Source organism: Choristoneura fumiferana, chromosome 16 (assembly GCF_025370935.1).
Source record: "Choristoneura fumiferana chromosome 16, NRCan_CFum_1, whole genome shotgun sequence".
NCBI classification, from domain to species: domain Eukaryota; kingdom Metazoa; phylum Arthropoda; class Insecta; order Lepidoptera; family Tortricidae; genus Choristoneura; species Choristoneura fumiferana.
In genome coordinates, this window is record NC_133487.1 from 11,744,274 (window position 1) to 11,816,362 (window position 72,089).

Genomic DNA, 72,089 nt, shown 5'->3' on the forward strand with positions numbered 1-72,089 from the left:
CACGCAAGTACTTAAAAATAAAATAAAATTTAAGAAACTTATAGTTTCGTACTCTCTTAGAGTGGATTATTGTAAGTCTAAGTGCTATAATGCCGGCGATTTTTTATTTTGGATACCAGATTACATATCTTTAAAGCTGGGCCTAGCTTCAAACCCATATACTTCATCATCATATCAGAATTGAGAAGCAGCAACGCCTTTCCGTCAATTTCCTGGAACAATTAAAAAGGAGTTATTATTATTAGGTAGTAAAATATAGTGTTTATAAAATTTCATCAGTTACTTAATATTTATTTCACTTCTCATGCTCGTAAAGTTCGTGTTTATGCTGGATCTAGGCGACATAAAATGACTTTTTATGCACTAGTGCATAATATAAAATCTTCCCCTTAAACACACCCATAAGCAAAGAAGTTTATATTTTTTAAAATAATTTTTAATTTATATAAAACTAAAAATCAATCAAAATAGATCAATAAAACTATAAATTTATAATTATAATAGTAATGCGTGAACAATAAAAGGTACATAGTAAGTGAACCATTGTTTCCACTGTTGCTATTTTATTTCCTCGTCATCGAAGGGTTACATATTTGAATATCGAAAGTTAAAATACCTACGGTTAAAATGTCGATGTTTAAAATATCGAAAATTAAATTATCGATTGTATCACAATATCGAAAGTTGTTATACCTATGGTCAAAATGTCTAAGATTGAAATGTCGATTGATTAAAATATCGAATGAGTAAAAATATCGATAGCCAATATATCTAAGTTGTAAATGTCAACATATTTGAATGTCGAAAATTAAAATATCGTACATACAAATCTGCTTTATTTATTGGTCCTTTCTCTTAATAGCATTTATTTTACACAATCTACGTCATTTTTAGGTCACAGTTCTAACCTAACCGAACCAAATATTTTTGGTAATTCATGTTCAATAGGTTAGTTCAGGTTAGTATTACGTCAAGGCGCGAAGCGCCTTAACTGAGCGGAATAGGAGCTCCGTCAACCCTGTCACGTGATAGTTCATACATAGGATATTCTATACTCTGTACTTCGATATTTATATCTTTCGATGTCACTTTTATAGATAAATATACTTTCGATATATCGGACGTAGATCATCTAACAATTCGACAATATAAACTTTCGTTATTTTAGTTTTCGACATTTTGATACAGTCGATATTTTAATTTTCGATATTTTGAACATCTACATTTTACCCGTAGATATTTTAACTTTCGATATTCAAATATGTAACCCATCGAAGTGAACTATATGAACGTCTTGGGTAAAATGACTCGTTTTATGCTCTTGTTGTAAAATCTACTATTTTTAAGAATAAAACTGAAACAAGAAAGTTTTCAAAAATCAATATAATCTTTAGAACGCGACATCTTGCGTTGTGAAAAAAAATGTTTTTTTTATTTATTATCGACAACGGCATCGAGACCGACCGACGATTTGTCTTGTGAGGTGGCCTCGCGAGGCTGCTCGCTCAGTCTAGACCCGGCTATTGTGGTCTGGACACGAAACATAGAAATGATGCGTAGTTCTGATGTGATAATTACAATACAATATGATGGTACCATCAACTGATCTGAGGATGAATCAAACTCCAATGCATTAGGACGTAACCTTGCCGTGTTTGCACTGAGTAGAATAGTCTAATGTAGTAGTTTGAGTAAATATGGTATCCAGGGTCTGATAATGGAGCAGTCAGGCAGGTATACCATTTAGAGTATGGGATGAAGTTAAATAAAAGCTTTTTAAAAAATGCTAAAGTACTCACATGTTTCCTAAACAAATCAGCGTGTGCGGCGAGCGCGTTATCCGCAGCAGCTATGAACCCGATGACATCCTCGACGGACCAGTCGGCGGGCGGGGCGCCGGGCGCCGGTGGCGGAGGCGCCCCCGTCGTGGACGACGCCGGCTCGGGCCGCTCCGGCGACACGCGCGCCATCTTAGCGCCGCTGCTGTCGCCGTTTAAGCTACTGCCCGCGCTATCATCCTATAAGGTATAAATTGAAGCTTTAAGTTCCTAAGGCCTAGTAATACAAAATCGCAGCCAAGTCAGACAGCTCCATGGTTAAAACTAGGTTATGAAGCTTGAGCTGAGTAACTTACCTACTGTTCTTGTTGTACCCTATTTTTTTATTCCGTGAAATTCTGACAGATGTCAAATTTTGACGTATCAGAGATAAGATTATTTTTTTTGTTTTAAATCTCTTTATTACTAGGCTTTACAGCTTCACACGCGTAAGTCGTTAGATACAGCAGTTGAATTGAAATTCCAGGATTTCACAAAATTCCCGTGAGAATTACATCGTGGTCTTTACTGACACAGCATTATAAACAACAGTACCAAATTTCATGACTCCATAACCAACTGATGAGATTTCGAGATTTTATCTCGATCCCGTGAGAATATCGAGTAAAAAAAGTAGCATATATCACTATTTGCGAAACAAAACAAAAACGTAACAAAAAACAATAACTTAATAAGAAAATAACAATAATATCAACGAAAACGACAAAAATAACACTGAAATAGGAGAGCGAGCACATTCATTCAAAATTAAAGTCAGTAGCCGAATGACTAATATTTTTTGACAGAAGAATGACATTTGACGTTTTTTTAGGGTTTCGTACCCAAAGGGTGCCAACGGAACCCTATTACTGAGACTCCGCTGTCTGTCTGTCTGTCTGTCTGTCTGTCTGTCTGTCTGTCTGTCTGTCTGTCCGTCTGTCACAGGGCTCTATCTCTTGAGCCGTAATAGCTAGGCACTTGAAATTTTCACAGATTATGTATTACAGTGGCCGCTACAACAAATACTAAAAAAAATAAAGTTACAAATTAAAGGGGGTCGTCATACAAGAAACGTTATATTCAGCGGTTTTTGGTTGCTACGCTGCCAAGATGACGGCCGTCAGTTGCTAGGGGCAACGCCCGTGACCCTATGTTGTTAAATGTTTAACTACTTATTAATTTGCGATTTTATTAGTGCTATTTTAAAACCTTCGATAATTATAATAATTGTCTCTAAGACCGTGGTTTATTTTTTTGTGCAGCATTAAGACTAAATAACAATTTATGATCCACAAACCTCCGACACACACTAGGTACACACACAGCCGCTGTATGTAATGTTTTTATCATTAAAAATGACCGTTATAATTCATACTAAGTAACGCTATTTACAAGGTCAAAATTTAAAATCAGGTTAAGATTAATTCACTAATTCATAATAAGTACGCGCCATTCGGCCGAATTAGCGCGTTCAGCCACTTTTAATTTTCTCTGCCGCGGGCGCCTCGGCGTATGGCAAGAGTCCAAAGCGCTATTCAGCCTCCGACAGGGCGACAGCCAGAGGATGAGAATTTAAAATTGTTCTTTATTCAAAATACTTGCACCTAGTTGCTTACATTTTGGTGATATGTTTTTATTAACTTGTACCTAATATAATGTAACTACTCGTAGTTATGTTAGTTCGGGTGGAATTAATATTTCAACTTAAATTTGAAGTGGATATCTTCAACCTATTGAGCTGAAATTTTGCATGCATCTATAAATCCGATGACAATGCAATATTATTGACGTAGAGCTGATCTGATGATGAAGTTAGATGTTGGCCATAGGAACTCTGCAATAAAAACGACACGACCGCATCGGTTTTAGTCTCATTTGATTCGTCTTGACGACTACCTGTGGTCTGTCCCAGAATTCGAGATACTAAAATGACGTTTCATGTGTTACCTGTTTTTTGCGTCTCATAAATAGTGATGTGCCGCAACCGGTTATTACCGAAAGATTTTGTAGGTACCTATGTATGTATGTCGTAAAATATTAAGATATGAACGGATCCGTGATGTACTAAAATGTAGGGCACTTAGGACATTCTAGAAAAGGTAAAATAGGTCTAATAAAAATGCGACCGTTTTCGAGATATTTCGACTTTTTATAGATGTTGATGTTTAAGTTTCAATTTCATTCTAAGTAAGTTTTACATTAACTAAATAATATGAGAATAATGAATATTTGATTAATTATTCTATGATATGAATATCTAAATAAAAACACGAGAAAACGCACTGATCACATCCGATGACAATACGAGTAAAGTCGGGGAAAATCGGTTGAATACCACTAGAATACGAAAAACATGAACAATGACGTTGTGTGATATCTGAGGGCCTACTCCGGAATTCGAAAATCAAAGTTCGTACCGTAACGTCCCTCTCACTTACGTATTAAATAAAATAGTAGTGTCAGAAGGACGGAACGACACGAACTTCGATTTTCGAATTTCGTAGTAGCCCTGCTGGCCCTGACTACGAAATGCAAAACTCAAACAAACAAACTCACAAACTCACAACGTTTATTGACAAGAAAAACACACTACATCACAACAAAAACACTTTAAAAACATAAATAGGAGAAGAGAGGAAAATAAGAGATATTGTGCTGTAGTGTGATGCCAAAAGGACTCAGCTCAGCATATGCCGTAGCCCTGTAACCAGAACTGCAGCGCTGGAACTTGAACTTCGTATGTTGCCGTCCCGCTGACGCTTATCTCATTCAATACGCGAGTGAAAGGGACGGTGCCATACGAACTTCGTTTTTCTAGTTTTGTAGTAGCCCCTCTGTATTATTTTTTACGTTGGCACTAAGTGATGAACACTGTATTTTTACCTGTGCTTAGATTTCATCACTTTATCGTATGATAAAGTAAAATGGAAAGTAGAATATTGAATGCATTTTTGTTATTTTTGCTATCGTAAAATAAACATTTTATCGGTTATTTACGAAACCGAAATCACGGAGCAGCACTGTTCCTTTTATGCTGGCCACATTATTTTTACGTTTGACATTTCAGACTGTCATTTTAGTATCTCGAATTCTGGGACAGACCATACTTTGGTAACCAGGGGCAAAAAGTACCGCCAACAAAAAGAGCTTGTATTAGATTTATTTTTTTAGTTACAAAAAAATATTACTGAACTATTTGTTTTTAAGACATTGTACGGAGGTGCGGAACCCTTCATGCGCGAGTCGCTCGCACTCGCCCTTGACCGATTTTTTTAATTTAAGTACTTACCTATCTACCTTGTGTATGAAATTGTAAATTACAAACCTATTGAGACGAATATTGAAACTTAATAACTATTAAATATAATTTAAGTCCGAAGGTTTGCGATATATGTCAACCATAGCAATGATACCAGAGACAATTTATTTTTGACTCATAAAAGGGTTAAATAATTTATTACCTACATCTAAACAGTTTAATCCAAAATTATTCTAACTACGTATTAATTAATGATTTAATACATTATGTCAAATTTTAATATGTATAGTAAGGAATTTGTGCTTTCTATTTCCTAATTTTTAAGTTTGGTTTGTTTGTTTGTTTATACTCTTTATTGTACAAAAAGGACAAAACAAAAAGGTTACATAAATAAAAGTTGTGTTAAGTATAAAGGCGAACTTATCCCTGCAGGGATCTCTGCCAGTCAACCTTTGAGTGGTAGAGGAGCAATCCAAAAAACAAGGATCGACAAATAGAGCAAAACATGGAGTCTGGGTCATGGGTGGGTGGTTTTTGGTCTTTTTTGTATTTTTTATTTCAACTCCAAATTTTATTACTTTTATGGTCATCCCATAAAACACATATCGAAAATACAAACTGAAACATAGATGCACAGAAAAAACCAGAAAAATAGACCAGCGCTGGGAATCGAACTCTATTCCTAATTTTTGTTTTATCTCGTTTAAATTTTCGGGAATTATTTTTTGCCTAGTAACACCAAAGGCAACCAAGGAATTCCTCTAACACCATAAGGTTTAATTCATATTTACAGCTTAACCCTAAACTTGGCAAGGTGGGTCAAGTGTACTGAATTCAAGCCTTGGATTTAAGCCAAGTTTAGGGTTAAAACGTCAAACACTATTTTCGCTTAGAAATCCATAAAACAAATTAGCCTTATTTTTTTATGTCGGGACCTAGTTGGCTATCTATATTAATATTATAAAGGGGAAAGATTTGGATTTTTCTATTTTTAGATATTTGTTACGAATTAACTCAAAAACTGCTAGACCGATTTTAAAAATTCTTTCACTATTAGAATGCTAAATTATTCCAAAGTGCCAAAGGCTATATTTATTGCCAGAAAAAATTATGGTTCCGTACTAAAACTTCAATAATGTAACTCAAAGTGTAAAAAAGTTGCCATAAAACATTTCATCGCATGCACTTGTAACCGGCTAGCCGGTCGTAGAAATGAAAGGCGTGTGGTTACAAAATAAAATATAATACAAAAGAAAAATATATACAATTATTTCAGTCAGCACTGCTCTTGTAAATAAATTTTTCATCACTCTTTCTCGTAAACAGTGTTGAAACATGCAGACTACCTTGGTTGCAACCCCCCAAATAAAACCCTCGACCTTAATGTGCTTGTCATGAAACCCGTGGTCGGTAAATGAGTCGTTGCCCGTACTAATTTTCATGTCATGAAGCCCAAGGACGGTAAATGAGTTTGTTACTGCATGGCGTGCAGGAGCGCGGCGCGCGCACGTCGGGCACATGCACATGCTGTGGGGGAATGGGGGCGCGGAGCCATGAAGTCACCCCAAGGCTTGGGGCTTGCCTTCCATTCGCGCCAAGAGCGCAGTCAGCGGTATCGGCAATTATTGAAAAAATATCAGTTTTTCTTTTACAAATATACAATTTTACTCGCAAATGTGATGAAAAACATTGTATGTCGCACGGGCGGTACTAGAATTACGGCGGTATTAGTCTTCGACTTCGGGCTTCTATTAGACTCTCGTTCGTAATTCCTTGTTTACCGCCCTTAAGACACAATGTAATATAAAAAAACACTGGCCTGAGACTTGTAGGACTGGTAGGGAAACAAACAGGGTAGGGTGTTAAGGTAGCCTCGGGGCGTCCAGTCGCGCCGGCGATCTGCTCCGAGCCAGCGGAGCGGAGGGAAGTGGAGATGAAAGTAGATCAGCAGGAAAAAGGAAGGGCTGCGTTAGAGGCAGCCCTTATTTCACAATTAGATCAGTGAGATATTTAGCTATCACCGAGTAAAATTATTATTTTATTTCCATCAAAGAAATCAAATTTCGGCTTACGCCTTGCCAAATAGTAGAGCCAATCACGGGGAAAAAACAAAAGAGTATCAATAATTTAGAATTTAGAATTTTGTTCTTCTGTAAGCGGCCAGTTGCGCACCGCGGAGGTTTGCCATGTTACACACTGTGGAAGCTATTGATTATATCTACAAAAAACTTCGCGATATCATATGTCCAACTATTGTAGTTATGGCATTATAACTACTTTTTTACATTTTAAAAGTTGACAGAAATGGCGACTAAAATCAGACCCATGTTATCCATACCTTTGTATTAATCCTTATCCAAATAAATAATGTCATACCGTATCTCTGTCAACCTCGACACTGGCAGAATCATCAAAAAATTCATGGAGCCACTTTTCCTAAATTTGAATTGAATTGAAGACGATTTCAATACCTGTTGAATTATTCAAATCGGACATTCCAATCAAAAGCTATTACGAATTTAAAAATATCAATCTAACCAAAAAAGACATTTTACTCTACGTTGACGCGCCTCAACTTCACACGGTGTAGTTTTTGGGAAATTGAGCTGAAAAATGTGTGTGAAGTGCCCCTGATTAGAGACCTTTTTAGAATTCTGTGCCCAAGGGGTAAAAATGACGGGACCCTATTACTAAGACTCCACTGTCTGTCTGTCTGTTTGTCACTAGGCTGTATATCATGAACCGTGATAGCTAGACAATTGAAATGTTCACAGATAATGTATTTCTACAGAATAAAATAAATATTTAAAGGGGGCTCCCATATAACAAACGTGTTTTTTTTGCCGTTTTTTGCTCGATATTAATAACGGCAATAAGTTGCTCGAAAAATTCACAGAATATTTATTTGTATATTCTTTCACTTTAAAAATAAATAAATAAATTAAAATAAAATAAATATTTAAGGGGGGGCTCCCATACAGCAAACGTGGTTTTTTTTGCCGTTTTTTGCTAATGTCTAATGTTGTATAGGTACGGAACCCTTCGTGCGTGAGTCCGACTCGCACTTGGCCGATTTTTTTATTTTGCCCGTGCGAAGCAGGGGCGGGTCGCTAGTACAGAATAAAGTAAAAAAAACTTAGAATAAACATAACTTACAGCAGTAGTAGGCCTTTTGACAGCAGCAGAGACATCAGAAGTAGACTCTCCACACAGAACACATGGCCGACCCGCAGTCTCTCCTATATCTATCTCTATCATTCCCACGCAGCAATTTAGACCCTCACAAACAGCCTTGAGCCAATTTTTTAACTCCTCGTTTGTTAGTTCAGAAGGTACTTTAACAGTATAACTCTTGTTTCCTGATGAAACCTGTAAAGGATATTATTACAAATATTACAATATTGTTAATAACATTCAAAGTTTCTAACTGGAGGGTGTAGTTAATGTACAGCTTGCTAACTCACACTCAAATAATGCACGGCCTGATAATCCGTGCTTATGTTATGGACATTGTTTTTTGGGTACACCGAATATTAATAAATTTAGTACAAAATAACTTAATTTGGTCCTGGCGCTTCGCCGGCCGCTGCCGCGACACGCTGGCTACGCTCGCTCGGCTCGCGCATTGTGGTCACAATGGAACCTAACACAACCTAACACAAATCTATGGTCATTTGACGACCAGATGGCCTAGTGGTTAGAGAACCTGAGTACGAAGCTTGAGGTCCCGGGTTTGATTCCCGTGTTCGGGCAGATATTTGTATGAAAAATATGAATGATTGTTATCAGGTCTTCGCTGTTTAATATGTTTTTAAGCATGTATCTATCTAAATAATTATATTTATCCTTTGCTTAGTACCCATAACACAAGCTTTGCTAAGCTTACTTTGGGATTGGTGTGAATTGTCCCGTAATATTTATTTATTCATATTATTTATTTATTTGAATCTATTGGATTCAGACTATCACGTCGTACATTATCACTATATACATTACAGCGCGCGCAATATTTTGTACGCCTTGATAATGCGCGAACATGATATTGTATGGCATGATAATCGGAAGCAATAATGCTTCGAATTATCACGTCGTACTTTATTGCGCGTACATTCCGAGTTGTACATTATTGTTTCCCTAACTGGATAGAAATTCTAGGATGAAATAAAATATGTATCAAAATAGTTATTACATCAATATAAATTACCTGTACATTGCTTATATTTGAATAACTACTAGATGCAGTCAATATAGCTCGGGTCAACCTCTGTGGGTCTGGATGAACTTTAAGTAAGTCCTTAGCAAGCGCTTCGGCTGCTCCTGAAGGGCCAGAGCCTGAGATCAAGGTGGGCAAGGAGCTGCTGCCTCCAGAGCAGCCAGGGCGAATAAGCAGCCTCACAGTTACTGCCGGAGTTGGTGTTGCACTGGTTGAGTTACCAGCACCTGTGGATCCACCTTCAGGTAAGGCTGGATTGGGTATACCACTGGGACGCAACTTGAATCTGAAAAAAAACCATGGTAATAATTAGAATTTAAAAAAACCGGCCAAGAGCGTGTCGGACACGCCCAAAGTAGGGTTCTGTAGCCATTACGAAAAAATTAAGTAATATTTTTCTGAGGATTTACATATATATCCATGCAAAATTACAGCTTTCTAGCATTGATAGTCCCTGAGCAAAACCACGGACAGACGGACGGACGGACGGACGAACAGACAGACAGAGAGACATACATACAGACAGACAGACAGACAGACAGACATGGCGAAACTATAAGGGTTCCGTTTTTGCCATTTTGGCTCCGGAACCCTAAAAATCAAGCAAGAAAGCATAGTACCTAAATGAAAGACAAAATGAAGTTGTAAAGAAATTATTCAGTTTTGTTTTAGTTTATTGAGTATGGTATTATTTAGTACCTGGAAGGAGCAGAAGCACTCTTCTGCCCTGGAGGCTGCAAAGGGTGACCAGCCCTAGCACACCAGCCCACCGGGAAAATGTCTCTTGAATCAAATCTGCACCAATAATCAAAAGCGCCTCTCCACCCATCAAATGTTACATGAATCTGGTCATTCCTCACCACACCAACAGTTGCACAGCAAATAAGTTGTGGATTCTTTTTGTCCACAGCTTCTAATTTCTGGCCAACAACAAACAGATTAGTCTTGGGAGTTGGTGGCTCTGGTTGGAACACTTTGGGTGGAGCCATTTCAGCCCCATTAAGTGTTTTGAGCAAAAACATTGGCCAACTACTTGCATTCATGCGAAAACCTAGAGGAGGTTGTAACATTCCATCGTTTTTTTCACAGTGTCCTATAGGGTGGATGTCACCAGCGTCAACTAGCCGCCAGAAATCATTTTTATTGTCACTGCCATCCAGACGCAGCCTCAAGCGCGGCCCGAGCACACCCACCACGCTTGCGATACACGTCGATGTTAAGTTGCGAGGATCTAGAGCCTCTAATTTCATATTTATTTTAAAATCATTCACAGGTGGCACAGGTGCTTGCTTGAAGCACTCCTGTGGAGCTGCCGTGCTACTAGTCTCTTTCATATACTCTGTCCAGTCAAAAGTCTGATAAATATCGTAGAACGCTCCCGTCGTATTGTTATTGGAATGATTCTCTGAACCATTAGCTCCATTGCCTGAATGAGGAGAAGTGGTTCTTTTTTCGTTTTTCTTTTGATATTTATTTAGGCAATAAGTAGAACAAAAGTTCTTGCTGTTTGGAGGCGCATTACCACGAATAACATTATCGCAATGTAGACAGGCACCTTTGCTATACGCTTGCCTGAATTCTGAAAGACACGTTTCTGAACAGAACTCCTTTTTGCCGTTTTCAGTCGGCAGCACATACTTGAGAGGCGTCTTGCTTTCGGCGCACCAGGTACAAGTGCGTTTAGGTGGTCTCCCGGGTCCACGTATTTTGCCGGGAGCTGGCCCTGACGAGCCAACAGTATTGTTTGACATCGTTACGTGTTTTGATTCTCAATACATTATCGCAGAATCGCACCTTTGTACTAAATATTACTATTCACATGATAGCAACGTTTGCAGTATATCAACACAGTAGTAATTAGAAAACCCACTTATTTTTGCACAAATAAACAGACAGCTACTATTTATGACGCCGTTCTACAACGGCCATGTTAATTTTTTTATTGAATGTTGCCAGGTAAAGTTATCAGAAATATGCAACAAAACAGAAAGTTTCTGTAGGAAATAAAAATAAGCAAATAAGACAGCAGTTAACCAAGACTCCGTCCGCGTAGAATTAGTTTATCGCTATCCCACGGAGCTATGCAATTTTAAAGAAAGAAAAGAAAGAAAATACATTTATTTAACGTCATAAAAATAGACATAGAACAAGACATACATGACGCTAAACAATTTCCCGGAATTAAAAACTATCCTATGTCCTCGGAAATCAAACTATCTGTTTTAGACGTGAGAAGGTAACAAACAACAAACAAAGTTTCTTATTTACTTATAATATTAACTAGCTTTTGCCCGCGGCTTCGCCCGCATGGAATTCGGTTTTGGCGCGCTGTTCCCTCGGGAACTGTGCATTTTCCCGGGTTAAAAAGTAGCCTATGTCACTCTGGCCTATAAACTATCGCTATGCCAAAAATCACGTAACATACACACAAACACACAAACATACACACTTTCGCATTTATAGTATTAGTATGGATAGGATTTGTTGAAACTTTTGTTTTAAATTACATGATATTTTAAATAGCGTTACCTTAATGTCGACTTGTGTTATTGGTTGGCCTAAAACGAAACAAAAAAAAAACTGGCCGAATTATGTCAGAAAATCCAAAAAATAAACCGTATGAAGACCACTTTAATTTTATTAATCAACCTATCTTCTAAACACTTCAATTGTAACTAGGTATGTGAACAAAGCTTGCAAGTTGATATCTTACCTACACTTTCAATGGTAGTAAATTTTGGTTCGAAATTTGGTAAATATGTGCATGTAAATCTGATGACAATGCAATGCAACCAGTTAAATGTATCTATTTTTTTTTAATTTTACGAGTGAGCTAAAGTCTGCAATATTTCACCGCTTCGGCCACTTCAATTTTGTAAACTTCTTACCAGAGGCCGTATTGCCTAACGTTTCTGGCGCTCGCGGTCGCAATCAAATGATAGTTTTTGTATGCGAAATCTGTCATATGATCGCGATCGCGAGCGTCAAAATCGTTCGGTAATACGGCCTCAGGACTATTATTAAATTGAGGATAGAAAAAAATACATTATAATATTCACCAATACGGTATTTGACAACTCCTGATTTTGCCATATCTTAATATTATTATGAAAATATAGATAAACAGAAAGTGTTGAGCGAAGAGAAAATTTAAATCGGTTGAAAATTGGATTTATAGTGATTTTTTGAAAAATCTATATACCTCTCTTTCTCAAACGCTTTTCTCTATGCAGCAAGTATGGCGGTACCAGCGTGTGACGTCACATGCCAGTATGTCTTTCTCTGTCTAATCTTGAATTTCAAACCTTTATAACTTTGTTATTTGTAAAGGTAGCTTAAAAATTGTTTTTCTATTCGATAACAGGAATTGTGTAGTTTTAATTTATAAAACATATACAAAGTAGTCAAATACCGTATTCTTAGACGTTTATAAAAGTGAAAAACAGACAAATAGAGTAGTTATAAACATTTTGTTTTGTGACAGGCTCAGATTGATTTACCTTAATCCTACTGGATGGAATAACGGCAAGTATAAATAATTCTGAACAAAAATTATTGTTGCAGGAAAACAAGCTTTTGACTTCATTGATGTTTTCGCATTGTACAAGCATGAAGCTGATATGAGTCATAACTTTACCTATAAAATGTGATTGTTTCAAGGGTTGCTCTTATTGACAAAAAAACAACTATGCAGAATGGAACTAAGAAGATATTCATACCCAGATATCTCTCAAACAAAATAGACTGGGTTCTTTACTTGGTTTCGATAAGCATTTAACTAAATGTAAACAAAACAACGTCAATTGGTGTCTTAAATATTGAAATTCCCCCAGTAAACTATCTAAACATTTACGTTTCTGTATTGAAATACATTATTCTTAGTTCTTATTACACTGATAGATAAGTAAATTGTATAAAAACCTTGAATAGACCAAATCTGGCAGCTGAAGTTTTTTAGTTTAATACCTAACCAAACCTAACAAAAAAATGAGCACGCCACTTCCACGTAACTGACCTAATTTTCAACGGAAAATGTATATACTTATATATCTTTATTTTACATAAAAGCGTGAAAAAAAAACAACAAATAGAGACACAATACAACTGTGTTGTACTATTATGTTCTCCCAGAAGTCTCCGTCGACGGCGATACCCTGTCAAGATGAGTTAGTCTGGTCTGACCTCTTGCATGGGCGCGAGCGTGACTAACAAATCCAAACTAAATTCAGAGTCCGGTTGGAAAATCTGCACTGAAGTATGCCATTTGCATTGTAAGTGTAATCGTATCAAAAAAGTCAAAATATCTTTATTTCATATTTATAAGTAAGTAGATTTACAGTACCTGGGGCGTCCCATTAGTCTAAAAAGCCTGTGTTGGGTTGGGACGCTCCGCTCCTCCAACAATTTTAAACGCGTGATACTTATGTCTAGATATTATAAACAAAGGTATTTTATAATAATAGTACTTAACTAATTGCCTGCTAGCTGCTAGCAAATTTGGTTTTCGTTTTAGTGACTTTTAGTTATTTTTCCTCCTACTTTCTATATAAGTGTCGTATGGCAAGGTCTTATGTACTTTTAAAATTGTGTTATTAACATAAAGCTGCCTAACGGTAAGGAGTTTTGATAAGCTGTATAAACTTTCTGTGGGGAATCGTACATGACTTTAATTAGGCCTCGTTGTGCACGTTCTACCTGTAGATATTTGGTTTTTGCCGCCCCACCCCAGATAGGTGTGCAGTATATCAATACGGATTGGACCAATGATACATAAATATCCTTTTCAACACTTAAGCTCTGAAAGTAGGTTGCATTTAACTTGAAATCCGTGTTGTAAATTCGATTTACATCTTTAGGGATGCGAGTAAATTAAATTCAAATTCATTTAAGTATTTATTTCGTCAGCATAGGTATAGTTAGGTGACAAACAAACAAGAGCGCAAGCTATGATGTGTATGATGTAACTAATCCAGCTTTGTTCTATAATGTATGTAGATTGAATATTCCTTTGCGGCAAATTTTGAGAACCACATTGCGTTTGTGGGGTTATTTCGGAATACAGAGATTGAAAAAATCTGTAATTATGGATATTACTAACGAAATAAAAAATTCAAATGAATGGGGTAATTTCAGCCTAAAAAGAAATATAAACCTTGAGCCAAATTATAATAAAGTCCACTTTTCAATAACATGCAGAATAACCCCGCTATATTCTGAAATAGCCCCTGTGCAAAAAAAATAAGTAACTAGTTTTTGAATACCAATATTTCCATAAATCGATCATATTTTAGAAACTTTTTTATATAGTATTTAAGATCGATTAGTGGAAACGACAGAAATATCCTAACAGCCTTATTCATAAAAAGTTAGAGCCTCCTTGAAGGCTCCTTGAAGGCCCGATGCTAAAAAACATGATTCATAAACGTCTGTTAGCGCTAATCAGTCGATCAAGGCTCTGCTAAAGTTAGAGGACCGTAGACCCTCCTTTATCTCCCGGCTAAGTCACAAAATGGCCGCCACAAGTTTGAACAGCTGACTTTGACAAGAGCAAAAAACCATACCGAAGATATTTATAGTGAAGGCAGGGCTACGCAGATTAAAAAAAAAACTGGAAAAATTATTTTCAGGAATTTGTATTTAAAAATCCTCTAAATTAGCAACAATAAATTAACAATAAATATGAAAAAAATTAGGATGATTAACATAATTATGGCTTTTTGCACAACATAAACATGCGAATCGGAAATGGCGGGAAAACAAACTTCTCGCTTTTTATTTTTTTTCCTGCTAATTTGCTGTCACTGCTGTCAATTTTTTTTTTTTATTATCGATTAAGCCATTTTTTGTCTTTGATTTGTCAAGGTGGCCAACATAACGCGTCTAATCCGTCTATCAGCAGCTCAACAACTAGCAGACTGCTAGCAAGTGTTTATGAATCATACTTCTTGACAACCGTCTATTAAGCTTAATCAGTCTGCTAAGTAACAGACCGATCAAACCTCAATTAAGGTTTTTTTATGAATAAGGCTGTAAGACTTTAAATATAATGTACCAACTCGGAGTAATTAACGAAATTACAAACGTCATGTCAACTCATCAAAAATCCACGTGGAATTACCCCAAAGCACCTTAAATATAAATTAAGAAAAAGGAATAATTGTAATATAAATATATTGTATTATTGTGTTGTTGTTGTTATTTGTTGTATTATTGTATTTTGTGTATTATTGTTTTTTGTTTGTTACTGTATTATGATATATTCTTTATTCAATGAACAATTTGTGCTTTATATCAAGAAGTTATGCTTAGTGTAAATTTGTTTTTGATAAAGGATGCGAGGACTGACGAGAGAGATACTAGAAATTACTTGACTTTTTCACCAGGCTTCTACTCTTTGCTGTAGAATTTTATCTAAATTTAAAAAAGTACAACTGCGTCAAAGCTTTCATAGATTGAAATAAAACCCTAAATATTGGGATACACTCACATATAGCAACCCCATATTAATTTACATGTGTTGCAATCATTGATTATCTGATATTTTGTTGCCATTTGAAATACGCAAGAAATAAAAAAGTTTGTCTATAAATACCAAAGAGTATATAATCACTACTACTACCCTTAATTTTCAAACTAAATCAATTTAAATGTATTTTTCAATTTTGTAGTTTGGACCTAAGCTGTTTAAGTTGCAATATAAACAGACCGATTTTTTGACTAAAATACGATTATTTCCAATTCCAATTTCTCAAACTGGCTTTGCCAACTGTCATATATTCGAGGTTAGGTTAGGTTCACGCAGTGATTATATACTCTTTGGCTGGCATAAACACACATTAATGCTAATCTTATTTATTAGAAGAAAAATGTCGCAAAACATTATTTCAAAAATTATAAGCAATGCTGAAACGGCGGAAAAACGGCTTACCGAACTGAAATCCAAGGTACTTAACCATTTTCCTAGTACCCCAAGTAGGTATCAGGTACTTAGTTTTAACTAAGTATGTTCTAGCAGCTGTTGCCCGTAATCCCGTCTGCGTTCCGCAGGAACTTTTTGCTTTCCCGAAAAAAAAAGTTGCCTATGTTTGATCTGAAATAGTATAGCTGTATGACTGCGCATTTATATGTGTATTGGTTCAGTAATTTCAGAGATTACCCTTTACATACAAACAAACCAACAAAGTTTAGTTTTTATTATATTGGTACAGATTGAATTTATAAAAAAAAGGTCGCTATTGGTTGGGGTATAGCAAAAGGGGCCCGGTTTTAGGACTTAGATTTTTTTTGCATTTTTGCTAGTTTTTATTTAACTTTAAAGAAAACACGAAAATAAGCATCTTTTATTGATAGATTTTATTTTATAAACTTGACCGTTTAGGAACTAGAGCGATCTGAAGTTGCGAGTTCGGCCATAGGATTACTAAGGAGCCAGACACTTAGAAAACACGGTTTAGGTTAGGTTAGTGTTTCATCCTGCCCGAAGGGCATAACTACCCAGAATAGAAGCCCCCGCGTTCGTGGGGGCTTCGTCGAGCCTGACACGGAAATTACTATCAACAAAAAACGTAGGTAAGGTCTGAACTCGCAACTCGAAATTTTGTCCTAAAATCGGGCCCCTTTTGCTATACTGTGACCCACTTATTTTAATTTCATAGATTTATTTAAATCCAGTATTAATTCAGTGATATTCAAGTTTGCAATAAAATAGTAATGAAATGTGTTTGTGTTATAGCTTGAGGATGTAAGAAAAATCAAAGTTGAGGAGAAAATTAAGCAGCTTACTGATGAAAATGCGATACTGGTGGCAAAAGTAGACAAAGCTAAAGCAGAACTAATAAGACTTGAAACATTAAATGGTAAGAAACAATACCCCATACCTAACAGGACAGCTGCAGCTCTTGAGGCCGAGAAGACTCCACTTAAAAATGAAAATGAGGCACCTGCTGCTAAAAAAGAGAAAAAAGAAAAAGATAATTCTGCCAAGACTAAACCTAAACCTCAGACAAATGATGGTGTGGTAACTGTTGGCAAATTGGACTTTAGAATTGGCAAAATTGTTGAAATCAATAAGCACCCTGATGCTGATTCTCTTTATGTAGAAAAAATTGACTGTGGAGAAGACAGCCCTCGCACTGTAGTTTCTGGTCTAGTTAACCATATACCGATCAATGAAATGCAAGATAGAATTGTCATGGTTCTGTGTAATTTAAAACCGGTTAAGGTAGGTAAATTGGATTCACTATTATTTCACCAACATGCATGTTTCATCAAATTTGTAGTTTAACAAACACCACTTAACATGCTTGACAACACTTTATTTAGTATATTATTTTTTTTACAAAGTTTGTTGGTAAAACCTATTTTACTAATATTTATTTTATAAATAGCTATGCTGCTCCTCTCTTACGATATTATTACCATGACACTATACCAACCACATTTAGCTACATGTGTATCACTGTTTCAGATGCGAGGTGTTACATCAGAAGCAATGGTAATGTGTGCCTCGTCACCTGACAAGGTGGAAGTCCTTATCCCTCCCAGTGGAGCCCAGCCGGGAGACATGGTCTCATGTGAAGGCTACCCAAGAGAGCCTGAAGCAGTATTGAACCCAAAGAAGAAGATATTTGAAACTTGTGCTCCCGACTTGAAAACAAATTCTGATAAAATAGCTTGTTACAAAGGTACCCCACTAACTGTCCCAGGAAAAGGACCCATAGTTGCTCCAACTTTAAAAGATGTCAATGTGAAATAAGGTTTGAATAAATTATCAACAGACATTGTTAGTTTTATTTTTCTGTATATTTCTTTATCTTTACATAATTATTTTTTGGATATTAATGTAATGTCAGTAAGAAAAAAAAACCGCCCAAGAGCGTGTCGGACTCGCCCAAAATAGGGTTCCATAGCCATTACGAAAAAATTAAGTAATATTTTTCTAAGGATTTCGTATTTTATACGGAATCTTCCATAGTTTAGGTATATTGTATACCTTAGGCTGCTATTTACTCTTGGGGGCTGTTTCACCATCCATTGATTAGTGTTAACTGACGGTTAAATGTGATGCCGTCTCTATTTGTTTTGTTCGAACCACCTTTAGTGAACAACCTAGCCTAGATGTTCTGCAATCTTTCTATACGTCCATTTTCGATCCATATTCAAAGTAACTATATTTTTTCTTGTCGAAGCATCACAACTTTTGTTCTTATCCATTTTCAACTATTAAATCACGCAACAATCCATACTAATCCATACTATCCACACTTAATATTATAAATGCGAAAGTAACTCCGTCTGTCTGTCTGTCTGTCCGTCTGTCTGTTACGCTTTCACGCCAAAACCGCTGAACCGATTTGGATGAATTTTGGTACAGAGATAGAATAGACCTTGGGAAAGAACATAGGCTATCTTTTATCGCGAAAAAGAGGTTTTAAGGGGATGAAAGTTTATATGGTGGAAGTTCGTCGCTGTCGAAGATAAAACCATGAAACTTGGCATTTGGGCGCGTGATAACAGATAAATAGATATCTGTTCACGCGTTTTTTAAAATTCTTCCTGTGTGGGGGTGAAATAGGGGATGAATGTTTACATGAAGGTCGTCATTATCACAGATAAATCAAAGAATCTTTGTGTTTAAGTTTTCGATAAGAACTAAAAAAAATCGGTTCAATTCGACTTGGACTCGCGCATCAAGGGTTCCGTACGTAGGTATTTATGAATATCCAATGTTAGCAGAGCCTATTTTAAGCTTATAAACAAAATGTACGCAACGTGGGGTAATTTAAGATGGCTTATTGACATAGACAGTCAGAAATGAAAAATTATGATTTTCAGATTTTTTCTTATTTATTTTGCTATAAGGGAAAAAAAAGCTAATAGAGCTACTTTTATACAAAATTCCAAGTTTCTAGGACAGCCGGGAGTACCCTATAACTTTTTCTGTTAAGGCGATTTGTATGGAAACACCTTTTTAATGACTGTAGCTTTTGATGACGTTAACTTAGAAGTTCAATTTTTTCACAGCTTCCGGGACTACTGACCTGAGTTTAGGGTTTTGATTTCAACTCGATACATACTCCGCGCGTTTACGGGATAAAGGGTCTTGACAGAGAGACGGATGGACGGACAGCAAAGTTCCTTTTGAGGTACGGAACCCTAAAAAACATTTGTTCCGGCTCTTTTCACATTTCGACATTTTTCATACTTGAAAATATGGGGATGAAAGTTCGTCCAAACAAATTTACTATAAGTATATTTATCGGAAATATGTGTAGCTATGCTTAGTAAGAATGCCGTCTTAATTATTATCCTACCCTACCCTCCTAACTTACAATACAGGACGTAAGATGTCAAGAGTTCACTATGAAGAAGTAGTCCTTTTGTGTTGGCAGGGTAGAATACACGTCGTATTGCTAAAATGTGGCTACCCGCAAAAAAATATGTTTTACCAAAAAATGGAAGAACAAAAAAAATTGTTGAGATATAAAGCAATGTATTAAAATATGTTATTTTTTCATAAACCGTAGAAGTTCCTATATTTCTATTATTGGCAGAATACGTACCCTAAATAAATTAAAAACCTTCCAAAGTTACTATTCCACGCGGACGAAGTCGCGGGCAAGAGCTAGTTTATGATAAACAGTTTGAAAAAGTTGGCATAACGCGTAATGCTGCTTTAGTAGTGTTGTTTTTTCTAAATATTCAAATTTCGAACGTTAGCCATTCTTAAATTGCTCTGTTTCTAATTAGTTGTCCAAGCCGCCAGTGTTAAGGAAATTGATAATTGTTATGATACCGGGTTTTCTTTTTTAAATTCCATTGAGTGTTAAATAATGTTATTTAATTTTGAAGCTGGAGCTGTTTAAGTACCTACTAAGTATTAAATATTCTTTGATGTCACACAAAAAATGCTCTTAAAGTATTGCTTGAATTAAGAATTTATAAATTGTACTAAGTGTTTCTAATTATATTATCACCACTGTATCCGTGCAAAATTGCAGCTTTCTAGCATTGGTAGTCCCCGAGCAAAGCCGCGGACGGACGGACAGACAGATAGACAGACATGGCGAAACTATAAGGGTTCCGTTTTTGTCATTTTGGCTCCGGAACCAGCCGGAACCCTAAAAAGTATCCTCAGACAAAAAAGTGTTGAAGGTTTTAAAAAAGGGGAATAAAATAAAATGTAAGCAATATCAACAATAATATATTACATCTCTAATTGAATATGAGTTTGTCTTATAACAATTTACTGTTAATCTTTCGATAAAAAAATAGATGATTGTGGTATTGTAACCAACAAGATCCAGCAATGACTTGGTGTTAACTTTTTACAGCATCAACGAAATATAACACAGTTAAGATGAATTTTATTTTTGTCTATATTTAATTGGCCTTTGATTGCTCTGCGCAATAAAACATCTTTTTAGTGCACAGTGCACAATAGAACTAATTTATGTCATGATTATAATTATGTATGTTATGTAACAGCAGTTTGTATTTTAACAGCTTCTTTTTGCGATTTTTGCGAAATAAAAATATTGATTTCAATTTGGAGATACATAATTGTCCTGAATCGTGCACTCTAGTCTCTACTGCAATTAGCAAAGTTAATGTACATTTTAATGTTTACAAGTAGAAAGTAGTAAGATAACAAAAACAATTACATTTTCTCTAGGAACAGTGAACAGTTTCCAGTAAGAAAATATTTATTTAGAATTACTCAACAAGACTGTGCGGTTATTTAAGGTAGATGAACAATTTTATTGAATCTTAATATTGTACAATACAATATTATTAGTTTTCTAATATATTATTATTATCACTTTACTACTTATTCGGTTTTATTCAATCTTATTCTTAATAATTTACACTGTTAAAATGATTCTGAGAACATAATCAAAAATTTCTCAAATGGAATGTAAGAGTTCGAACCGGAGAGGAGAGCCTTGTATGCATAAGAAAAATATATTTTTAGTAATATTTTTATCTCTGGACCTTATTATTACTGAAAGAGAAAATGTGCTCCGAGATATGTTAGACTTCTACATGACTTATAATTAAGAATTACGTGATGCCAATTACGTAGTAAGCGACTATTGTGCTTTGCTTCTTATATTTAAGATACTGACTATATTTAATTTCATATCTGAATCAATTCCTTTAGTTGATAAAATTATACTCAGCACATGTAGGAATTTAAAATAGTCTGCTTTTCAGAATGTCAACACGTCTTTTGCATAATGTCAGCTATTTAAAATTGCCTGTCTCCAAGAATGACAGTTTTTGTATAATGTTCGCTTTTCAGAAAGTGTTTATTCTCAAAGTGTCTGCAACGTCAAAATATCCGCCTTCTTATAACGTTGGCATTCCAGAAAAGTCTTATTCCCAAAATGTATCCAATCATGGTCTTCAAATTATTTCATCTAAATAGGTTCAGCGGTTTAGCCGTGAAAAAGTAACAGACAGACAGACTGAGTTACTTTCGCATTTATTAGCATTGATTTTAGTAAAAAACTAAACTACGAAAATCCCTTCGTTCAGGTACGAAACCGGTTGAGAACGAAAAATATTTTGTTCTAAAGCAGTAATTTTATATAAGGTATAGATATTTATTTATAGGAATGTAAACATTATGAATAGACGACTTGCTGTGATTGTACACATTTTAAATAGCAGACATTTTGAGAAAGCTGACAAAATAGAAGTGCTAACATTGTGAAAACGCAGACGTTTTGAGAATTGTACATTTTAGGAAAACAGACATTTCAGGCCTGAGTCTTTTCAATTTTAAAATATATACTCGTAATCGTAATGTTACTCAAATCAATTCACAATGCATTTTTTTTTAAATTGTAAAATACAATGAAATCATAATTCTACAATTGTATTTAAAAATGACTAAAAAGTTATTAAAATGTATATGTAATACATATTTATACACCTAGCTTTTTTCTTTCACGTTGGGCCTTATTACAACCCTTCATACTTTAAAAATTAAGAAAAAAGAGAAAATAAAGACCGGCTTGACTATTATATTTCTTTGGTAAAAGATCCAATATATTTACGCGAATCGAATTGACCATAGAACATGAATAGAACTTTACTTAGCACAAAATATTGCAAGTTTAATATAATGACAATTAAAACTTAGCCATCACCAATATTACTAAATATTTCTTACAGTTATTTTATTATGCAGAAAATAAAATCTTAAAATAATGACTGTTTTAATTTTTTATAATTCTATTGCGTAAGAATGTATGACAAGACTTAACAAAGAAATGGAACCAGGTATTCATTCATGCCAGAAAAGAAACTATGATATTCAAATCACTTATGACCAGATATACTTACATAAAAATACATCCGTACAGTTTAAAGTGCAGCTTAATAATTGCAGCTCATTTAAACTTCTATTACACATAAGATTAGGGACAAATACAAAATTTGACAAAAAGATAAATAACTGCAGTTATTATGCATTTGTGAGCAAGTTAGGCCTTGTGATATGAAGTAAATTGATTAATTAGGCATCGGAGTTTTCATCGCACGGTAAGACGTTAGCGAGCCATGGAGTCGACAAGGGCAATAAAATTGAACTCTTATTCATACTCATACTCATTAATTTATTTAAGTAGTGTTTTTAATTTTATATCAAGGACAATAATGTTGACGAGTATATACCCACGAGCAAAAATACTGCATCACTTATCCCATACAAAGTTGTATGGAAAGTGATGCGGTCAGTCAGACATAACTTATTACGCAATGTATTTACCACTTACAGAAATAAATAACTGATATGTCTGGAATTGTCAGTAAATGACAAATGACACATACTACGTAATCGTAATTGGCCAGTAAAGTACATAACATTATGTCTGTCTCAGTGATGTTATTTGTGTATCAGTTTGTATGTTATTGTTTGTTTATGTTGTTTGTATGTTAAAATAGTTTTTTTTATTCGACTGGTTGGCAAACGGGCAAGTGGGTCTCCTGATGGTAAGAGATCACCACCGCCCATAAACAACTGCAACACCAGGGGTATATCAGATGCGTTGCCAACCTAGAGGCCTAAGATGGAATACCTCAAGTGCCAGTAATTTCACCGGCTGTGTGTTGAAGTTGAGTTTGTAATTTATAAATAGAAATATAATTTTATTTATAATTTGAATCACATATTGCTCACGATTTTAAACATGATCGCTTTAAAGGCATTTTAGAATTAAATAAGTGAATGAGTATGAGTATAAATACAAGTTGAATATTATTGCTAATGTCCACTCCATGGCTCGCTAACGTCTTACCGTGCGATGAAAACTCCGATGCCTATTGATTAATCATGCAGAGAAGATATGATGAATGAATTAGATTGACACATAAATCGTGTTGTTCACATGAATTCTAATCTAATTTTATCATATGCTAATAAAAGCCTTTTTAAGTATTTCGATATACTTATTCTTACCATATAAACATCTTAAAGCTACTGAATACTTAAAATCTTACAAAAATATAAACAACATCTCATTAGAGTAAAGGTAAACCAAACTAAGGGACAGACTAAAACTAATACAGACATATCAAGAAGAGTAATACTTTACAAAAATAATTCTATTTCAGTAATAAATATTGTACTTTGGGTACATTGTTCGTGACATAATTTAATAGGAAAATATTTCGCAGATTAAATGTCATAAAGATACATTGATAGTGATAATATAATTTTTCCTTTAGTTTAAGATTTAATGGCACAGAGCGACTAAGATTGTTATTCAAACAGGTGGGCAAGATAACTTCAAGCATAATTATGAAACAATGTTATTATCTCAAAAAAAATTGTAGGAAGACAACTTTTACATACACGAAGAAAACTATTGACACAGCAAACAGTAAACGCGAACAGGAATGTTGTAATGCTTTAAATCAAATCTACTTCTTACATGTCATAATTACAATATTACGTTAGCGAATTTTATTTGATCCATTCATAAATTTGTGTTGATTTAGACTTGTGAGTTGAGATGAACAGTGCAATATTTATTCAATATGACGTGCATGGCCATTATCACAAAACAGATAGGTACAGAAGTATATCTCATGTGTGTTAAATGTCCCAAAAAAAAATCACATTTTGACGTTTTTTTTTTCATACACACAGTATGGGCGTGACAAAACTGACTCATAAATTTTTATATAAAAAAATGGGGACATTTTTTTAACGATCGGAATCGATTGTGCTCTTGTTTCTGAGTAGGAAAAACCATACTTTTTCTAAAATTAAAATGGTTACACTTTTTTTTAAAACGGCCACCTACGCTCGGCGGCGCTCTAGGCTTGTCAGCAAAAATTATCGCTTATGCACAAAAAACTATCGTAGTAGTGGCACTCGTATCTAGTTGTTGGATTTATTGTTGAGAATGAAACGGGAAGAATGAAAATATAAATTAATAATAACTAAAATATTTTAATGTTAATGTCATTGTTATATTACAAATTTGTCACAGAAAATATCTTGCGAAAATTTCGACATTGGCAAAATGCACGATTATTATATTATAACGTGTAATAAAATCCCATTCACCATTATTGCACAAAAAAGTTCACAGACGCGTGTCTCAAGCGGATGGCACTCACGCTCGCACTGGTCCCAACCGGTCCGAGATATCGTGTCCGTGAGCAGTGTCTATGTGTGCATTGCTCGAGCGCACTTTGTATATAGATTGATTTCTGTACCTACCTATCTGTTTTGTGCTATTACTGTTTGCATTTTATTTGTTTGATGATGATGGAATAACCCAGTTACGCACTTCGGCTGTTTCATCTCATTTCATCATATTATGATATATGATGCATATTTACTTCAATTTGTAACAATTCCAACAATGTTAAAATACTTTCGAATTCTTTGTTTTTCATAATTAGCTATCCTTATTTCGTTAACATTCACATCATAACGCAACACTTACGACTTAGTGGACGCAACCATAGATTTAGTATATACTAAGTATCGTTTTATTATATCGGCTTAGGGTACGTAGGTACGTAAGATGGGGCCAAAAAGTTTGTCAGTTAACGCGTATCTAAAAAAATCGGTTTATTATTTTCACCTAGGAGTGTCACTAAGTCCACATCGAGTAAAAAAATCGCCTCTTTCTCAATGCAAGAGCATTGTCGATCTAGTACTTTATTCTAAATCTATGGATGCAACTGTTTCCGACATAATGAACTTTTTTGCTGCTCACTCGTCCATTAACGGTCCTGCTTTTTAACTGTAGGGCGAAAAAAGAGTAACTAACTACGTATTCGGGTTTCTTGACGGGTGATGAAATATCTTTAGATGGCGCTAGTATCGCGAGGTCTGTTTAACGTTACAGTCTTGCTTGTGATTGGCTCGTTTAGCTATTTAATGTTTAACCAATAACAAACGCGACACAAACGTCAAAGTTTCGGTTGACCTCACGACACTAGCGCCAACTAGTCTGCCACAGAAACCCACATGTCTACGCAACATTCCTTTGTCTTTTAATAAACGTTAGCTCAAAAGATTTTTACTAGTATTTCGTAACATTTAATTTAGAAAACGGTATTGTGTTCGTATACCTGGATTGGGGATTAAAGCTGAGTAGGCGGAAAGCGGCGCTGCGGCTTGTTGCGCCGCTGCGCGAGCGTCGACTGCGACACGGGGCCCAACACTTGCGGAGTCATCGGCGCGGACGTCATGGCCTAAGGATGAAAGATAATAGATAAACAAATTATCATTTCAAAATAACTAACAAAACTTTCCTTTTATATGGTACGTTACGTTATTTATTTTTCCAGATTTTTGCTCACCGGGCCACCGTTTTCTCGTGTTCGCTCGAAATAATCCCTCAAACGAATTACAAACTCCCGACTGGGAGTTCAAAACAGTCTTTTTAGACCGTTTCGGCATTTTGCCAAAAAATAACAACAAACTTAACGAGAAACAATAACAAAATTCAACAACAATAATAACAGAAATGAACAATAACAAAATACAATGCCGGTTACAGCCGGTGAAATTACTGGCACTTGAGGTATCCCATCAAAGGCCTCTAGGTTGGCAACGCATCTGCAATCACCCTGGTGTTGCAGGTGTCTATGGGCGGTGGTGATCTCTTACCATCCGGAGACCCACTTGCTCGTTTGCCATCCAGTCGAATAAAAAAAAAACAATGCAAAGAAAATGCAACGGAAACGTCAAACGATCAACTCTTATACAAGGCAGACGCACTCGTACTGACAGTGACAAGCACTTGACTGGCCGCAAGAGGCACCACAAGATGGCTGCGGCCGTGTTCCAAATAGCTGCGTTTACAAAAACTTGCAAGTTTTGTTTAAAAAAATAACATATCTTAGTGTTCATTGTGATTGAATATTGATCCGCGGCAGTCGCCAATAATGTTGTGTCACGTCACTAGTCTGTTCCGTTTCACACATTGCGTCATTTCAAAAAAATAATATTTTTCTATCGTATTCGATGGAGTCTATTTAATGGACACTGATAATGCTATATATTTTTTTTAAAGTACAGTTTTTTTTGGGGTCTAACAACTGGTAGCATGGTGTACGGTTGTGTCACTCTGAAGATGAGCTCTGGTTGAGTTCGAAACGCGTCAGTGTAGTGTGGTGGTGGTGATAGATGGGTTTGTGTGATTTGTGTGTGTTCTTACAGTGTGGAGGTGGAGGAACTGCATGAACACGCATATTTTGCATAAACTTAGCTATCGTAAGGTCGCGGGTAAGCAAGGAAATTCTTTTAGTTCATTGATATGGACCTCCGCAAAGTAACGCCTGATTCAATAAATTAGTTTTTTTTTATTATTTTGCTTCAAACTAGAAATTATTTAAAAAATATATTTTGCGAACATAGTATGCGTAATTAAGAAAATTTTCAAGTGTCACAGAACTCGTCATAGGTGAAAAATACAATAGTAGTCTATCATTATGAATTCTTAACAATTTATTTAATTTAACATCTTCACATCGCCGAACTCGAGGTGAGCCCTGATATTTAATCTCAAACTTCTATCTCTGTGTAATTTCTATAGTCCGTTAAACAATTTAACGGTTTCAATTTTAATATTTTTGTAACGGACTCTGTCGCTGTTCACTATAATCTAAATTGCCGCCGCAACAAGAACCAGGCTTTCCCTATGCCCAGAGCTGGGAATGGGCTGCTGCGGTTGGCAAGGACTATCTTCACGGAGCCCTTGCTGAAGCTGATGGATATTCCAAGCGACTCAACATCTGCACCTCCAGAACCACCTGGCCAGCGCACCGGCTGCTCAAGAGGCTTCCGTCCAGCCGCTACTCCACCTGCACCACCTCAATACACGGGCCAAGGGAAGTGCCTGCCTGTAATTCCTGAACCAACCACTTGTACACGAACCTTCGCCCTGAAATCTTACGCCGCGTACTTTAGAAGAGCCTATTTTTTAAGCAACTGAATAAATCGAGTCCTCAAATAATTCATTGTTTACTAAACGCGACAGCGGGCCTTTGGTTTTAGGGCCGGCTGCAGTGCGGCCCGCTACAGCTGGCACTGACCTGGAAGGTGAGGTCGACGGCGCGGCGCAGCTCGTGCGCGGGCGGCGCGTCGTGCGGCGGCGCGACGGCGGCGGGCGGCACGGCGGGCGCGCGCGCGGCGCTCAGCCACGGCTCGCGCAGCAGGTCGGCGGCGCGCGGCCGCAGCGCCGGCTCCAGCTGCAGCATGCGCCGCACGCACGCGCGGGCTTCGCTCGACACGCTCGCCCACACGCCAGACGACAGGTCCACCTGGTTAATATTACATAGTGTCTTAACGGCGGCAAATAAGGAATTACGAACGAGAGCCTATTACAAGCCCGAAGTCGAAGGCTGAGGGCTCTAATGAGACGATGTTCGTAATTCCAGTACCGCCCGTGCGACATACAATGTTATTCATCACATTTGCGAGTAGAATTGTATATTGACAAAAAGATTATTTTTACAAAAAATGTCGATACCGCTGGCGCAGCCCGCGAGCAGCGGTAGAGCTAGCAGCTACGCGCCCAGCAGCAGTACACGCAACAACTCGTTACGCCCTTAGGCGTTTTACCCAAAATAAGGCCCTTGGGTTTTATTTAGGGGATTGCAACCAAGTCAGCCTGCATGTTACAACACTGCATACGAGCAAGTGTGACGAAAATAACTATTCAGTCGTACCGGCTAGCCGGTCTAAAGCGCAAAACAACAGGACCGCAGCGGGCAGGGTCCAGGGTGGCAGTGCGGCGGGCCTATTTACGTGGCTGTATATGTACAGTCACCACACGCGATTGTTGAGCCACTTGCCACTGTTCGTAATTTTGCCGTGTAATGCTAATCGGGTTTAGTCGGTTATACTCGTATATTCAGACATGGCATGATAAGTCACACGACTTCGAATAATAGAAGGAAAAAAATATATTTGTATCTTTGTCATTGTGTTTGACAAGCGTGAAGTGTCATTTGTCAGTTAGAATCACTGAATCACTTGATAGGTAATTGGCTATTGGCTTTTGGAGAGCCGGAACCGGAACTAGCAACCTGACAGCAGAGTACACCCAAAGTCAACCAATTGCAGGTCTAGCTACGGTAACCTAGCGACAATAGGGTTGTTGACGCCATTCAAAAATAATTCGTAGGCACGACTCCAGTAAAAAAACGCTTTATTTTAGCCCTGAAAACCAGATTAATTTTCGATTTACTGTAAAATTAGATTTTTTGTTGCTTTAAAACAAATAAATAGTTAGTCGATTGAGTTGGCGAACAAATTTGCCATTAAAACTCTATGGGAGAATTGTGTTTTGGCACAGCTCATAAAAAGTACGTCAGTTGATTGGTGGTGTCAACATCCCAATTGATTTAGCGTAGCGATAGTAACGCTAGCGTACGGATAAATTATGATTGGTCATTTCGACTTCGTAAGAACTCGGAACCCACGATTTAATCCGAACTCTATTTATGTCTATGGTCATCGAATCGCCGATTTTCCGCCATATTGCATTAGTTATATTACAATCTTTGTTACCATCGGCTTGGTTACTCAGCATTCGGATGAAGTCGGGAATGACAAGAGATTAAGAGCCAAAACCTCTACCTATATTGATTTATTTTCAAGGTCTACTTGAATTGATTAATCGACTATTAAGCATGTTCATAAAAACAAAAATATATCATGACTGTTTATTTATTTTATTTTTAAATATAACAGTGCAAAAAAATACACATTATTTAAGAAAACTTAACTCGTGTGGGTAAAGCTAATAGCTGGTATATGCCCCATGGTTGTCTATTACAGATTGGAGACGCGAAGGCATAGACTCGACCAACTGAGTACAATGACCACTTCCTCGCAAGTCTTCCCATACTTCTTGACAATGACTTTCAACGGCCTCTCTCGTTCGCTCATTCCGGTTTTCCCATCTCTGAACCATTAAACCCCACAGGTTCTCTATGGGGTTAAGATCCGCGGATTTAGCAGGCCAAGGTATAACCGTAATTTCGTTTCGATGTTGATGGAACCACTCATTCACAATTCTGGCTTTATGTATCGTGCAGTTGTCGTGTACGAAGTTAAAATTTGGTACTTCTTCCTCTGTATAAACTGTCCTTACCGTGGGCAGCATGCTTTCTTCTAATACACTGACGTAAAATTGAGCATTAGTTCTGGGAGGTAATGGGACCAGCTCGCCTACACCAGCAGAGCTCATCCAGCCCCATAAATTTGCACTGATACGACCTGACTCCCGGTTTGGTATCACATGATCTTCCATATAACGTGTATTGTCATACCGCCAGAGATGCAAACGGCCGTGGTCACTAGATTTAAACGATTTTTCATCACAAAATATTGTATTACTCCAATCAAAATTTCGGTATTGACGAGCAAAATTTAATCGTGCGGCTTTGTGAGCTTCTGTCAAAGCAATCTTATATGCGGGACGTCTATGGTGCAAATTCATCGAATGTAGATATTTCCGGATGGTATTGGGGTGCAAATTGAAACGGTCTGCGAAATAATTGGTGGATATAAAGCCATTATTTTCGTAGTTCTGTCGCATCTCATCGCGTTGCTCAGCCGAGAGTATCGAAATACCACGGTTGCCTTCACGGTGATCATTTATAGCTCCTTCTTCAGCATACCTATTCAGCCACAAACTGACAGTATTTCGCTGCACATTTAAAGTTCTTGCTATTGCACGTATGCTTAAGCCTTGCTGGTGCAAAATTACAATTTGATGTCTGGTTTCGTTGCTAATCGAAGGTGGCATCGCGGAAGGCTTGTTCAAATTGGCAATTTACATGTAATTTACATTGACAATCCTATTGTCAATTATATTTTTTTTTCAAAGTTAGATTTTCAGTACGGAAGTATGAATATTTAATTAACTTTTCCTTGTAAGTAAACCTTGAACTCATAATATAGTAATAGTCGCATTTCTCCTTATCTTATATTTATATCTTTATAATTTCAAGTTTTTTATTTACTTGATTATATTTACTTGATTAGATTATATTTTCATGCAATTTAACTGTTGGCTAACCGGAAGACCAAGCCTGCCAACCTGACAATAGAGTAATTACACCCAAAGCTAACCAATTAGAGGTCAAGAAACAGTAACCTAACGACAATTGTTATAACGTAACTATAGCAGCGGAAAAATCATGATTGGTCATACGACATCGGGAAAACTCGTAATCCACGACTATGTCCGAACGTTGTTTAGGAGTCTAATTTTAATAAATTACCGATGTTCTGTCAGATTATTTTTGACAGCCGATTTGATGGAAATACCGAATGACAAAGATAGAAACACATATTTTTCTCATCCTTTTACACGAACATAGACATGTCATCATTCATTATCAGTCGTTCACGACGATGCCACACGAGTATGCCCGATTTGCATTACACCGCTAAATTATGCATAGTGGCAAGTGGTTCAACAATCGCGTGTGGTGACTGTACAACATCACACCGATGACAGGCGCGGCTTGAGTTGTGCGTGATGGATGCTGCAACCACAGACACAACAACCATAGAAAGTTTAATTTCTCTAGGAAGACGCAAAGATGCAAAGTTCATTCGCTCGTAACTTCCTTGTTTGTCAAGATGAAATGTAAATCTTGATGATTTTTGCCATATTTGCTTCATTTCCACTTTGGTATCATGTTAAGTTGTTTAAGAGAAAATGTTCATTCCATGCATAAATAGGGGGTTTTTCAGAAAAAAATGTACTTACCCATTTTGCCTTAATTGTCCTTAAATTTTCCATACAAAATTTAGTAGTCAGTTTTGTGACGGTCCAAACAACATTTATTTATTTACTAGATGAAAACCCGGCTTCGCTCGGGTAAAATGTAGACTCATAGTAATATGTTTGAAAAAATTTTTTTGCCAGTGTAAAGACTGTCGTACCTATCGAAAAATCTGACGTATACTCCCAGTCTTAATATATCACAAACGTACTTTCACAGCTAACCTACGAATCGGTATTTCACTGGTAGATATTTCTCCTAAATCTTATTTGCCCAAATAACTATGACGTCTCTGTCTCATAATCAAAGAAATTAGACCTAAAGGGCCCCATATACGGTACGATTCGTCTGTACGATCGATCTGATGAAAATCGACGAATCGTACCGTATGTGGAGGCCCTTAAGAGGTCACAATGGAGAACGAAATACGAACCTGTGACACGTGATGACGTGACACTAACGCCACTTTGACATGTTTACTTCGCAATGCCATATACCTAGTAATTTATTCAAGTTTATATTGAAAATACTCGATAATCCGAATTTTCCGCCTACAAGTTGTCGACTCGGATTGACTAATTTTTTACGCTCTTCAATTTGATGTGCATTTCGTTCGAGTCTACCGTACCCCTTGACGAAATTATTAATATAGATTTCATACACATATATGGTATAACATGTATGGTTAACTGCGTCACAAAACTGACAGTTAAAAGTGGCAAAGTGGGACACTTTTTTATTGCTTAAATCGATAGTGCTCGTGATTTTGAATAGAAATAACCCAAAATTTGTTAGGTTAAAAACAGGGTACACTTTTTTCTGAAAATGCCCTATTTAAAATTAATCCGGTTTTTAAATTAGTTGGGTAATGGTGACAAATTGAGCGAGAACTCACCTTGCCAGACTCTATTCTTGTCAAAATAGCTTCAGGGCTGTCATCTCCTGTCGAAGCGAAAGGCGTTCTGCCGGACAGCATGATGTATGCTAGCACACCTGTCATAAAATATCACGTTAGTATCACCTCATTCTACTTAAGTATGGTCAAATAAGTTATTGAAATTATGTTTTTAATTGTTGCCTAGTGTAATAGATATAAAATGAAGAACGCACACCATTATGTTTTAATTATTATATTTAAGGCAACAAAGGTTCATTGATTAATTTACCTAGACTCCAAATATCGCAAGCAGCGTCGTATCCCGCCCGTTTCAACACTTCAGGCGCGACAAAGTTAGCGGTATAACAGGGTGTCATCAACAGTCCGTTTTCCGCTCGCAGTTGTTTCGCTAGACCGAAATCAACGAGCCGAATGTCTTCTGGTTTTCTTTCAGCTGTAGCGAAGAGAATATTTGATGGCTTTATATCTCTGAAAGGAAAGAAACGCAGAAAATTCAAGATTTTAATATTATAGTTAAAAATATCGGTAGTGTTGTAAAATTTGTATTGTATTTTTTTTTTATTCGACTGGATGACAAACGAGCAAGCGGATCTCCTGCACTGGCGTAGCTAGGTAACCTAGGGCCCTGGGGCAAATAAAAAAATGGGGCCCACTGCTATCAAAACTGGTAAGGTTTTTTGAAGTAAAATCATTATATATACAAATACTTTAAAAATGCTAAGCAACTTTATCATCAGCTATAAAGCAGAATTTCGAGGGCCCCCTGAGCTTGAGGGCCCCGGGGCACTGCCCCGCCTAGCCCCTTGGAAGCTACGCCACTTCTCCTGATGGTAAGAGATCACCACCGCCCATAAACATCTGCAACGCCAGGCGTATTGCAGATGCGTTGCCAACCTAGAGGCCTAAGATGGAATACCTCAGGTGCCAGTATTGCAAGATCGACAAAATTGCCAACATTAAATGAGCTCATTACCTAAGCTTATTTATGTGTGCTGCTAACGTAATCCGAGATCTAGTACAGTCGAGGGCGTAAATATCTGTACAGCCATAAGAGTCAAATTTATGGTTTACTAATATGTTGCATAAAATCGAATCTCATGATTTCGTTTCCATAACCTTGAGCAGAATCATCATATCACCGAATTACTTTTCGCGTATATTTTTTCTCATACTATCATTTCTCATAATTTTGTAAAGCAGAATATTAACATCACACATAATATTGATGAGAATAATATTTATATGTTCGAATAGTTGCTAGGCAGAAAGACATATCTCATAAAATTACTTTGCATAAGAATAATAAAAAGCAGAATAAAGTTTTACTAAACATTCCTTGCAATTAAATTAATTGTAGTTCTATATTAACCTGCAGCTTGTTGTTGCAGATGTTTTTGGGCGGTGGTGATCTCTTACCATCAGGAGACCCACTTGCTCGTTTGCCATCCAGTTGAATAAAAAAAAACCTAACCTTTATTGGCAAATGAAATGCCCTCCTGAAATTTATTTACAACAATATAAAGTATTTTATATTATAACAACTTAAAATATCATTTTCTTCTTGTAATATAGGATAATATATTGAAGCCTAAGATCGGACTTGGATAGTTCTCATATACGAATTATTATTAAGTACCTACGATAACTGTCATGGAAGAACCCTATGTTCGATGGCTAGTTTCTACCAGTAAGCCAAATTTTCGGAAGAATAAAATAAGAACTTACAGCTTTAAAACTTGCGAAGGCTATAATATAATTTCGTATATGAAAACTACCTTTATGGTTAGTTAGTGAGACGAAAATCACCTTTATGGTCAGTTAGTTACATGTCTTGGTCATGTAGATATAATATATGACCTTGAAAGAATATGGAAAAATGAAGAAATTAATAAAAATGGATGTGCATGGTTCCAGTACAGTCAACAGCAGAATGATCGATGTAGTTGTCAAGTATATACGACATCGCAAACAGACAACTTCGAAACTTACTTTTACTGCTTAATACTTATACACGAATCGTAATTTTAAAATAAATTTTGTCAACGTAAAGACAATCCAGGACAGAAAGAAAAAAAATATAAAGAAAGAATAAATTTATTTTGAACATGAAACACGGTGAAGGAAAACATAAACCTGCGAAGCAATTCAATTTGCCCAGCAGTGATATATACTGGGATGATGATGATGATGATGAAACTACCGTGAGACTCACTCATATTAAATGATATTGAAGCAGATAACTCACGTCTTAAACCTTCTCTTGAGCGGTGGTGCGTAGTGTGCGTGTTGCGGCAGCCACCGAGTCGCGTGCTCCTGAGAAGAAGGGCTACGAAATAGCCCGAAACATGTCGAGCTAAACTCGGTTCAAGGCGTGAGTTATCCGTTACAATATCATTTAATATGAATAAATTTATTTACCTGAATTCGGCACAACAAAAATAAATAAAAAAAAATACAGCTAAAAACAGTCAATCTTTACAATCTTACATATTAGGCACCAAGAGAGAAAATAAAATAAACATTGTGCCGAAAGAAGTAAAAAGGGCCATACTCAGCGTATTGCTACAGCAAGCCGCAGCGCAGGACGCGATGATCTCTGATTATTTTAGTGACGTCCACACATGGTTTCCCTTTCTCGCGCGCTGTTGGTGTTTGGGAGATGCAGCGGCGACGAATCTTAATAATAAATAATAATGTAGATGTCAGACCTGTGCACAACAGTGTGCCTGTGCAAATAATTAACGGCTTGCAACACGTTGCGTAGTATGGGCGCGGCTTCGTGCTCGGGCAGGCAACGCCGCTGTGTAATGTGCTCGAGCAACTCGCCGCCGCGGCAAAGCTCTGTCACCGCTAGAATACGCCCGCCTTCCTCGTACACTCCGCGCAGGGTTATTATGTGCGGATGCTGACTGTACCTGTAAATAATACCGCCATTAGACTGTGTAATGCATAGGTTCTCCACCTTATTTTTCTCAGAGCTCCCTTTGAGATTACTCGTCTACCTAATTTGCCTGTATTCTTAAGTGGCAGAAAGAGCCAAACCAAAGATCACAAAGGTTCAGCCAGCACAGACGATAAAAATTGATCCATTCCATCATCATCATTATCAACATACCATTTCGAAAAGGCCGTGTCAGGTTGAGCTATAGCCTCTCAAGTAGAGAACTGCAGATTCCAACCCGGGCTTGTGTTTTTCGGAATTCATGTGCGAAATAACATTTATTTTGTATCACGAGCTTTATGGTGAGGGAAATCGTAGTGGAAATCTGCACAAATTCGCAAATGAATTCAATAGCGCATATGAAGTTCAAAATCCGCACTGTGTCCGTGTGGGAACTACAGCCCAGGCACTCTCACTCTGAGAGGAGGTACAGGCCCAGCAGTGGGACGCATTTGAAGAGAATGTTGTTGAAGGCGACTTAATACTTAAAAGCCAAGGGATACCTATTGAACTAAGGCAGGATTTCTTGCGGGTATTCAATGTTTAAGTTACATACCGTAATAAAATTTCAATTTCTTCTCGTGGATCATATTGCATCTTGTCCATGATCTTGACAGCATATTGCACTTTCGACGCCTTGTGTTCGCAAAGACGGACCACTGAAAACGATCCAGTGCCTAGTTCACCCATTAATCTGAAAATATTTTTATGAAATACAATAACAGGATAACAGGTAATCAAATGTTTGTTGCTTTGCATGTTTGTTGCTTTGCAATTCATAGTGCTTTAGTTTTTAACTGTTATACTATGAAATTATTAGGAATAAATAAATAAATCAATTAACTCAGAGATCATTTACCCATTAGCTTGGAATGGGTTTGGAATTGGTTAGTTAGAACGCTCATCTTCTAAGCAGACCCTTCGATATTTATAGCTTACAACTTAGAACAACTGATCATAATTGGTACAGTCAACTAAAAAGATATCGATACGGCCAAAGTAACGAAAATTGTATACATATATTGCAATATCGCAAAAATTAAATACTGACCTGTATTCGTCAAAGAAATTATTCCTATTAACGAAACCAGACAAGAACTCTTCAGTAGAATTCTTGTTGTTCTGCACATCATTATTTTGAGTTTGGTTTGTAACGGTCTTGTTATTGTCATCGTCGAGCAGGCACGGCGCGACGAAACTAAAACCTCTGAAATTAAAAAAAGTAACGTCAAAACCATATCTTATGTGTTTGTAATTGTTAGAACAAGATTTGTATAAAAGAAAATGTTTAAAAAGTTTTAAGCAATAGTCAAGAAAATCCGATTTATAAATCTTACAGAAACTCAGTCACTCAGTTAAATTTAGTCAGGATAGATTGAGTCTCATTTTGGTGTACTACCTTTTCGGCGAAATATGTTTCGCCCAATTTCATTTAGCAACCAACCTTTCGTCGAAGTTTTATTTGGCAAACCAATCGTTGGCATAACTTTACTTCGCATTGTTCTTATTTCGCAACATTTTTTATAAAGAAATGAAAATTTTTACTTCATCGCACTTTTATGTGGCAAATAATTATGTAGCTAATGATCGACTTAGGCAAATAACAAATTGTCAAATAACATTTGGCCAATTTTTATATTGCAAAGTTTTACTTCTTTCATTGGTGTGAGCGAGCGAAGCGAGCGAGCAAGACGGTTCGGAGCAGAAGCGACTTGGATAGTTTAGGTTCAGAAGGGTAACGCCTTAGCCTTCGATGTTAGGTTTTTATTATAGCAGCCAGGATTACTGACTCTAGGAAAGTAAGTTGGATGCCATTCTTTCAATATGTTGCTAAGTTAAGGTATACCAATCAATACATTTGACCAAAACATAAGTGTCATCTTTAAAAAATCCCAGGTAATTAATTTGCATAATAATAATTTATCAAATCATTAGTTGGGAAATGATATAAGTGCGAAATGTTGAGTTGAAAAATAACATTTCGCCTAAATAAAAATATGGGATACTTAAATAGTTTGTGAGCTAATAATTTGCTAAATAATTTTCGCCGAAACATTAGTAAACCCTCATTTTCGTAATAACTATACCCGTGCGAAACCGGGGCGGTCTGCTAGTTTATCTTATCATAGTGAGTAAGCAGTAAATGTTTGGCATATGTATGAGCGTATCTCCGTGTTAATCAAAGTGTCTGTCTACTATTACTATTTGATCGTAATACAATCATTACAATGTACAATAATTCGTCAATGAGGTCATACAGCTTGTACAGAGAATATAGGAACCTATTAAGTACGTTATCAAGGCCTTCAAGAAAGCCTTGCAAAATGTCAACAACCGCACCATAATATTAATGATAGTTATCGTTTAACAAACTGACGTAAGTATGATAAGATTGTACCTACAGATAGTAGATAGTGTTTTTCTCACTTCATTTTAAACAACCGTGAATCTCGTAATGGAAGGAATGCATTATACTTTATGTATAAGATCTAAGAATAGATAGGTAATACAAATATTTACTTTAAAGCTTTAATACACATCTCATATTATTCATCATTATTTATTAAACAGGCCACAGCCAGGCTTTTTAACATACGTTTAACTTCCGTTTAGAGAAAGGGAGTTTAATTTCGAAGAACGCAATGGAAAACCTATCATAGTTCAATCTAACTATCCCATATATCAAATCTTTAACCTTTTCACCGCCCGTCATCTAGTCCTGACAGCCAATGGAATGTCTCACACGTCACGGTCATCTATACATGATCAACATTCAACTCGAAATTAAACCTTCTGCAATGGAATTAAGAACCAAGTTGATTTGTCGCTGGTTTTTCTGTGGCGTACAGGTTTTTTTTTTTTTTAATTTATTTATATAAACAAGTGGTACAAGTGAGTAGAAAATTACGAGCCACTATTGAAAACCCCTTAGGGGTTTATGTAATAGCTGGCGAGTCATCGCGTTTCAATCCGCGTACAAACTTAAGCTACTTATAGGTACATAAGATCAAACCTGGTTATCACAGGCCAGGTAGTATTTTTTTAAAGTTCGTTTACACCGTTTGGAGTCAGTGGTCACTCCGTTTGTTCTGTGGCTGTGAAGAGGAGGGGAAGAGGTTAAGGTGGTTATTCTGGTGCTCTTCGGAGGTTTAGGACCACAATAATAAATTACCACTTTTGAAATGACAACCACCGAAATGTTCAGGTTATCCTACCACTACAAAAATAGCTAAAATAAAACCATATAAAATCAAGTTTCCGTATCTTGCATGTTGCTCAGTCCGTCTGTCTATTTTTTACTCGGTAGATAAAAAAAGATGAAGTGGTTTACCGCCTGTATCAAATAAAAATAATTATTTTGTATAAGGCGACCACCAGATGCCTCGAAAAATGTGCAAGTATTATTAAGTTTCCATTATCTACATAATTTACCTGAATAACTCGTGAGCGTTAGCCGACGCGGGAACTCCAGGGGAATCTCTTGGCGTGCGGCAAGTGAACTCAGAGTCGAAGTAAAATGCGTCGTCGGCCCGCGACACAGCAGGTCGGAACGGCGGTATCACCTATCAACAGAAACGGAATTTTAAAACTTAAAAGTTTTATCTGACTTTTTCTTGTTTTTCTGCTGGTCAATAAAGTCTTAACTTCATCTTAGAAACGTTTAAAAACCCCAGACTGTTTAATTTAAAACGACACACAGTTAAATTTATAAAACCCCTTTTGTTTTGCTATAAACGCTGCGTTAAACGCAATGCGTTAGACGTACATCAATTTTGTATCAGATAATGCATGCGCTTGCCGCAGCGCTCACCGAAGAAGCGGCCACACCGCTGCTTAAAAAACGGTGACGGTACGGAATCGCAGTGACGCATCGTATGCGCACTGTTTTTATTGCATGCTCTTCACACCGCTGCTTAAAATACGCAAACAGTGCGGAATCGCAGTGACATGCCGTAAACGTCAGGACTTTACCGCATACTCTCCACCAAAAGACAGTACACAATGTTTGGTAATTAATTAGGTTATCTGATGCAAATTGATGTGCGTCAAGCGCATTGCGTATAACGCAGCGTTTATCGCATAAAATAAAACAACCGACCGCTTTAGGGTTTAAATAAGTTCTTGAACTTTAACTACCTCTAATCGAATACCAGAAAATATTAAAAACCTATAAAAAATATTATGCCCGTTTATGTATTTATAGATCTACTAGCTTTTGCCCGCGACTTCGTCCGCGTGGAATAGTAACTTTGGAAAGTATTTAATTTATTTAGGGTACCTATTCTGCCAATAATAGCACATAGAAACTTCTACGGTTTACTGAAAATAACCTATTTTATTACATTGCTTTATATCTAAACTTATTATTTTTGTTCTTCCATTCTTTGGTAAAACATAAGTATTCTACCCTGCCAACACAAAAGGACTAATTCTTCATAGTGAGCTCTTGACATCTTACGTCCTGTATTGTAAGTTAGGAGGGTAGGATTATAATTAAGACGGCATTCTTACTAAGCATTGCTACACATATTTCTATATTATAGTAAATTTGTTTGGAATTCCTTACGAACTTTCATCCCCATATTTTCAAGTAGGTATGAAAATGTCGAAATTTGAAAAGAGCCGGAACAAATGTTTTTTAGGGTTCCGTACCTCAAAAAGAAAAAAATGGAACTCTTATAGGATGACTTTGCTGTCCGTCCGTCCGTCTGTCTGTCAAGACCCTTTATCCCGTAAACGTGCGGAGTATTTATCGAGTTGAAATTGAAACCCTAATCTCAAAAAAAGTTATAGGGTACCTACTTTCGGCTGTCCTAGAAACTTGAAATTTTGTATAAAGGAAGCTCTTATAGCAAATTTTATTCCCTTTATAGCAAAATAAGTAAGAAAAATCTGAAAATCATAATTTTTCATGTCTGACTGTCTATGTTAATAAGCCATGTAAAATGACCCCACATTGCGTACATTTTGCTTATGAGCTTGGCTCTGCTAACACTTGGTATTCATAAATACCTATGCACGGAATCCTTGACGCGCGAGTTCGAGTCGATTTTAACCGGTTTTAAGAAGAAGAAGAATTTAAAAAAACGCTCGAACAATTATTTATCTCTTATCACGTGCCCAAATACCAAGTTTCATAAAGAAACATCGATTTATCTTCGATAATGACGACCTTCCATATGAGCTTTCATCCCCTATTTCATCCCCTCACAGGTCGAATTTTCTAAAAAGCTAAAACACATACCGACTTATTTCTTATTATGTGCCTAAATGCCAACTTTCATGGTTTTATTTCCACCATATAAACTTTCACCCCCTATTTCAACCCCTTAAAGCCTTTTTTTCGCGATAAAAGATAGCCTATGTTCTTTCCCATGGTCTATTCTATCTCTGTACCAAATTTCATCCAAATCGGTTCAGCGGTTTTTGCGTGAAAGCGTAACAGACAGACAGACAGACAGACAGACAGACAGAGTTACTTTCGCATTTATAATATTAAGTATGGATAATTTTATGTTCAGCTCTTGTTTGATTTACGTGGACCTCATAATACAACACAAGAAAAGTTCTTTGGTTTAGAAATTAATTCGCATTCAATTATCGTCAAAAGTTAAATTAATAATAAGATATTACTTAGCCGTATTCCCATTACGGTAAATTAGGTCGTTCCTATTGGTTTATTGGCGATTATTTTTCCTATTGGTTTGAAGGAGGAAAACGAATTTACCCGAAACTTCAATTTGATTCACACATTTGGGATAGCGATGACAAATTCTTAACCGACGAGAAAATCTTTGTTCATATTTGTATTATACAGAATAATCTCTAAAACAACTAACATACATGGGCGCCGGGATGGGGTACAAGGGAGTTGCACCTCACTGGCGTAAAAGCAAATACATAGAACTAGATTAAGATACATAATTAAACCTATAAATGTTCCTCCCTTTAAGCAGATGCAAGATGCAATGCACCCTTCTGAAAATAATCCTGCGGGCGCCCATGCCTATACTCAACGCCGTATATAGATTCCAAAAAACTACTCATGTGTTGCCAATAAAATGAAAAAGTTTTGCATCGGTAAGTTTTAACTTTTCTAAATCCATACTAATATTATAAATGCAAAAATAAATCTGTCTGTCTGTCGGTTACGCTTTCACGCCTAAACCGCTGAACCGATTTTGATCAAATTTGGTACAGAGATAGAATAGACCTTGGGAAAGAACATAGGCTATCTTTTATTGCGAAAAAGAGGTTTTAAGGGGTTGAAATATGGGATGAAAATTTATATGGTGGAAGTTCGTTGCTGTTGAAGATAAAACCATGAAACTTGGCATTTTGGCACTTAATAAGAAATAATTCTATATTTGTTTGAGGTTTTTTTGAAAATTCGACCTGTGAGGGGATGAAATAGGGGATGAAAGTTTATATGCAAGGTCGTCATTATCGAATATAAATCGATGAATCTTTATTAAAGTTGCCATTTCGGCACGTGAAAAGAGATAAATAGATATTTGTTCGCACGTTTTTTTTAATTCTTCCTGTGAGGAAGTGAAATAGGGGATGAAAGTTTATATGGAAGATCGTCATTGAGGAAGATAAATCGATGGTTCATTATGAAACTTGTCATTTGGGCACGTGCATGGGCATGTGCATGGGTTGGTTACATCTGGGACGTCACAATGATAAAGACACTTGTGACAGTGACGTTCGGCCATCTTTGGTAACTTTTTTGGAATCTAAATACGGGGTTGAGTACAGTCGAATGCAAAAATATATATACAGCCATAGCGTCAAAATATGTGTACAACAACCTCATGTTTAGTGGCATAAAGGTGTATAGATATTTTTATTTTTAAAGACGGTAGGTACAGTCGAAACATTTAATTCCTGACCCACCATGGAATGTTCTCACAGTAAGTGTCAAGGAATGCGATGTCACTATGACTTTTTCTGCGAAAAGGTTCCACAGTCAGTCACGATTCAGTTGGTTCGAGTGTACGCACAAAAGGAAAAGGTTTTTCTATCTAATATATGAAATTCTCGTGTCACAATGTTTATGACCAAACTCCTCCAAAACGGCTTGACCGAATTTTGTGTTTTTTTTGTGTATATTCGGTAGGTCTGAGAATAGGACGCAAACTATTTTTCATACTTCTACGCGGACGGAGTCGCGGGCAACTGCTAGTCTATGTATAATATATACCCCTTTCCGCCCGAACTGATACGATCGCGAGGGATAACTATAATTAAATTTGAACCTTATTATTGTCAGTTTCTGAAGGGCCATTATCGTAGTCCTTTTCATACTCGACTAAGTTGGAAAGAGATACAAAAATCAATTCCTGTTTGTTAGTCACACTAAAACTCAAAAACAACTTGACCGTTTTAGCTCTAAAGGAGCCACACCGCTCCTTAATACAGGGTGGTATCACCAAACGGTCAGTACTTTCGAATGAACAACATAGGAATCAGGAATTCAGTCCCATAGATCCGTCTCATGCTTCAAAGATATTATTTCCAAGACTTGTTTAGTTTTCTCATTGGCTAACATAAAATATTAAACATTTACTGCAAAATCTTCAGAGAGATCAGGGAACGAGCAATGTAACAATTGTGTAATAATAAAACATACCTCTTTCTTCAATAGAGCATCCCAATCTATGCTGGCGAAGAATTCATGATTTTTTACGTCTTCTATACCATTAGGACCTGCACCCAACCTGAAGAAATAAAACAAAACAAATGTTATACTTCCTAGATTGATCCACACACACATTCGTTCTCGCCCCTAGACTTTTTTTCGAGGCTTAAGTACACCTGTGTTAAGGAGCGGCCACACCGCTGCTTAAAAAACGGTGTCCGTACTGAATCGCAGTGACGCATCGTATGCGCATCGTTTTTATCTGCGATTCCGTACTGTCACCATTTTTAAGCAGCGGTGTGGCCGCTTCTTAACTAAGCCAGCCTCATTGGAAGACTCAATGGCCAAGTTCATTAAATATTTCTCCTGCTTTGCCCAGATATCTGCCTGCAAAGGAGTGCTCAATAAACCTGTATATATTTGTATTGCACCTTACAATGGGGAATGGATGAAAAATTTAGAAACGCTTGAAACTTTTTATATCAATAGGAATAACCTTTCTAATTAACAGAAAAAATAACAGATTTTTAAGTAGCATCAATTAATTAAAAAAAATTAAATAGTTTTCTTTACCGCCAAATAACGATAGTCCAGTCGGTTACCGGTTATTCCATAGCCCAGAACAAAAAATTAAAAAAAATGAAATTTATATGTCTTTGACTCCTTCGTTTTGACAGATGACACTCTTTACCGGGCCGAATAATACCGACATGGAAATACCGACCCTGTTTTTCATGTACACGCCCATAGAAATGAAAAGTAAAGTAAAGTAAAGAGTGTCAAAAAGATCGAGTCAAAGACACATAAATTATGCTTTAATGTTTTTTATTCTGGACTACGGAACAACCCGTAACCGACCGGACTATCGTAATTTGCCGGTAAAGAAAACTCTTTCATTTTTTTAAATTATTTGATGCTACTTAAAGATCTTGATAGCTGCCTTTTGCCTTGTCTGCTGTATGGATGTCAAACATGGAGTTTTACAAATAAAATGAAACAGAAAATTATAACAACACAAAGAGCAATGGAAAGGAGTATTTTAAACATTAGAAAAATATATAAAATAAGAAGCGACAAAATAAGGCAGAAGACAAAGACAATGGATGCGCTTAGACAGGCCCTTAGTCTAAAGTGGCGGTGGGCCAGACACATATCGAGATACACTGACGAGAGGTGGACAATACAAACAACAAGATGGCCAGGACCAGCAGGCAAGAGGAAGGTTGGAAGACCAGTGATGCGATGGACTGACGACATTGCAAAAATCGCTGGAACCAACTGGACAAGTACTGCCAAAGACAGAGAGCTGTGGAAGAAGATGGAGGGGGCCTTCACTCAAAAAGGGGCCCAAGTCTCAGAAGAAAATAAATAAAATAAATGAAACTAATCATACTAACACTAGGGAGACAGGGAATAATAAAGGCTTTTTATTTTTATTTTATTAAAGATCTGATATTTTTTTCTGTTAATTAGAAAGGTTATTTCTATTGATAAAAACAGTTTCAAGCGTTTCTATAATTTTCATCCATTCCACATTATACCAGAGAACTCAAAATAATATTCACTACTTAATCAGTACACACCAACAAAGTAAATCCCTGGGGAGGCTGGAGGTTTTTTAAACACAAAATTCTACCCTCCTAAGCCAAAATGCGCTATCTCAAAAAAATCACTTGAGTTATTAAATACTATTATGTAGCTTAAGACATTCTGCATCACATAGTATAAATAACACAAGTGTTTTTTTTAGCTGGCGCCTTTTGGCTTAGGAGGGCACATATACATATACATGAAAACAGTGCATTTTGATGTACACAATAGTTTGTTAATTCTACTGCGTTGACATGAATAGAATACTCACCTGTTTTGTGGAGTTCTTTTAAAGAGTGCCCGAAGCAGGGATTGAGCTTCTTCACTCAAATTAGACGGCATCCCTAACTTGGCTTTGAGAATTTGAGTCATAGTTTCATGTCTGGTAGAGCCATGGAATGGTAAGTTACCAGTAAGCATCTCAAACTGTGGATAAAATTAAATATGAATTAATTATTTTTAAAACTTATCTTATAATCTAATTCTATTTGGAGTTTCAATTCCACAGATCAGAAGAGCAAGGTGTGTAGTTCTACCAGTTAGCATATTTACTACATAATTTACTATTTTATATAATATAAGTAAAAATAATAAAACAACTGCATTCCAATGTGTTCTAGTTGCAGTGTATTTAAATAAAATGATTTCATTTACCTAAAAACAAAATTGTGTTTTAAATTGAAATATGTTGAAGTTACAACTTACCATAAGTACTCCAAAAGACCACCAGTCGGCGGCAAATGTGTGTCCCCTCCGGTTAACAACTTCTGGTGCCATGTACTCCACAGTACCACAAAAGCTATAAGCCTTATCACTACTTGGTGGAAGTTTTGATAAGCCAAAGTCAGTAAGTGCAATGTGACCATCTGCATCTAATAAAATATTCTCTGGCTTTAAATCCCTGTATATAATGCCCAATTGGTGCACATGTTCTAATGCTAATGCTAATTCAGCTAAGTAAAATTTAACATCCTCCTCTGTGAACATTACCTGAAATATTTGCAGTAATTAGCATAAAGAAACATACTTGTGTTAACATAATTTAGTACCTACTGAAGGTGCATCGTAAATACATAATAATATGTGGCATAAATGAATTGGAATCAACTCCATACAGCGAAACATGTTAAGTATGTTACAACTAATCATTACTTAGAATTGTAAAATATTTAACAACCATGTATTTAATTACAGTTATTAATAATGTGAACAACTTACCTCTTTACTAAGTCTGGAGAACAAGTCACCACCACGTAAAAAATCTAATATTAAGTAAAGTTTACCAGCAGTTTGAAATGCATAGTGTAATTTTACAATAAATGGATGGCCCATGTCTACCAAAATATTTCTCTCCATTTTAGTACGTTCTCTGTCTCTTACTTTTAGAGTTGCTTTTTTAAGTACCTAGAATATTACAATAATTAAAACACAACATAAACCACAATACTTATTTTTATTTACATTTAACTCCTTTTATGCTTAAGACACAGATTCATGTCAAATTGAAGGCTGTCTTTTTGTATTTTTTTAAAATAAGCAGAATTTGTGCTTATTAAAACAAATGAGACTAGCATTCAGCACTTTTTTTAGTTCCCACATATGAGAAGTTAAACATAACGGTTACGTTGATTTGTGCAACATGTCTCTACTCTGTCTTGGACAAAGACGAATAACACAGGTTGAATGGGATATTTCTAATCTCTGTACAAAGCCTCATACCAAACACAACAATAATAACGGAGAAATGATATAAAAGTATTAGATAGTATAAGTAAAACATTAATTAAATTGTAATTTCATAGCTTGATATTATTATTATATTATATTGTGCAAGGTCCGCCCGGATTGCTACCACCATCTTGCTCACTAATACTGACGTGAAGCAGCAGTGCTTGCATTGTTGTGTTTCGGCGTGGAGAGTAAGACAGCCGGTGAAATTACTGGCATGTGAGGTATTCCATCTTAGGCCTCTAGGTTGGCAACGCGTCTGCAATACCCCTGGTGTTGCAGATGTTTATGGGCGGTGGTGATCTCTTACCATCAGGAGACCCACTTGCTTGTTTGCCTTCCAGTCGTATGATGATGATGATGATGAGGTGATCCTGTTATCCCTTACTAGGGACAAAAAAAGTATAAAAAGAAAAACAGAACTTCCCAGGACATAGTGGTAAAGTTCAAAAAGTTGGAGCATATTATATTGATAGACTGTTAACATACAAACAATGTCTGAATAGAAAAAGTTATATTTTCAATCAACACAGAATCAACTCAAGTGGATGGTTAATTATCTGATCCAAAATGGAATTTTTCAATTGATGTATTTTTACCAACATAAGCTATTTCTGATATAAATACTACCAACTGGATATTGGTATCATAAATTATTTGAGTAATTTACTGCTGGAACACATTTAGATGAAATTTGATATGAAGATAGTTTGAGACCCTGCATAAATTGCATAGTTTCAGCGAGATGGTGATAAACAAATTGCAAAAGCTAGTTAACTCATTTAATAAGATGTAGTACAAACAAATCAGCCATAAAATAATGTTGACATAAACAGAACTTTTTGACAAAGGTGTAGATTACACTCATGCATACCTTCATTGCATAAAGTGTGCCAGCATCAGCACCAGTCACTTTACGTACTAGAAAAACCTTTCCAAAAGAACCTTCCCCGAGGACTTTGAGCAATTCAAATTGTGACGGATCTGCCTTTTCATGGCCTTCTTTAACGACATCCTGGAGTTCCACCTCCCTTTCACAGCTGATTTCTCCTGAGGAGTCAAGGCTTTCGGCTGTAGAAGCCTGACGGGACTCGGCGGAATTCTCAACCACCATTGGAAGACTGTTGGCGGTCTGCGATATACCACGCTACAAAGTTTTTTTTTTTAATAATTAGCACTTAGGCACGAACTAGGTACAGCATAGCTAATTCAATACAAACAATAATAAATAATGGGTGGGCGTATTAAGCTCGATATCCTGCGGGGAACGCAGGCTAATTATATGACGTCAGACGTCATTGCAAACAATATATGTAGATTTAAATGAGTGAGTAATCATAGAAGGAAAACTGAGATTTAGTTAAACCAGTGTTTTAAAGATAATTAGCGAAAACTTACGCTGTCGCCGACATTCTGCATTCGCCAGGGATCTGTAGAATTAGCTAGAGGCATAATTCCTATTTAACAAATAAACCTTCAAAGGAAAACCTAATAATGTGTTAGCAAATCGAATTAAAACTATTAGACCACCATGTTTTTAATTCATAAACACACACGAAGACGAAGACAGATCTATCCAATCCAACTATCATTGGTTGGACTGCCAGGTGCCAGCAGGCGAGGTTACCAGCTTCAAACTGTAAAAACCCCTAAATTCCAGTAAAGCCATCAAGGTTAATAAAAGTAAATTAGAATCGGGACTTAAATACGACCATAATAATTATAAAAAATAATCTGAAAATTATTTAATTATCTTTCCTCAAACAAGCTTAGAAGTTTCCGCTGTCCATTTGCATAGAACATGTGCCCCGTTTTTACCCGACTGCCCAAAGGAGGGTTATGTTTTTTACCCGGCTGCCCGAAGGAGGGTTATGTTTTACGAGCGTATGTATGTATGTATGTAAGTATGTATGTATGTGGGTATGTATGTCCATTTCTTTGGTCCTCGCTGCAGCCTAAACGGCTGGACGGATTGTACATATGTTAGGTATCATTGGAAACGTCATAACTGTTGGAGTGACATAGGGTACATAATATTTCAATATGGCGTCTGCGAAAAAAAATATGGCGAAGGGATAAAAATAATAATTTTGTATTGTAACAATATGGGAATCAAATGAAAGCTAATAATTAGCCCATTCTAAATATAATAATAAGCCTTTATTTCCTTAACTGTACACTCAAAAAGAAAAAAAAACCTATATTCTAAATTATAATAATCTAGCTTAATGAGTCAAGGCCCCTTTCCGGGTATAGGCCTCCTCCAGTTGTCTCCATGCTTTCCCGTCCTCTGCTTTCCTTGTCCAGTTTTTTCCAGCGACACTAAGTATATCGTCCACCCACCTCTCTCTAGGGCGTCCTCTACTTCTGTGGCTGCTCGGCCCCTCCCATTGTGTGGCCCGTAATTGTCCATTTATTCTTTGGTGCGCGTGCCACATGTCCTGCCCACTTCCATTTTAGGTGTTGCGAGTGATGTAGAGCGTCGATAATCTTGGTATTGTTTCTTATATCTGCATTTTTTTGTCTATCACTGATTTTGATATTCTAAATATATATGGGTTATAATACTTTTAATCAACTATTTTCACAGAAATATCAAAAAAATATAAAAAAAAAAAAAAAAACAAAAACCCGACTGCCTTAAAAACTAAAAGGAAGAAAATAAGTCTAGTGGTCTAGAACACTATCAAGAAGCTCATTTAAGGTCCAACAGTCGGGACCCATTCAAATCGTAACCAGCTCAAAAAGTCCCGACTATTGAACCTTAAATGAGCTTCTTGACAGTGTTCTAGACCACTAGACTTATTTTCTTCCTTTTAGTTTTTAAGGCAGTCGGGTTTTTTTATTTTTTTTTATTTATTGTTTTTTCATTTGAGGCGTTACTTTGCGGAGGTCGGTATCAAATATGGAACTAAATATGGAGCGGTACAGCTTAGGAATCTTTAAAAAACGAGCCTATCAATCTCTCAAAGTGTCCATGGGCGGCAGTGATTGCTTTCCATTACCATCAGGTGAACCGCGTGCTCTTTTTCCCCTTAAAAACAAAAATAAAATACCACCAGATGGCCTAGTGGTTAGAGAACCTGACTACGAAGCTTGAGGTCCCGGGTTCGATTCCCGTGTCAGATATTTGTATGAAAAATACGAATGTTTGTTCTCGGGTCGTATGTATCTATCTATATAATTACATTTATCCGTTGCTTAGTACCCATAACACAAGCTTTGCTTAGCTTAATTTGGGACTAGGTCAATTGGTGTGAATTGTCCCGTGATTTATTTATTTAAATAAAATAAAAAATTAGGAGAGAAAGCAAACTTTGCTCACCCGCGACCTTAAGATAGCTTCATGTATCCATGTATGCAACAAAATTAAATGTGTTCGTTAATGCAGCTACCCAACCCTCACACTGTAAGAACGATAAGAATGTGTATTCTTATCGACGATATCGTTCTTGTGTATAAACCACGCACTATCGGCACTTAGCTTGACGTCTTTATTTATTGTTGCCAGTTGAAGATTTATTTATTTTATTTATTTAGTTACAGTAGTTTTTCGCAATATGGCGAGGTTTTTTATTTTCCAAACAAGCACAAACAGTGCTCGACCGACGGTACGTCCTGATCGTACATCCTGACCGCCAGCGCTGACCGTCGGTTGTGAAAATTCATTCAATGCTACGCTGCAAACTGGACGCGTTTGTACAGTTCACAGGTTGGTCGCTCCGTCAGTGAAGCACTGAACGCATCCATACAATCTCATAGCTCGGCGGTCGACTGACGCCGTGTGACCGACGAGCTGGACCGACGGCTCGACCGACCGTACGCCCGCACCAAATCACGCGCGTACCGTCAGCGTAGCTGTGTGCGCATTCATAGACTTGCATAGATATAGCTACGCTGACCGACGGTCAGCGCTGACCGTCGGTCGAGCACTGCTTCCAGTCTAAAGGTCACAGCTCATTAGAGCCACCCGGCACCCGATGACCTGACCAGCACCTCTTCGACTTGACTTTCGGCATCCACTCGTTGTCGACAGGTGGTCCGCGCGTGGACAACTTGCAAGCGAGGCAATCCGGTGACGCTTCAGAGTTAATGTAATGAGCGCATGCCCATACAAATCCATATAAAGAATACTAACCGCTCGCGGCAAGGCGGTACTAATCGGGTGCCGGGTGGACCTAATGAGCTGGGACCTTTAAGAACCGTCTTGACGTCAATATCGATCGCAAATTTCTTAAATTTCCCTTAAATCTTGGGACGAAACCGTTATACTGGCAACCCTAGAGCTAGGGTTGCTGTAGAGACGTTTTTCACATTGTAAACCAATATACTGTTAAAAAAAATAATTAAAAAAACAGAACGGTAGGTTGAAAATACAAACTGAAATATAGATGCGGCCGCCGTAAAAGTAAAAATTTGCAATTGAAATAAAAAATACAAAAAGATTCCAAAAAGCCAATCTTAATTTGATTGCTTAATAACGATATCTTTTCCGGGTGAGCGGTTAGTACCAATGGAGTGCCGAAAGTTTCTCGATCAGGGCTACGGTATAGATGTCGCTAGCGTCACCGCTTAAGTGGCTAAATAAGAAACAAACAAGCTGAGATACGTACGGTGTCTGTACCGTTGTCTAGCAGTGGTGTAGCGGTATAGCACGTGGCACGGAATGCCGAGGACCTGGGTTCGATTCCCAGTGCTGGTCTTATTTTTCTGGTTCTTCTGATATACCAAATTTCATCAAAATCGGTTCAGTGGTTTCGACGTGAAAGCGTAACAGACAGACAGAGTTACTTTCGCATTTATAATAAATATAATAAATATTAGTAGGGATAGTAGGGGCGACCTATTGACACAACATTGTAAAGGCGTTCATTAAAGAAATATCTGAGGGTCTTTTGCGCGAAAGAAAGTTAATATAGCAGTGCCTGGGTGAATCCGCGAAAATCAAATAATGACGAATAATTATGCTAATAATAAATTAAATATCACTGCTGCGTTCTTTTTTACATGACGTTTCTCATATGTTTTTACGTAAGGTGCATGTAAATGTGTAGTAACTTCATCGCAAATTAAAATAGAATAATTTGAATAGTGAAATTCCTTACTCATTCACTAAAGATTTACTGCGTAGTTTCCGAGTTTCTTTTCATATTTCTAAAGTACACATAGTCTAGAATACCGAAATTAATTATGAAGTAATTTGATAATAAACAACATAATATCAATGAATAAAAAAAATTGTCACGGAAATTCGTCAACACCAGTCAGTCAGTCAGTTGTAGCACCGTCAAAGTTAAATTTCTCAAATGTTCTTACTACCTACCGCGATCAAGAGGCCGCGCCTTCTTTCCTCAAGATCTCTTGCTAATCAGGGCAGAGCGCACGTCTTTTTTTCCCACGCAGAATTATCCAATTTTGGATTTCCTTACATTTGCATGTGGACGCTTTGTCACACTTTTGCATCATTACCAACAACAAAGAAAACAAGGAAAATACCAATGTTACATATTTTTAAACTATTTAAGCTTGTGTATTTTGTGAACAATACTATAAAAATGGCTGGTGGTCCTCTTTAAGGCTTAATATTCTATAAAAAAAATGAAGTCGTGTTCATCATAACCATCGTCACCATTACCATTTGTTTTGTGTTAATGGTAATGATTATATGTGAACGGCAATGACGTAATTGCGTTTTATCTTATATAGAAATTACGACTATATGTGATCTTTGCTTTAAGAAGTATATAAATTGGTTTATCGGTATTCCGCGGGAACTATGCAATTTCCCGGGGTAAAACTATCGTATGTCCGGGACTCAAGCTATGTAACGAATCTCATCTTTTTTATTTGACAATCAACATAACACTACTTATACCTTATACTAGTTCTTGAGATCTAATCTTATTTTTTTAGTATCGTAATCAGTCATTTTTTGCAGCATTGTCAATCAAATTCTCCATTCTTATAAATATAATTAAAACTTCACTTGTCTAATTATTGAAAATTAGATTATTTCGGTTTGATTGACCTTTTTTTTATTTATTCACCATAAATTGTATGTTCGTGTTCGTACATGAAGATCTCATTTTAACATGCAATCAGTGGAATGTCTCAATACAATTTTACCCATTGAGTTGGGTGTAGCAATTTTAAAACAAATGTGGATATATAGGTATATATCAATATTATTCAAATAAAGTACCATAATTTATTTTTTTCTGAAATTTTCGATACTTACATTTATCAAAACTAGCAGTTACCCGCGACTCCGTCCGCCTAAAATTCGGTTATCAGGATAAAAACTATCCTATGTCCTTCCCCGGGACTCAAACTATCTGTATGGGTCGAATTTCATCTAAATATGTTCAGCGGTTTAGACATGATGAAGTAACAGACAAACAAACAATCAAATTAATGGATTTAATTTTACTGGGCTATTTACTATGGTTTCTTTTTAGTTTTATAATTTAACATAGTTTATTAAAACTATTTATCGGAATAACTTGATTTCCAAAGAATTATCCAAAAATAACTGCATCTTTGAATGTATAGAAATTAGGCTACCCAACGAAGGAATTTCAGGGGAAAAACTCGTGTATAGGTAAGCGAGTTTTGGCATAGTTGTAGGGAATGATGCTTTAAACCACATACTAAAAGTAAAGGTGGGGTGTAAATGTCCCTTCCTTCCCTTCCTTCCTTCCTTCTCGCCATATTTTGTGAAATATTGATCTCAGAGAAAAAATGTATAGAATCTTTTTTGTAGAGAATTTTATGTAGATTACTTGTCTTAGAACATTTTTGCTGTGGGCCAGCGTTTACGAGTTATTTATGAAAAACAAAAATGAGATCTACACCTCCCCCCTATCAGTACTTTTAGTATGTGGTTTAAAACACCCTTCCCTACAACTATGCCAAAATTCGCTTATACACGAGTTTTATCCCCTGAGAGGCAGTTTTTGGTTTTCGTTGGGTAGGCTAAATGTACTTAAGAATTTGTCGTTACCTTAATACTATTTGGTTATCATTGTTATTATTGTTAGGTGGTAGGTAGGTACTCAAGCCGTTGTTTTGTGATATTTTATTATGAGTATAGTGATTAAAAACAAAAACAATATATATTTTACTAACTATTTTTCGTCATTACCTTCAACATGTCGTCATTACCAATAAAAAAAAGCATTACCATACTAGGATTGGATTGAATTTGTTGGATTTTAGTGCCTTTAGTAGTTTTGTGAATGATATTAAAAAATCTTTACATTTATTGCGGTTTGCACGCATTTCCGATCAGTTTTTAAAAATCATCAAAATAAATCAGAAAGAGTCAAAACGGCGGGCGGATCCACCCGCCTACGGAGTAACAAGTAGCGAATTTGAGTTCAAATATTCGAACAATCGGCAGTTTTAATGTGATTTAATTTTTTCAAGCATGTTGGAAAAAATAAAAAATAGCTACCGCCTTACAGTTAAGTACATAATCATCATGTGTCATTTGAATCATGTTAGAATTAGAACAAATAGAGTAGGTATAGTTAGCTTGGCTTGGCTTAGTACTTAGCTTAGTTAAACAGACTAACAAACTTTCGCATTTCTAATATTAGTAGGAGTGGGACTATAGAGAAAATGCAAATTACTTCGCAAAGCCGAGTTTAGACTTGCAACACCTTGCAAGAAAAATCGTGCAAGTTGCATTACATTGCGAGGCCGTAAAGCCAACGAAATGTTTGTAGTGGTCAATCGAGCGCCGCATTATTGCACTAATAGTTAAGTAGGTAAGTACCTTGTCAAGTTCGAATGTGACACTCGGCTCGGTACTCTCTGTAGAACCCTTTTGCAGTCAGCATTTGTCGCCCTTGTCAAAAAAAACTTGATAAAGGCAGCATAGGCTCCCTGCGACAGGGTTCTACCCTGTTCTACCGAGTGTCATACGTAGTATCTCTTATTAGTCTGTGCGAGTGTCACACGGGCTTGTCAAGGTATATTTCTGTTTTTGTTTTGCCTTAGGTTTTTGCTGTCAGCCAAATGTCAGCCAAAAATAATTAATATGTAAATAACTAGACTTGGACTAGACCAAAGAGTGACTAGACAGAGAAAAATATTGGGAGCATAAGAAGATTAGGTACACTTTAGAATTATTAGTTTCTAATATAGCCGAATACGTAAAGTTTAATACATTTACGATGCACATCTACAACGTATCTAGAATTCCATCGCGGATAATCAAACCAATGGAAAAAACAAAATTAATAGACAATGGCCATGGATATGTTTCTGCAGCAGGTATTTACAGCATTTGTGTTTTTGCTCCGTATTTTCAAATAAAACGCCTGAATACACCGATCAATCTCTGACCAGCCGTATATATGTAACCTTAGTAACAAATATATTTACCCTCAAAGGCCCATTTATTGGAGCACACTACCACAGAATCAAAAGCAGCTTTCAAATACATACTACCTGATAAAGAATATTTTTAAAGCTAGTCGTATTTTCAATACCTAATTACAATGGAAATTGTGACGTATCATGAAATTAGTATGGTTCAGTTTCCAACTCAATGCAAGCTAGTGGTCGCTAAATCGCCTCTACCTTTTACCTTTTACTTCGTCATTTTTACTTTGTGATATTAAAGCTGATATTAGTTTAGTTTATATTATAGTTTTAGTTTTCCCACGTCTATCTATATATAGTTTTTTACATCGTTTAATTAATAAGGACTTGAATTTCTGACTACCTTATTAAGGGTTAAATAAAGATGAGAGCTTTATCGCACTGGCGATTTGTGGGGGATTTGATAGGTAGCAAAGGGAGTGCGCAACGATAACGGCGCGAGCGTGCAACGATTTCCCTACGAGCGCTCAACGATATCGGTGCAAGCGCGTTGCAAATTATTGCGTAGGTATAAATTACATACACTCACGTCTTACTCACGTACATAATAAATTGGGCCTCTTCGGCGCTATACATACGCAAGCTAACTTGCTGCGCGCTCACAGCGATATCGTTGCGCGCTCGCAGCTAAATCGCTTTAAACTTGCCCACAAATCGCCAGTGAGATATACCTAATAAAGGCTCTAAGAAGTCAACTTGATGAACTATTTCGTGTAACAGAATCAATACTTGAGCCTCCTAAGAAAAATAAAGCGGCGAATGATATAGTTGCGAGAGTTATCGGCGATTTTGGCAGATGGCAGCTACGATTAAGTATTATGATGGCACTACTAAAGTTCCCGATTGGATGGTACCAACTGAACATTCTGTTCCTGGCTCCGCCTCAAGAGTTTTGGTGCGTGAAGCCCGCTGCGTTTGGCAGCTTTTCCGTCAAAGAATGGCGCGAAATGTGCGCACCGGTTAGTAAATTTGCTTTTTTATTTAAGCAGGCGACGTAGGCACCTATTCAATTAATTCAGAGCTCATTATTCAATGAAATGAAAATAACTACTCATACAAAAGAGATTGTCTGTTGACACGTAGAAATGATGCTTATTTCATATTATTGGACACTTTAAGCTGCCTGGGTGATCGGGCTCCGCCTCCGCTCGATATGTTCCGTGCCCTTAATATAAGTTTCGGTTACAAAATAATTCTCGATCGCGTTCGCGTTAAAATCTCAATCCGCCTCTAGCGGAACGTTTGCGATGTTCGTGTTTCCATACAAATTGAGATTTTAACGCAAACGCGATCGAGACGTATTTTGTAACCGAAAACTTAAACTAAGGTCACCGTTTCAAGTAGGTAGTAGGTATGCTGTGGAGATTTGTTAGGAAAGTCATTTTTTTGCGATAAAACCTATTTTCATAATTATCAACTTTGAAAGCAAAACTTTGTTGAATGTTGACAACTGAAGCACAATAATTATTTCATACAAATCGTTACAGCAGTTTCCGACAAATTAATAACTGCATAGGTACTTACTGCACACTTTAATTATGTGATACCATGGTATCACATAATTTTTTTTAGCCGAATGATACTTTTGCATAGTCATTACTTTGCATAATTATTATCAATTCGAATAATAGTCATTTCTCAGAATATTAAACGGCAGAACACTGTTATCGCCGAATATACTTCTGCAGAATAATAGCAGAACAATAGTATCGCCGATTTTGACGCAGATTTCGAATTATAAAGAAAGCTTTTTCGAAGTAGTGGGGTGAAAAATAAATTAAGGCTAGCAAAGTAATGATGCTGTAACAGCAGCAGGCAAAGCGCCAGAACAGAACAGCAGCTACATAGCAGGTTGGTTTAGGTTAGAACTGCGATTACAACAGCGCGCGAGCCGAGCGAGCTAAGCGAGCGTGCCGCGGCAGCGGCCGGCGAAGCGCCAGAATCTTACTGCTGCCAATAAAGGTTAGGTTAGGTTAATATACAACTACAATTAAAACAACGCTGGGGTGTTTTTAACGCTTCAGCATTATTATGCCTGCTGCCTAAATAAAACCGTAATTTAATTGCAAGGAATGTTTAGTAAAATTTTATTCTGCTGTACATTATCCTTATGCTAAGTAATATTATGAATTATGAGATATGTCTTTCTGCGTAGCAACTATATTTGAACATTATTATTCTCATCGATATTATGTGATGTGATCATGTTAATATTCTGCTTTACAAAATTATGAGAAATGATAGTATGAGAAGAAATATATGCGAAAAGTAATCCGATGATATGATGATTCTGCTCAAGGTTGTTATGAGAAACGAAAATATGAGATTTGATTTTATGCAACATATTAGTGAACCAATCCATACTAGTATTGCCCGTGACTTCGTCTGCCAGGAATTCGTTATCATTATCGCGTGGGAACTACACAATTTTACGGGGAAAAAATATGAAGAGGAATAACAGACAGACATACAAATTCGAGTTAGGTACTTTCGCATCTATAATATAAGTAAGGAAATAGGTACGTAAAAGGAAGTAGGTAGTTACGCGCGTATAAGTACCTATAGGTTATAATTAGGTATTATGGCTATCTGTAGAAATCACAATAACCCTATCTATTCAGAGCGCTAATGTAGTAATGTAGCTAACGCGTTATAAATTAAATACTTATAATAGTTCATGTTTTTTACTATTGTTTAAATTAGTGTCTAATTTATCAGAGAATAGAAGAACACCCGTGTTTGATCTTTGACCCGGAGATCCTAGCTATGGCGCCAGCGATGGAAAGGGCTTACATACCGCTTATAGAGTGTCCCGAGTTTGAGTATGATACGGCTGTATTCAAACGGACTATTGTCTCGGATTTTGATTTAGTCTGTTCAAGACACTGGTTGGTCAGTGTAAGTAGTCTAACATCTATAATTATTATCCTTATTTATGCGACCACGAACCGGAAGACAAAGCGTATTAATCAATCTCGCTCTACCTTGATCAAGGGCTAGAGCCGGAGACCATTCTTAGAGCATAGTGGCGTTCGTTATCTACTTACAAGAACAGGTTTCCCGCAACTGTCACGATGTCATCAGTCCACCTGGTGGGAGGTCTGCCAACGCTTTGTCTTCCGGTTCGTGGTCGCCACTCGAGGACTTTTCTCCCCTAAGTTATCTGTTCTTCGAGCGATGTGGCCCGCCCATTATTGCCATAGGTACTAGGTAGCTAACTTTTATAACACTAAGGCACCTCGCGCACTAGACGGCCACGACCACGACCAATGGCCGCAGCGCCGCAGCGACCAGATTAACTAAACTTTAGTTACTAAAGAAACCACATGAAAGCCGCTTCTTTAGTAAACCTGGTACGAGTAGTTGTGGCCGCTGGTCGTGGTCGTGGCCGTCTAGTGCGCGAGAAGCCTTAGGGTCTGTTTCACCATTCTCTGAAAAGTTTCCGATATCAAGTACAAAGCCATCTATGATACCTACTGTCTCTGTTAATTCCTGTAAAATAAATAGAGATGGTACATAATATAATATAGTGTATCTATCTCTATCACTTATGCTATAGATTTCATGACTTAGATTATACTCTTATCAGGAATTGAACAGAGGATAGTGAGCTTAGCCCTCTTTGTTCCAGTTTACTCAGGTAATAAACATGTGCGGCATTCTGACGGGAGGCCTTTTGTTCGGAGTTATCGCTGATAAGTTCGGCAGGAAAACTCCATTAATGTTTGCAATATGTTTACAAGCCTTCGCCAGCTTCGGCGTGTGTTACACGACATGTTACTGTCAATTTATAGCCGGTTCGTTCTTATTAGCATTAGGATCTGGAGGAACGGGGATTATATCATTTGTGTTAATCATGGAGGTAAGTTTTTGAATTGAAGCTATTTTACCAGTCCTCAGGATAAGATAGCCGTATCGGTACGACCAGATATCTATTAGTAACAACAGGAAATGAAATTGCCGTGTGGTGTCGGGTTAGAATTACACCTCTCCATTTATTCCGTGGATGTCGCAAGAGGCGACTGAGGATATAGGTTAAGGTATACCGTAGGCGATAGGCTAGCAACCTGTCACTATTGTACCGTTTTTGTCAAACTTAAAACCTAAAATTGCTAAAAGTGGCTCCGAAGCGGTAACGTTTCGTGTGCTCTGCCTACCCCATTTGGGAATACAGGCGTGATGTTTGTGTGTGTGTGGAAATGAAATGAGTAGGTATACGCACTTTAATGAAGTTCATGGAAAACTTGAAACCTCCCCGCACCAAGAGACTGGGCAGGTACCCTATGACGGCATAGGTAAATTTTTTTTAGCTATTAGGGTGTTTTTCTTATTTATATTAATGAGAAAGTTTGTGAAAATGTTTGGATGTTTATTACTCATCACGCAATGCTCGTAAGGTTGGAAACAGGTAGATAAACATGCCAGTAGCAGCAGCTCGCACATTTTCATACTAGCTGCAGGCGTGCGTACGTTAATCATATCGCTTGTGTCGTTAGTTCTCCGTATAAGTAGTTTGTGCTTGTGTCATACAAACATGACAAAAGCGTGCAAGCTATTTTCATGAAAATATGAGAGCTACAAGCATGTGTATTTCCAGCCTCATTGCGTCCCGGCCTAACGGCTCGACGGATTTGGGATTGGGATTAACACATTCTTTAATTGCATGGTTCCTGCATTTCCTGCAGGATAGCGATAAACGAATTCTTCGCAACCGCTATTATTGCATGTATAATATAAATAATCGACATCGACATGTGAAGAGTTGAGTTCAACCGGTGAAAACAAATGGCGAGTTGTTCATTGTGGCGTTCTAAGTGGAGGACTATGTTCAGCAGTAGATGTTTTCCAGCTGATGATGATGAATATAATTTAATAATGAATGACACTTACGTTCATAGGCAGACTGTAGATTTGTTCTGTTAAAACTGATTTGTGGCTTGCAGGTGGTAAGTGGTAAATGGCGCACAATAATACCTGTGCTCTACCAACTACCATTTTCACTCGCCAACCCCGTGATGGCTGGGCTAGCATATTGGCTCAGAGATTGGAGGAAGCTTGAATTCGCGCTATCCTGCTTCTCAGCATCCTTCATATTATACTGGTTTTGTCTGTCTGAATCGCCAAGGTGGTTGTTGGCAACTGGAGACACAGACCGCGCATATAGTAACGTGAACATTTGAATACCGTTAAGCATAATTTAAATTTATTTACGTGGTTAAGTATTTAATTAATGTGATGTTATCTTTCCAGAGGTACTAAAAAAAGCGGCAAGGCTAAATAAAAGAGAATTTAATAGGAAAGAAGTTAGGATTCTATTAGATAATGCTAAAGGAAAACCAAACAAGGACGCCAAAACGGGACTTATTACATTCATGAGAATAAAGAAAATGAGATCGCGAGCTATATTGCTATCAATTAACTGGTGTGTGTGGTTAAAAATGCCCTTGCAACTTACACATTACGCTGTTATTACAAGCTTTTTACTACCTAACTTTAACTTCGTACCTATATTCATTTCAAGACTTACAAAAACAGGTACGGTCATGGACTTTAATTCATGTGCCACCATGGAACCATTTCACAGAAAACGGCACAGTGACATCGCGTTAATTAGCAAGGAAAATCGTAATGACTTTTCCTTTGAAAAGGTTCCATGGTGGCTCGTGAGTCTATATTGGAATCCATAATATCCTTTGTCCTAATTTTAAAATCCTTTACAACTTTCGTCATAATGATCTTTTGCCATAATGTAAATGCCATAATATTTTGTCCTAATATTGAATACCCTAATGCTTATTTGCACTACAACAACAACAACAACAAATATTCTTTATTGCACACCATAAAGCAGTAAAAAAACTTATAATATAAACACTTAGATTCACGGTAGACAATAGGCGGTCTTATCGCTTAAAAGCGATCTCTTCCAGACAACCAATTACGTAAGCACTAATTTCGTAAGTACTAATTATCATATGTCCTAATAGTCAAATGTCCTTATATTGATTGACATAATCACTTTTGTACTAAACTGGTTTGGGAACTTCATGCACACCGTTGAATTTTTTCGCAAGTGTGAGGTTTGCTTACGATGTTTTCTCTCACCGTAAAGAGGTGCAAGCCCGGGTATTCGAACCCACGACCCTCTGTTTGAGAGGCAATAGGTCATACTAGTGAGCTACTTACATGGCTTATATGTACAAGGGGTCGCAGTCGCAGTTCTAACCTAACCTAACCTACTTTTCTGGCTGCAGTTCGTTTCTGTAGGAGTCGCAGTTCTAACCTAACCTAACTTAATTTTCTGGTACCGGTTCGTCACTGTTGGGGTCTCAGTTCTAACCTAATCTACTTTTCTGGCTCGCAAGTTGCTGTTTGCCAACAAGTGCTCTGTTATGGCGTTTAATATTATGGATTTTAATATAATTACCGCAAAACGAGGCTACTTTGCACCAATTTTTGCTCCAAGTTTCGTAATCTTTGTTTTATTTAAAAAAATATTATTATGCTGCCGTATGTTCATATATGTATTTATGTAAAGTAGATCACCCCTATTATCATGCTGGCTTGCTTAAACTACGTCATAATGTTGTTTTAATATATATATTAGGACTTTAATTTAGGAGCAATGTTACCAGGCGTTTGGGTAACTATGCTACTGAATTTAATTTTCAAATTCAAATTCAAATTCCGCATCATTATCATTGCACTCTGTCTTATCACTGTACGGCGTCTGACAGAATAGACAAGAAAATATCGGAGCAAAAATTGAAGTTCAGTGTTGCCACTTTATTGGGAAGTGTATCTGGTACCGGGACTTCGACCTGCAAGACATTTAAACAAAATACAGAACTGGAGCATAGTTACCCAGTGGGGGGGGCAAAGTAGCCTCGTTTTACGGTACTCGTAAGTTTTGTCTTACTATATTACCTAGTACAAAACATATTAGGGATTTAGAGAATTAGATATTATGACTTATGATTATCAGGACATAAGATCATTATGGCCAATGATCATTATGGCAAAAGTATGATATGTCAAAAGTGTTATGGCATTTGAGTTTAGGACAAACGATATTATAGATTACGAAGGAGACCCGGCTCATGAATTATAGTACATTGTGTCTTAAGGGCGGTAAATAAGGAATTAATGCGGTGGAGATCTCTTACCATCGGGTATCATCGGGTGTTCGTTTGCCATCCAGTCGAATAAAAAAAAAGAAAAGAAAATTACGAACGAGTCTATTAGAAGTCCGAAGTCGTACCGCCCGTGCGACGCAATGTTTTTCATCACATTTGCGAGTAAACTGTATATTTGTAAAAGAAAAACTAATATTTTTTCAAAATTGCCGATACCGTTGTCTGCGCTCTTGGCCGCGCCAGCCCCCCGCCGCACCACTTCCGCAGCATGTACCGGAGCCCGGAGCAGCAGGACGCCATGCAGTAACAATAGTAGATTGTTGCACCAAGCAGAAAGTTATTTATTACTGCACTGAGTGCCGATTTGGAGCCCGAGCGTTAGCGAGGGCTTTAGAAACCACGAGAGCAATATAAATTACTTTTCTTTCAACTATAACTAGAATAGTAGACGAAAAAAAACTCATGCTTAACAATTAATAGGAAAGAAATGTCACTAGCACTCGATGATTCCATTTTTGTAAGTTTTCATTCGCACTCTCAAAAAATATCCACGGAAAATTCGCAAGGTTCCCGCCTATTTTTTTTTTTAATTTCTTGCTTTTTTTGGCAGAGTATAATATAAAGCAGATATTTTTACCCGCGATTTGTCAAATTTCGGATGGGTGCCAGGTTGGCCAACCAAACACAAAGTTTTATTTTAAATGTACGGCTACTTAAGCTATTTTTGGTAGGGTTGGTAGCAACAGTTTTTTGTACGCAATCTGTCAAATTTCACAAGACCGTCAGGTTGACCAACCTAACACTAGGTTTTTTTACACTATGCAGGCTAATTTTATAACAAAAATACTTGTGATACCTCTTTGGTCGTGCCATTAAAAAAACTCTACAACAAAGCAATACAGGATTTTCATACATTTTTACTGCTCTAGAGCAGAAAAGTCCCGCTTTGTGCTGGATATTTAGTGCGGTTATGATGAAATTAAAGCATAGTTGGAAGAAAACTCATTTAACGACCTTAAGCTTCATGACAAGAAAATTAGTACGGGTAATGCATAGACCTATAGGGCAATGACTCATTTACCGACCACGGGTTTCATGAAAAGCACATTAAGGTCGAGGGTTTTATTTGGGGGGTTGCATTGCAACCAAGCTAGCCTGCATGTTACGACACCGTTTACGAGCAAGTGTGATGAAAAAGTCTTTGACCGTAGCGACCTATCTCGGGTACACTACATAAATACGAAAAACGAAAGTCGGAATCACGAACTTCAAAATACCGATTTTTATAATACCGAAAATTAAAAATACCTACCTAATGTTTAAAATTACGATTTTCAAAATTCCGAATTTTAATAAACCGAACAATAAGAAGTCCGACTCAATAATAGTCCGAAATGTCAAAAATACGAATTCCGAGTACTAAAATACCGATTTTCAAAATTCCGAATATCATTACACCGATCAATAATAAATCCCGACTTTAATAAGTCTACTACTTATGTTATGTAGGTTAGATAGGCCCAAAACAGTATTTACTGTTATTGGCTGAGCTCCTATTCCGCGGAATTGGGGCGCTTCGCGCCGTCGCAATTCTAACCTAACCTAACCTAAGTATGCAGGTTAATTTATCAAAATTGATTAATATTAATGAACTAAAATAATTTCCTTGCTCACCCGCGACCTTACGATAGCTAAGCTTATGCAAAATATGCGTGTTCATGCAGTTCCTCCACCTCCACACTGTAAGAACACACACAAATCACACAAACCCATCTATCACCACCACCACACTACACTGACGCGTTTCGAACTCAAACAGAGCTCATCTTCAGAGTGACACAACCGTACACTGGCCTGCATAAGTGGATGGACACCTTACGTTCTATAATCGTTTGAACACGAGAGTTGGCGATTTTGTTAGGTGTTCACAAGAAATGAACTAGATGGCGCTGTTAAACAGTTATTATGATATGATCGATATTTTATCCCCGTAACAGCAATGTGCCGATAGCTGAGTTGATCGGCTGCTTAGATAAAATCGTAAATGATCATGAGTTCGTATCCTACATATCAGAATTGTTTTTTTGTTCTTATTTTTTATTTATAACTTCCTATTTAAATTTTGTAGATAACTGAAATGGAAATTAAAAAAATACTCTGAAAAAAGGATAACGTTGCAACAGAAATAATACACGTTTTGAAGTTTGAAACATAAAAATTTAATTCCTAAAACAATATTTCTATTCATTAAATATTGACGCAATTATTAATGCTATACTATATAATATTCATTAAATAACTGAAAACCAGAAAGAAGTTTGCTCAGAATCCAAAGTAGAATCGATTACACTATGTTTTAAATCAGGTAGTGTTTGAGTTTTTAAATCCTTTTTTTATTATGCCGTCTAAATATTACGAATGCATACGCCAATTAAATGTTTGAGGGATGTTTCATACCCTTTAGATAATTTAATACTGGCCGTTTTGCGTCAGTTTGGCTTTCTTCTAAATCTGGAATTAAAAATTACGACCGTAAAGTTAGAAATTTAAAATAAAATGAAAAAATATTTTCTGGGTGTCGTGTGAGGTTTTCAGTTATTTAATTATCACCTGACCAAAAGTTGTATTTTAACATTTTATTGAGGTATTATTAGCTTAAGTATTCATTTCCGATTCTGGAAAGAGGATTGAAGCTGAACCCCAATAAAAAATAGTATTTGAAAGTAAATTATACCTGAGACCGGGTTATCATAAGACTCGTACGCGTTATAAATTATAATGATTGAAGTTTTCCAGTTTTAAACATTTACTTATCAATAATTGATGGCGTAGATCCACTGTAGTGTGTAATGTGTTACTGACAGTTATAATAAGATTACAGTCATATATTGAACTTTCATACTTATCTCACATAAGTAAACAAAACTATCAAGGTATAATTAAATGTTTTGTTCATAATAATAAAATAATTACTTTTCATAACAAAGTGATACCTACAGGATCACAAATAAAGATAAATATTTTGGTTTATATAATACAGTGTGCTAGAAAATCAGATGCGGATATTTTGAGGATCGATTATTTGCATCGTCGTTAATTGGTTTTAATTAAATTAAATAAAAAAATTACAGTTAATGTTAATGCGAGGATGATTATTTTTGGACGGAATGGTATTTTTGTATGAAGCAAAAAAATATTACCACACAATACTTGAATAATTTATGTGTATAATCTGTGGTATAATTAATTCTTAGGTTATTAATTACATACCCTGAAAATATCCGCACCTTATATATTTTATTATAACATAATTGTTTGAGTATATAACCCGGTCTACACGTAACAATCAATTTTATTTTAATAACTGGTGTAACCAACATGATTGTCGATAACTGCTTGCAAAAAAAATCGCATCGATGCAACTAGATTTTCACACATATTAGAGCCGAGAATACTGTCCCTTATTATTACACAGTGGGCTTCTAACGTTTCCGGAGTTCGCTTATTTTTGTTATCCCAACTTTGGACATGGTTATAACACCTCATAATTTGTCAATGGGATTTAAATCCGGTGATCTGGCAGGCCAAGGAACGACTTTAATATTATTTTTGTGTTGATCAAACCAGTCTTGCATAAAACGCGACCGGTGTATTGGGCAGTTATCTTGCACGAACGTTATGCACGGCACTTGTTCTTCTGGATAGACAACTCTAACAGTGGGCCACATCATAGCTGGCGCTGCGGCGCATCTATGAGTCGTGGTCTACCCGATCCTTGACGATGCAGCAAAGATCCTTCGTCTTGATATCGTCGTACCCATAATAGAACTGTTTTTATCTGTAACAATATAAATAAACATAAAATAATATAACATAGATATCATTTTAAAGAAGAAGTTGGTAGGATGAACGTAAATAATAAAAAACTCACATTAACTCCAATTTCTCTAGAAATTTCCGACATTTTTTCCTTCTTCATATAAATTAATAATTTCACACCGTTTAACCATTTCAATATTGCGATGAGAACTCATTTTAAAGAATAATTACGATAATAAGCAGATTCAACTTGAAAGAGACGATCAAACGATGTTGCAAGCAGCTGAACAAGTAGCAAAATCTTTGTTATAAAAACTTAGCCTGGTATTTTGAAGATCTCAGTCTACCCTCTTTAAGTTTCGTTAAACACGCATGACTTACCGATTAATTTTAAGGCGACCCGATATAGATCCGATTTTCATCGCTTACGATAACAGTAATATGGTCAAGTGGTTGTGAACTTCGTTCTTCGTTCGTATGTCACAAGTTCAAATCCCACCAGGCGATAATATTGAGTTTGTGTTTTTGTAAATTTACTGTTAGATTTGGAGATTACTAAAGTTGACACTAATTCGCAACATGGGTCTTCGTAAATAAAGAATTTCATTATCATCAGCATCCCAGCCTATAGATACACGTCCCACTGCTGGTCACAGGCCTCCTCTCAGAATAAGAGGGCTTGGGCCGTAGTTCCCACGCGGGCCCAGTGCGGATTGGGAACTTCACACACACCAAAGAATTTATCGTTGGAATTTTTGAAGGACAAGAAACGATAGTAATGCGAATAATAATATTCTCCTTCTCTTACGACAAGTACGAAAGAGACAGAAAATGTCGTTACGCGCTTCGCGGTATCATCCCACGGTGTTCCACCCAGGCATGAACATAATTTAGTTACTACGGCAGCGAAATACCAAATTTCTAACATGAATATAAAATTTTTTTTTAAGGTCAGCGCCAGCGCCATCTAGTGAGATCTCAATAAACTAGCTAAGTTAGTAAATAAGTAAATACCGCTAATACACTTCAAACACATAGATGGCGCCGTTTCTCGCGTCAGACGATTATGTTTTGGAATTGTCCATCGACTTTTGCAGGCCATAGTACACCATGCTACCAGTTGTTAGACTAACGAACCACAACCACCGTTTTAACTTGTCACTGTAACTCCCCAAGTACCCACATACGTTTTATGAAACAAAACAAAACTACCCACAAATTATTAATAATTTTTTTTAACCGTCCTTCAAAACTACCTTGATTTTTTATTTATTTACTGTCAAGGCATGTTTTATTAACTACCATTGCTGAAATTAGATCCAAGCCGTAGCAAGGGAGATGAAACTAAATTTACCTGCTCATTAATAATAGACCCCATACTGTTGTATCTAATTATCTCCATGCATTCTAAAACATCGAGACGAAACCCCTTGCCACAATAATGTAACACTTCATACGAATCGGAGTCCGATAAAGAATGATTTGAATGATTTGAATGATTTTTGATTTTTTAGCTATCGTAAGGTCGCGGGTGAGCAAGGAAATTATTTTAGTTCATTGATATGGACCTCCGCAAAGTAACGCCTGATTCAATAAATGATTAATATTAATTCGAGATTCGAAATCAAGATTCCGATTTTTAAAACCACGAAGTTTATTTAGCCGAATGTCATATTTCCGAATTAGCTATGTCATTTCGGAAAATTGATAATCGGAATACTGTATTTCGGGCCAATAACATTTCGTGCTTTTCAATCTTCGGAGTTTTAAAAATCGTATATTAAAAAATCGATATTTTGAAATTAAAAAAAAAAAAAAATTTCGTGTTTTTAAGTAATCGGAATTATATGTCTTAGGAATTGTGAAAATCGGAGTTTTGAAAATCGAAATTAGCTAATTCGGAATAAAATATTTCGGAGTATTTGGGTATTCCCACCTATCTCATATCGGTACATTCAACAGCACCAATGTCTGACACAACAAAGCGTGCCTAAATATCAGATACGACTACGGCTCTATTTCTAGAGCCGGTAGGACTTGTCAGATATTTTTTGCACACTTCGCTGTAGCAGATATTACTGTAGGTGACTTTACTCGTGCAACGATTCCAAATCATCTAAGTGTTGTAACACACGCTCATAATCAGACATACACAATAAAGTTACTGTCAGCAAAAATAAGCTTGTATTCACAAATATTTGTAACTGTTTGTTTGTTATTTATTACAGGTTCTGTACTGGATTAGCGTTTTACACTTTCTCCCAATATCTTAGTTCAATAGGTGATAATATTTTTTACACAGTCACTCTAACCGGCCTTATTTCGTTACCTGGGGCGATCATTTGTGGCTTTGTCATAATGAGGAGAGGACGAAAGGCTACATTGGCAATTTTTGAATTAGCTACAGCCCTGTGTTTTATTTGTATACTGGTGATACCAAGGGACAAATATCCAAATGACTGGCCAAAACTTATTTTTGCTGGCATTGGATTTGGGGGTATGGCAGTAAGTTGATTAATATTTTTCAGTAGGTAACTAGTTACCCTTTAAAAACCACAGATGACATGGCCCAAAAGTTTACAATTTACTTTTTCCAAAACCCCAATTCTCTTTTTCGAATAAGTAAATGGTACGGTACTATTGGTACCTGGTTTACTAATATGTTGCATAAAATCGAATCTCATACCTAATTTCGTTTCTCATAACAACCTTTAGCAGAATCATCATAATATCACCGAATTACTTTTAGCATACATTTTTTCTCATACTTACTATCATTTCTCATAATTTTGTAAAGCCGAATATTAACATCACATAATATCGATGAGAATAATATTTATATGTTCGAATAGTTGCTACGCAGAAAGACATATCTCATGATATCTCTTGATTTATTGCATAAGGATAATAAAAACTAATTATTTCAAGGAATAATCCTTCTTTACATTGTCAATTTTGCATGTAACTAATAAATGAAACCATACTACTGTATATGTGTTCTGTATTAAATTTCCTAATCTAATTAAACTTGCTAAACCTAGAAAGATATAGTTAGAAAGAACTAAATAAAGAAACAAAATACATTTGTTCACAACACAAGACCCAATCTTATAATTTGTAAACGAGCAATTCTTGTTTATATATAAATATATATATTTCGGGGATCGCGGAAACGGCTCCAACGATTTCGATGAAATTTGGTAAGTAAAATTGGTATTGTAATTTCGGGGATGAAAAATCGATCTAGCTTGGTCTTATCTCTGGGAAAACGCTTGGTACCGAGTTTTACAGCACGCTTATTTTGCTGGCCTTACTTTAACCTTAACCTATGCTACCTTACACCTTACCTATACTACGTACCTTATACCTTAGCTATGTCATTACGCCAAGTTAAAGTCAGCCCTATTTAAAATTCCGTGTAAATATAACAGTCGAACTAGTATTTTGCTATGCCATTATGCCATATAAGAATCGGCGACATTAATGATCTGCTATTTAAATTCTGCAAATGTATATTCGGCGATATGAGTGTTCTGCTATGTAATATTCTGAGAAATTACTATTATTCGAACTGATCATTATGCAAAAGTATCATTCGGCTAAAAAAAAATATGAGATACCTGTTATGCGAAGTGTAATTCAGAGAATCGATATTATGCAAGATAAAGGGAACCCTTGGTACCTACCTATATACTTGCATTTTTATTTAGTGAAAATGCCTCATGAACTGTCTGAATCATTTGTCAGTGTTCTTCTAAAATTTTAACTTTCTTTTTAGGGTTCAGTACCGACGCTTTACTTGTTTTCCGGCGAATTATTCCCTACAGTAGAAAGAAATATAGGAGTGACCGCAGTTTCAACTTTTGGTCGCCTCGGTTCTATGGTGGCACCGGTACTCGTGAGTCTAAACGACGTAGTCACTGATCTGCCAATATACATTCTCGCATGCACAACCTTCGCTCAGATCCTGTTGCTAGTACATCTTCCTGAAACCATGAACCGGCCACTACCTGATACAATTGAACAGGCATAAAATTTTACCAGGTTGACTAATTAAATTCATACTTCACTAGCCTTTTGCTTGTGCTGCTGTAAAAACTAAAACAGCTATGAAAAATTATACAGTATGTCCAGAATTGCGATTTAGAAACTTTAGGTGATACACTAGAGTAAGTATGACAAAGAGTTTCAATTAAGATTGGTTTTTGGAGTCTTTTTGTATTTATTATTTAAACTCCAAATTTTGTTACTTTTACGGTCACCCCGTAAAATTCATATCGAAAATACAAACTCCATCTAGCGCTGGTCTCTTTTTCTGGTTTTTCTGTGCATCTATGTTTCAGTTTGTATTTTCGATAAAGAGTTTCAACTCTAAATTTCATAGTCAAATGAATGTTTTTTTTTGTCTACACACTATTTTACTACCGGCCGGCTCATTTATTTTTTGGTGTATTATTAAAAAAGGTATTCCCTAATCCCTTGATTAGTCTAATTTTTTTTTGCCTAATTTCAGTTTGTCTAACAATTTTTACTATAGTAAATTGTTTGTCTACTAAAGTCAATTTGTATAATTTCACTATTCATAATTATTATCTATCGATTTTAGTTTTTCCTAAATATGATCATTTTCATAACATGTCTGGCCGAATATTATTTTATTTAAAACTCACTTTGTCGATTCTTATTTTAACTAATCATTAGCCGAATACCTAACGTTTTTACTAAGATTAGAACTGCGACCACAACAGCGCGGGAGCCGAGCGAGCGTAGTGAGCACGCCGCGGTAGCGGCCGGCGAAGCGCCAGAACTGAACTTATATTAGACGTATAATGTTAGACGAAAAATAATTGTCAGTCAGACATGAAAATTAGGTCATTTAAAATTAGGCGATACAAAATTAAGTAAAGTAAGTTGTATACAAAACGAGCCATTAGGTTAAGTAATATTAGTTTATTTTAAATTAGGCAAACCGAAAATAGGCAAAAAGTTGTTAGGCAAAAGAAAGTGTACAACCATTAAAATAGTACTTATCTCAAAGTTGACTAAGACATTTCGAAACTTTGTAATACTTTTGAACTTCTTACATCATTATTCCGGACACTGTATTTTAGCACTAGCAGATATTTGAAGGATTTTTAAGGGTTTGATTACAAAAACATGTACTAAAAGTGGATTTTTTATTACCTTAATTTGTATGCAATTAATTACACTTAAAAGTTGCATAAAAGCAGTCAACATAAGGTCAGAGTAAAAATTAATGAGCTGGACTAGCATTACAAATTCTATTTTTAATACAAAACTGTACTTATTTATTCTTCTTAATAAAAATGCAAATTGGAATTAATGAGGGTTTTCTTACAGGTGGAATATTGCTAGGTGCCATTTAGTATTGTGTGTGAGGTCCATTCGACTTGCTTGCGACTGTCTCATTCAATTATAAGTAGTGATTGTTATCAACATGTACTTTTACAAGCTTTTATTTAGTTTCACCTGTCCAGTTGTCTGTCTGTCTGTAATCAAACTTAGCAAGTTAAATTTGACCAACTTCCAGTAGTCGGATTGACTTCAAATTTGGCATACTTATGTAAATTGCGTGACAATACAATAATCTGGTAGTGACATCCTGGTAATCCTGCCAGGATTGTCTCCGCAGGACAGAACTCTTCTACGGTTAATAATATCGACTTGATATTTGGTATGCAAATGTAGTTTGGGTGACAATGCAAGTTGTCGACAAAAAGTACAGTCAGCCAAAAAAAACTTGTATTAAAAATGAAAATTTTACCAAAACTTATTATATTTATATTTTATATAAACTTATTATTTTTACCATACCCTTTACTACGAAAAGTGCATGTTAATCACTAATTATAAGTCAAACCGAAATGTGGCATAAATGTCAAAGTTGTTGAACAGACTTCACAATACTAGCACTAGCACTGATTAGTCTGTCACAGAAACTCTCATTAGTCTTTCTTGGTATTAGCCGTTTGAGTCCTAATATTCTCTATTCTATGAAGTAATGATGGATGCGAATGATACCATGCAGAATATAACTTGTCATAGATTGGGTAGTCCAAATTATCTTTTCCTAGCTTTATGAGCGCTGATCTGAGTTCTTGGGGGTAGTTTAATGACACCGCAAAGTTGTCAGCCTCAAACTCAAATTTTCTAGACAAAGCTGTCACAAGGAAGGACAAAATTGAGTTGTATGGTGCCAGTATCATTTGCAACACAACAATTAACCCAATAATGATAGGCTCTTGGCCAGGAGGAAATCCAAGAGCTGTGTACAACAAGGAGTATTTAAAAAACCACCCAAAAGCAGAGAACAACAGCAATAAGTTTACTTCAGTTAGGGCAATGGACTT

General features: G+C 36.5%; 5 protein-coding genes across 5 annotated transcripts in view; 2 read left to right on the forward strand and 3 right to left on the reverse strand.

Annotated features, from left to right (window-relative positions):
* Scm (Polycomb protein Scm) overlaps positions 1-11,242 on the reverse strand; it is an 11,910-nt gene extending 668 nt beyond the window's left edge. Inside the window, exons 1-5 of the mRNA XM_074098869.1 lie at positions 9,989-11,242; positions 9,281-9,575; positions 8,233-8,445; positions 1,800-2,018; positions 1-212 (exon numbers count right to left, since the gene is read on the reverse strand). The exon at positions 1-212 is cut by the window's left edge and continues 668 nt beyond it. Coding sequence (XP_073954970.1) covers positions 78-212; positions 1,800-2,018; positions 8,233-8,445; positions 9,281-9,575; positions 9,989-11,040 — 1,914 coding nt within the window. The 5' untranslated portion in view covers positions 11,041-11,242 and the 3' untranslated portion in view covers positions 1-77. The remainder of the gene's footprint in view (positions 213-1,799; positions 2,019-8,232; positions 8,446-9,280; positions 9,576-9,988) is intronic.
* A 4,650-nt stretch (positions 11,243-15,892) lies between these two features.
* AIMP1 (aaRS-interacting multifunctional protein 1) lies at positions 15,893-18,069 on the forward strand. Its single transcript, XM_074099465.1, has 3 exons — positions 15,893-16,233; positions 17,022-17,510; positions 17,757-18,069. Exons 1-3 carry the CDS (start codon positions 16,129-16,131, stop codon positions 18,042-18,044), a joined length of 882 nt encoding a protein of 293 aa, XP_073955566.1. The 5' UTR covers positions 15,893-16,128; the 3' UTR covers positions 18,045-18,069.
* A 2,403-nt stretch (positions 18,070-20,472) lies between these two features.
* On the reverse strand, positions 20,473-47,977 carry S6kII (Ribosomal protein S6 kinase II). Its single transcript, XM_074099464.1, has 14 exons — positions 47,771-47,977; positions 47,247-47,519; positions 45,863-46,048; positions 45,350-45,634; positions 44,916-45,070; positions 43,046-43,133; positions 38,842-38,972; positions 36,461-36,616; positions 35,966-36,103; positions 35,177-35,383; positions 32,737-32,936; positions 32,466-32,563; positions 27,860-28,087; positions 20,473-26,014 (listed from the first exon to the last, which is right to left on the reverse strand). The coding sequence occupies exons 1-14, from the start codon at positions 47,822-47,824 to the stop codon at positions 25,904-25,906; spliced, it is 2,310 nt and encodes a 769-aa protein (XP_073955565.1). The 5' UTR covers positions 47,825-47,977; the 3' UTR covers positions 20,473-25,903.
* A 6,432-nt stretch (positions 47,978-54,409) lies between these two features.
* LOC141436213 (organic cation transporter protein-like) lies at positions 54,410-70,657 on the forward strand. The gene is made up of 8 exons (XM_074099102.1): positions 54,410-54,652; positions 55,484-55,722; positions 57,482-57,661; positions 58,395-58,625; positions 59,707-59,926; positions 60,014-60,185; positions 67,947-68,223; positions 69,497-70,657. The coding sequence occupies exons 1-8, from the start codon at positions 54,553-54,555 to the stop codon at positions 69,749-69,751; spliced, it is 1,674 nt and encodes a 557-aa protein (XP_073955203.1). The 5' UTR covers positions 54,410-54,552; the 3' UTR covers positions 69,752-70,657.
* A 224-nt stretch (positions 70,658-70,881) lies between these two features.
* Positions 70,882-72,089, reverse strand: part of LOC141436214 (CAAX prenyl protease 1 homolog) — a 2,431-nt gene continuing 1,223 nt past the window's right edge. The window contains exon 2 of the mRNA XM_074099103.1: positions 70,882-72,089. This exon is cut by the window's right edge and continues 834 nt beyond it. Coding sequence (XP_073955204.1) covers positions 71,685-72,089 — 405 coding nt within the window. The 3' untranslated portion in view covers positions 70,882-71,684.

Coding starts and splice junctions, on each gene's coding strand:
- AIMP1 (XM_074099465.1), top strand. CDS start 16,129: ATGCTAATCTTATTTATTAGAAGAAAAATGTCGCAAAACATTATTTCA. Junction 16,234..17,021: donor TTACCGAACTGAAATCCAAG/GTACTTAACCAT, acceptor TTTGTGTTATAG/CTTGAGGATGTAAGAAAAAT. Junction 17,511..17,756: donor GTAATTTAAAACCGGTTAAG/GTAGGTAAATTG, acceptor TCACTGTTTCAG/ATGCGAGGTGTTACATCAGA.
- S6kII (XM_074099464.1), bottom strand. CDS start 47,824: ATGCCTCTAGCTAATTCTACAGATCCCTGGCGAATGCAGAATGTCGGC. Junction 36,617..38,841: donor AACGCTCACGAGTTATTCAG/GTAAATTATGTA, acceptor TTTTAATTTCAG/AGGTTTTAGTTTCGTCGCGC. Junction 35,384..35,965: donor GAAATTGAAATTTTATTACG/GTATGTAACTTA, acceptor TATTATTTACAG/GTACAGTCAGCATCCGCACA.
- LOC141436213 (XM_074099102.1), top strand. CDS start 54,553: ATGCACATCTACAACGTATCTAGAATTCCATCGCGGATAATCAAACCA. Junction 55,723..57,481: donor GGCGCGAAATGTGCGCACCG/GTTAGTAAATTT, acceptor CTAATTTATCAG/AGAATAGAAGAACACCCGTG. Junction 60,186..67,946: donor ATATTGCTATCAATTAACTG/GTGTGTGTGGTT, acceptor TATTTATTACAG/GTTCTGTACTGGATTAGCGT.